Genomic DNA, 72089 nt, shown 5'->3' with positions numbered 1-72089 from the left:
CCCTTGATTGTCCCTAAGTCTAGGCATAAATGAGCATGATTTCTAACTTTGTTTTTGTTGGTTTTTGTGTATTGAATTTTTTTTTCTTTTTGTTTCAATCCTTTACGTATGCCTCCCCGGCAACGGCGCAAAAATGTAGTGGTTCCAGCTAGGGTACTAGACTAGACTCTATATTTAATATCGACCGAGGTGCGTAAGCTTAGAGGCGTGGTCTAAAATATATAGACATAAAGAATCTCTGGCCAAGTGATTAGGATGTAGGATACAAGGCTTCTTTACGGAAGACCGGAATATGTAGCCTATCATTCACACACCTAGATTACCCTACTGATATGCTTGATTACAGTGCTTGTTATGAGATGCATCTATCAAATCAAACCATGAACCTAAGTACTGTGTATGACTGTAACAATGATTTTAACCTCCTTACAGAGATATCACCCAGAAAACCCTTGTTTGGTACACACAGCATGCAAAGATATTTATACTATCCAACTATATAAAGAGAACATAAATGAACTGTGAAACAAAACAGGGTTATGATAATGTCTCTATAAGTCACACAGGGGTCGAATCCCTTACAAGACTCCCTTCCAGATCCTAGTGCTGACCATTCAACATAACCATAAACCATTCATAAGCGCACACCATAGACATGCAATGAAAATCAAATGCTATTGAAATCAAACGCTATGTAACTGCTATGCAAACCATGAACTGTGTAAATCAAAAGCTATGTAATCGTACTATGATGCAAACCATATGCTATATAAATCGAATCCAATATAAATGCTGTGCGAACATGTGATAACTGAAATGTAACAAAACAAATGAACAGTATACCAATCGAAGAACGCAGGGCCCGTCCGCGCCTAAGGGTATACTGGCTATAACTGATCAGCTATCAAATCAACGCAAGAAGTATACACACGTCGTGACTGTGAATAAGTCTGTGTATTAACTTAAAACTCTGTTCTGAGAAAAACGATTCAACAATTCAACAACTAAACTCTAAACATAACCCTGACTGTATTTACATATGCGTACGCACAGCCATGTCATCGATACAATGAATGTACATTCGGCTGTTGCCGCTTTTATCACATAAGCCTTTTCAAAATGTTTCCATGCTGAGTGTTTCAAAAAGAACAAAAAGACTAAAATGAAAATGGAACGATGCTGTTTCTGCTTTTGTCTGTCAGAGTGCCCTGCTTTGACTTGAGTTGACCGCATACATAGGAGGTTCGATTTGGCTGGGAGATAGGAGTTTGTCCATGCTTGGACATTCTGCTTTTCGCCCATGCCTTTCGTTCTAGCTCATCTGCTGCGCCACATGTCAAACGATAAGCTCATTACAGGATGTAGGTACTTCCTGTAACTATGTCATCAAAAACTTCCAATTCTTGAACATAAAACCCCTAAATTAATTTCTATGCAATTTAATAACTATAAAACGATTAATAATCAATATTCAAGGATTTTGAGGGATATATAATGAAAATGTATGGATAAATGATATGTTTTTGGGAAGGAAAAAGGGTCTTGGGATGATACCAACAGGGCCAAATTCAGATCTCTGGTTACCATCTTTGGGATCTCCCTACTTATCTTAGTTATTGCTTCTGATCTATTATCGTGAGATTCCTTTAATAGATTCTTGAAATGATTGACTAGTACTTTTTCAATTTCTTCATGCTGGAGGACCCTCTGACCTTCTTGATTTTTTATTGAGAAGATTTGGTTTCTTTGTCTATAAGAAAATGTACTCTCGGAAGAAAATGTAAAAATAAGGAATTCCTTGGAAAAATATGGACTAATGAGTACTGGTGCTGGTGTAAGTGCCCTCTTGATCTCTTCAAAATATTTCTTCGCTTCATCTATCCACTTAAAATCCACTCCTTTCTTTAACATCCTTGTTATATCCTTGACAATTTCAGCAAAATTAGGAATGAAGCACCTAACAAAATTCACCTTTCCAAGAAAAGATTGGATCTCTTTCTTACTTCTTGGCAGATCTACCTTTTGAATTGCATTAACTCTATTAGGATCAATCCTAATTCCTTCTTCAGAAATGATATGACTAAGTAGCTTGCATGATGTTAAAGCAAAGATACTTTTAGTAGGATTAAGAGAGATACCAAACCTTCTACATTTCAGCAGAATTTTCTCTAGGTGTTTCAAATGATCTTCTTCTTTCTTTGAAAAGACTGTGATGTCATCAAGATAAACAACCACTTATTTATCCTTTTCTTCAGCAAAAGCAATATGCACTGCTCTTTGAAAGGTGGCTCTCACATTCATGAGACCAAAAGGCATCTTGGCGTACATGAATGTGCTGCATGGCACTGTGAAGGCTTTCTTCTCCTGATCATCCGGATGCACAAGAATCTGATTGTACATGAGAAACCATCAAACATAGATATTCTTTGTGAACCAACAATATTTTGCAGAATTGAATCCATCTTGGAAAGAGGATAGTTTTCCTTTAATGAATCCTTATTCAAATTTCTAAAATCAATACAAATTCTGATTTCTCCACTCTTCTTTCTAATCGGAACCAAGTTTGCAAGCTAATTTGAGAATCTGATTGGGACAATGATTTTAGCATCAAAGAGTTTCTTAATCTCCTTTTCAATCAATGGCATGAGAAGCAGATTAATTCTTCTTAACTTTTGTTTGAAAGGTTTCTCATTTTCTTTAATAGGAATAGTATGCTGAATAATGGAGGGATCATACTGCTTTAAGTCAGTATAACTCCAAGCAAAAACATCAATAAACCTTTTCATCATCTCAACATATTTGACTCTCATATCAGCTGAAAGAAACTTTGAAACTTTGATCATCTTTGGTAAAGTTGAAGTACCCAAATTGCAACTTTCTATTTCCTCTTCATCATCTTGTATCTTTGGCGATTTGAACACATCATTTTGATCGAACAACTTCTCAAGAGGAATTAGACACTTTGGTATTGAATTATTTTTTAATTGTAAGACTTCATAATTTTCTTTCGACTCAACAAGCATGTTTCGTTGATCTACTTGAGTACTTTCAAATTATTCTTTCAATTCAATAAAATTCTTTACCTTCTAATCATCTTCAAAGACTTGCCAATTGGTGATATTATCTGGTATAGCTGGTCTATGATGAACTTCAACCTCATATTTTTTAGAAGAATGAATAGGAATGACAAACAAACTTTCCGAAACAACAAGAGAATCAGCAATGGAATTTTCACCTCTAGTTTTGATAGTGAAAGAATATGCTTGAAAATTTTCCAACATATCTAAAACTAGATTTTGTATGCTCTCATTCTCACATCCTTTGTTTGATAGACACCCTCAACTTGTCTAATAACCAATTCAAAATCTCCAAAAACGGAAATATTCTGAGCCTTCATTCTTACCAAAACTTCTAGACCCAAAATCAAAGATTCATATTCAGCCATATTATTCGTGCAATTAAAATTCAGTTTGTAAGAGTAAAACTTACTCTCATCACTTGGACTTGTGATCCAAATTCCAGCTCTTGCCCCTTCTTTTCCTGCTGACCCATCAAACTACAAAGACCACCATCCCTTCATCTCTTTGTCATTTTCTTGCTAATTTTTTGAGTGTTGATTTTCTGTTTTCATCTCTTCTGGTTCACTATCAGCTAACTCATTAAAAATAATGGCAGATCCAAGTTCAGTATCAAATGAATAAATAGGAAAATTTTGAGGCTTGTCTTTGTTGCTTACCATATAAGCCATTCTGGTATCCTGATACAATCTCCTTTTCTCACCAAAAACAGGAATGGTGGCATAGGTGAGGTCCATCTGCATTGTGCCTTTGATTTTTGCTACCCATGATCTTGATAGCAACATCCCAAACTTTGGTGGAATATTAGCCACAACAATGTCCATAACAATTGCCTTTGCTGGGATTTGTGTTAGACCAACAAAAAGATCTTTGATTGAACCAATACATTGGACACTTTTTGAATCAAAAGAGAATAAATCCTTATATGGTCTTGTTACTTGTAATCCTAACCTCTCCATAATTACTTTGGGCATGAGATTATGAGAAGCCCCTGAATCCAACATAGCATTATGTAAGGTCATATCATGAATACTAATGCTTACATAGAAAGGAGGAAACTCTTCATTTTGATCATCTTCTAACCTTGGACCAAAATATATAATAGGATTATCTTCTTGCACATTTAAGATATCAACAGCTCCTGGTTGTGATTTTAACATCTATACAATCTTTCTTTTGTATTTATTTGCCTTAAGAATCTCACGAAAAGGGACTGATATTTTAATTTTTTCAATTTCATTCTCAAGGTTGAAAACAGAAACAATTTTTTCAGCTTCTTTGATAGGAGGGGGAAGTTGAGTGTCCTTTTTACCAAGTGGAGAGTCCTCCTTACCTTCAAAAACCTTTGGGGTATCCTTTTTGGCTTCAACAACCTTTGAAACATCTTTCTTGGGCTGTGTTTTGTTTGCAATAATTGGCACATTTTTGTTTCTAAGATTGTATTGTTTTTGCATTTCAAAGATAGCATGTTGATACCCTTTTAAATAATCTGAAGGCTCTTCCCTTTGATTGGCCAAGTTGGACTCATCATGTTCTTCCTTAGTCAAGAAAATTCTTGGCATCTCTTCATCAAGACAATGGATAGATTCTTCAGGAATCTCAGGATCATCTTCTTCATCAACCAAATTCTGCTGAAAAGGAGGTCTCACTGGAGGATCAGGCTGCTGATTCCTATTTTCTCTTGGTATTTGTTGGTTTTGAGGTCTCCTGAATTGAGGGTTTCTAAATTGAGGTTCCTGTTGCACAGGGGGAGCAGAAGTGTTTCCAAGAGCTAACCTTTCCATCAACTGCTCCATTGTTTTCATCATTGAGTCTAATTTATCTTCAGGAGTTGAAGAGGAAGGTTTCTCTTCTTCTTTCAATTTAGCTTTTCCCATCTTTGATTTTTTGGCAGCGATCATGTTTACTACTACCTTTACTACATCATTCTGCATATCAGCAAGTGTGGTAGACTCTCTTTCTCTTAGCAAAAGAGGAAAGTCAGAATCAAATGCTTCAGCATATCTCATTTGTGCTAAGGCTTTTGGGGTTTCAAATGAGTTGGAATTGAGTTAAACACATTATTGAATCTTTTTGCAAAATGTTTGGACAATTTCATCAGGTGATCTTCTAAGGTTGTTATACTCAGTAAGTGCTTGAACTGGGTTAGTTCTATTTCCCCATTTCCTTAGAAAATTGTCTTCAAATTCAACCCAGTTTCGAATGCTTCTCGGGGTAAGAGCCTTAAACCATTTTCTAACTTCACCAATAGAGGTCTGTGCAAATAGTCGAAGTTTCACAACCTCATCATCAACTTCCTCTCTATCAACAAAATCATTAAATCTGTCCACATGTTCTTCTGCTCTAATTTCTTCATCACCACTCCATGTAGGGGTTCTTGCAACATATTTACTAGGAAGATTGTGCAAAATAGCAGGGAGTGCAAGTGGGGCATACCTAGCGGCTATAGCCATGATTAAATGAGGAATAGTAGTTACAGCGATAAAAGGGACAGAGGATGAAGAACTGATATGAGGAGGATTGTTGGGCTTCTAAAAGCCACTAGGGATAGCAGAAACAGAGGATGAAGAACTGATACGAGGAGGACTACTTGGGCTCTGCAAACCAGTGACAAACGTACTCCAATTTGGAAGAGGTAAACCAACTTTAGATTTCAGCAAGACTTCAAAAGGATCAAGTTCTTTCAATTTATCTAAGGCTTCCCTTTCTAATAGTAGCTCAGAGGTAACCACCTCCCAAAATTCTTCCTTGTCTTCTTGTGATACTAGGGCTAAGGTATTAATTCCTCTCTTTTGCAGATCTAAGATAATACCAATGAGTTCTTCTTCATTTTCTGATCTAAACAACACTTCATGAATTTTATCATCAACTATTTTGTCTTCAGGACTTCTTGAGAATTCAGAGAGCAGAGATTTTGAATAAGATGGAGTACCTAGTATTTATGAAAATCTTTGACTGCCTCTTGAAACAGTGTTTGGATTGCCCACAGGAGTAGGTGGATTTGGGTTAGGATTGCTCCGTGTATATCTCTTTCTCAAAGAAACCTTTAAAACTTTAAAATTATATGGAGTCACCAAGGTAGATTATAGCCTCGAAAATTTATCTGAGCTCCTGCTACCTTCAGAAGTTCAACTTCTTGATTTCGGGAATGAGTAATCTTCGGCTCCTGGTAGACGCACCAAAATGTTATCACAAAACCCAACCATGATAGGCTGCTGACCAGGAAGACTTTGAGTAACTATTTCAAACCAAACTTTTGGCTGAGGCTTAGCCTCCTCAACCTAAGAGGGCTCTCTCACTAGGTTAAAGATTTTAGTTTAAAGATTAGATGGCTAACTCTATGGAAAAAACAAGTGAAAAAGTATAATGGTTGAACACAATCAATAAACATCCATTGGGCTTATGGAGTCAGAATATGTTTCAGTATCACAGCAATATTATCTTAACATGGAAGTCAGGGCATAAAGAGTCTTAATATATCAACAAAACAGAGAAATAATGTAAGGAACACAGCCTATAAACACATGAAGGAAGTTAGAGCATTGTCAATGAATTCTAAGTAACATGTGTTCATACCACTGCAAGTGAGTAAATAAAGAAAACCATGAGAAAATAAAACATTAAAACTCTCTTCTGAATCCTGAGTAGTGAAGCCAAAATCTCTATATTAACATAGAACACAGTCTCCCACAATAACACAGTATAATAGTTTCTTTTGAAAATTTTCAGCCCTGAGGCATTCCACCTCTTGTCCTTTATAGATTTTTCATTACAATCTTGGATTTCCTAATCCAACATGAGGGGAATTTGAATTTCCTATCTTGACACCTATTAATCCCTAAAAAAAACTATTAATTACAAGTAGCAGTTATCTAACAGTCTTAGAGTCCTAATACAATTAGGAGTACAACTCTTTATTATGATAGTAACAACTTAAACTAGGAAATAAATTCGATACTTGACAGCTGCTCCCCCTTAACTTCGACCTTGGTGATGACCATAACCCTGTTGTTGGTCTTTAATAACTTCTCCTTCATCTATCCTGAAATCTAGGAAATTGTCCCCTGCAGTGCAGTCTTGGTCTTCAATGATTTTCCTCGAATCTCCTGCTGACCAAACGAGCCCCTTTAATCATATGACACATGTTGAATTAGCCATAGAACCCTACTCTTACACTTGTGCCAAAACCAAACTCCTTGAAGTTTCCTGAAGAAATTCAAACTAGATGAGCTACAAAATGAACTGTTGTTTTTGTAGCGCAAGGCTTAGTTCTTGCATATATCTTTCATTCCTTGACTTTTTCTGTACTTAGGCTTTAAACCTTCTTAAATGATCTCCTTACATTTCTGTAGCAGCATCCTTCTTCAAACATAATGCCTTCTTTCCTTTGAAGCTTTACCAAAAAGAATAAAATTGCACCTACAGCAGTTTCGTAGCGCGTTACGAAACTGCTGTGCATGTCACCTACAGTAGTTTCGTAATAGTATTCTTTCAAAAACTTTCTTTATGACAATACTTCACAATTGTTTCATCATGTATATATGCCATCTATACCTAACATCAACCATCCTTGAAAACTCTTCAAAAAGTAATGCCTTTGTTTCAAGAAAAATTGTTATTAGGGTTTCATCACTTACTTTCTTGTTCATTTATGCTGAGGCTGACCTCCAGGCTTGCTCAGCTGAATTTCAAGGTCTTCAATTTGTCTTTTCATCACCCTGATATTAGTTCTTAGTCTGTCATTGATCATTCTGATATACCTTGCTTCCTTGATTGCAGGGATAGTCTAGGTGAAATATTGAGCGTCTCTGCCAACTACTTCAGGTTTTGGAACTTTTCCATCTTCCCACATGGCCTTTATTCTTTTGAAATTGGCTTTTTCAATTGCATGTTTCCTTACCCTTTTCTTAAGTTGAGTAATCTCAAGATTGGCAAGCTTTATTTTCTTCTTGATTTCCTCAAAGTTATTTTCTTCTTCTTGAGTATCAACTTCTTTGTTTCTGTCATCTTCATGCATGAGTGATGGTTGCACTATTGGGACTACGAGCTCTTCACAGAATCCTGATATCTCCCCTGTCTCACTTACCTTTGGCTCTACTTCCTGTAACCTTTTGGACTACCTAGTCACAGGCCTTCTGGGGGACTCCTTAATGTCAATAGCCTTCTCTGGACTGTTTCACCAAAGGACTGCTCTTGTGCTTCTTCCTTAATTTGAACTTTCTTCTTCTACGACTGCTGAGGAGTATCTTGAACAGCCAATGGTGTTCTAGTCACTGGCTCCTTAACTTGTTTTCTAACATTCAGTTTAACAAACTTGCTTAACCATTCTTCTGCATGGTGACTAATCACTGGTGATGATATTTCCTTAGCCCTAGGGCTAAGTCTCGTTTCATCTCTAAAACCAGACATAAAGAGAAATGAAGACCACTCTCTATCTACCTTCTAAAGTTCATGCAAGACCATTAATTTAACTAAGCCATGCTGGAACAATGATGTTTCACATTCCTCTTTGTTCAACTGTATTTTATAATACATCTTGCCTAATCTCTGAAACAAAAAGAAAGGTAAATCTAGAGATATTATCCTAGTGAAATGCAATAGGAGTTTGAAATGATAAGAATACACCTTGTGGTATCTCCCTTCACAGGTCAAGTACCTTTGTATTCATGAGAGTAAGTTGGCATATGAATCCTTGACATAACCCCTTGGCACTGCTTTAGTTAAATCTGTGTTTACAAACTATGGCTTCAAGAATATCTTACAGGGTTCCATTTCAAACTTGAAATTCTTAAACCACTTTTCCTGACCTCTAGGAATTTCTGTGACTAAAGATATCACTTCAGGAGAAACTAGAAATTCTAACACCCCAATATTTGTATGTAAACCTATGAAGTTAAGAGTGAATTCATTAGTCACCTGACTATGTCCTCCCTATAGTTTCTCATATAACCTCCAACAACCTACTTTTTTGAAAGCTTCTCCCACTGCTGTTGTGGGGAAAAATGCCTATATAGGACGATCCTATCCACCTAAGGTGTGACAGTACCTTAGCAACAAACAGATACAACTACTTTGGTTTCTTCCTTTATGAAATGTGAAAGAGGGGAGATTGGTAGACTTACCGTTGTCTTCCGATTGTCCCTCGATCTAGATCCTCTTCTCTTTGGGTGTCCACAGCTACTTGCCTCCTCGCTTGCTCAAGAGAACAGCTACTTGATTCCCACGAGATCACAAGAGAACAACTACCTGTGACAAGAGAACAACTACTTGTGACAAGAGAAGGACACAACACAAAGGCAAATATACATATTCATAAATGATTCTGGATTAGAAGTAAATCAAATATACTAATGCAAATCATACAAAATACACCAGCATATAGGAAAGAACCAAGAAGCTTTATTGATTGATAACAAGGTTCAGGAAGAGATACAACACATAGGGCTCCAACCCAGCATCTCCTTCCCAGCAGAATGGAATTCCTTCTTCAGCTCCCTTCAAAGCATTAAGCACCCAATGATCCAACCTCAAACCAACAACAATTCTTTGCAATAACAAAATTCTAGCCTCCTGATCTCATTGAGGAGAGATCTATATATAGGAGTTTTGGAGAGAGGATGAGTCAGCTTGAGAAGTGATTAGTGTCCTCTCCCTCTCTTAGTTCTTGAGTCCACTTGGAGGTTCTTACTTCCAGTTGGAGATTTGGAACCTCTTACTCATCACCAGTCGAATTCCCTGATGCAAGTGTCATTTTGGAAGCTTCCTGGGCATTGACACCTTCAGAAATGAGCCTGCCACTTGTCCAGTTATGCTCAGCGCAGGTAGCCTTTGTTGCAGTTGAAATTCAATGCAGGTAGACAGTGGAGCAGTTGACATTCAGCGCAGATGCTCAGTGGAGCAGTTGACATGATCCAGAACTGGCCTGTTTTTGGGTGTTTTCAGGTGGATAACTTCAGTGAATTGCTGTGGTTTGCTGGCCTTGTTCCTCTAGGGGTAGGAACAACATGTTTAGGGACTTTGGATCCCTTAGATTATTGACATTTCATGCTCAGTGATGCAAGGCACAAAAATGTCTATAACAGTTGCCCCCTAAAGTATGAGGCCGTTTATCGGGTGAAATGCTTTATCCAGGAGAGTCTGAAGTTCATCCATTTGCTGGGAGGAGACCTGTAATAAGATACAATACAATACATTATGATTCATACTACTTTCATGATCTAGCTGAGGCGGGCATTCCCATGCTCAGCTTTATAAATACATTTTGGTACATAGAACAGACGATCGTCTGATGGTAGACTGATAATTCTGGCAAAACTATCATCCTTTGAGTAGGATGATCATTTGCTGCAATGATGTACATGTCAAATGTCTTTATTTTTCCTGAATATATATCGCAGCCCGGATGGATGAAACTAGATCCGGGGTCTTCAAACTCGTTCGATCTTCACTCTAAGTACAAGTCGATCCATGTGAGAATTGTGCTGAAGTCGAACATGGAAAGACATCGCTTGATTACCGGTCAATGATGTAAATCGTTAATAAGCGCAAGAGGAATCACCGATAATGATAATGACCCTCAAGGTACTGCAGTACAATTCACGTGGTGTGAATAAAGGACTTGGCGTCGAACACCACGCAAAATCTTCTGGTCGAAGGTCATTGATGTATACCTGTCGCCGGAAGTGAGAAACTTGCCATTGAGGCATAAAAGCTTCAAAGTACTGAAGGGGTTGTTCCTAGATCAACTTCTTGGATAATGAACTGATGTCGACAAGAAGCGATCCGTCAAAGGAGGGCCTTAATGAATCCCACATCAGTGACACGGAAAGGAGCTAATGATTTTAATGGAGGTGAAAACAATCTGTGACATATGATTCAGGGTGGCGGTCATGAATGGATGAAGGATAATGTATGGCAGTGGATGGGACCCGGTTGACTCTTTCTGAACGACTTCTCTTGAACATATGGTGACACTGATGCGATGGATTGGTAGCATTACCGCAAGTATGGATGGTATGGCGAGACCATGGTGATGTGACCGGTGAATGAAACAACCCAACCCGATGTGGTACGGAGGAAAAGTGTCGTGTTCAAGAGCGACCTGCTACCATCAAAGTTTTCTTGATTTTTTTTCCCAATTTTTCCCCAGTGATTTCTGACCAGTACCTCTTTATTTTTGTCAAGCTTGAGGAGGATAACATATGCTTGTTCTATAACTTGCCCTTCGGGCAAGCCCATCGCTATGTTTTAACGAGCCTAGCGATAGTGAAACTCGTTCTCGTCTAAAGACAAGTTTGTCGCTATTTAGTGATTTTAACGAGTCTAACGACAAGGAAAACTCGACCCTTTTCATTTTTAGAGAGTCTGAAAAGGTACATAAAGTTAACTCCAAAATTCCTTTTTCGTCATCTAATCCCTTAAGTCCGAAAAAGTATAAAACAATACAGAAGGGATGAGTTTTCGATATTTTTAACGAGCCGAAAAAAACAAGCGCTCGATCTTTTTGTGCAATAATCCCTCAGGTCCAAAAAGATTAAAATCTAGAGGAGGGATAGCTCTTCCGGTCGCTTTAACGAGCTGGAAGGCCAAAACTCGGCAATCTTTTCTTATTTTACGAGTCAATTGAAAAGAGCTTAAAGAAGACTCGTCTTTTGAGGAACGAGTGATGAACAGGGTTAGCAGCTGATTCCAGGTACAGGTTGGAATTTTCCAATCACGGCAGTGTCACAAGGATGGCTAGGTGAAATCACTCTTCGCAGGTGTTCCTCAAAATGGGTAAACAATCAAATGGAGGTAAACGATCGGCCAAATGAACGGTGGAGGTGATGGTACACAAACACGACCAAGGCTTTTATGTTTGATCAGGTTACATACTTAATGGTTATTTACCGGGATGGGTTCATTTTTTAACGAGCTTGAATGTGCCAAAACACTGCTCAAGCTTATGTTTATTTTTTAACGAGCATGAACTATGCTGCTAAAACTGCTCGGATCTCGCTTTTCTATTTTTTAACGAGCATAAATTCCGCGGTAAAACTGCTCGATTATACCAGTCATATGATAAGAGTGTCTCATGTGAGATTGCTATTTTTTCCCGGAGCTTCATCTCACTACGCTTTGCTCAACATCCTTTCGTTATGCAAGCTTGGAAACGACTAATCCTACGAGTTTAAAGGGTTAGAGGTCCTAAAAATTTAAAAAATAAATAGTCGCCCCTTGCAAGCACTCCAAAAGGTTTGCATGCCCCCAGGCATAAGACAGAATTTCAAGGTTACCTCTACTTCTTTTCCACCAAAACTTTCATTTTACCGGGAGAGGCTTACCTCTTTCAGGTTACCCAAAGATTGTCTCGTTAATCTTTCAAACAAAACACTTCCTCGGCAATGTCTACCGAAATAGACAAAGGTGAGCGACGGTTCCCGTCCGCCTCACATAACTTTGACAAAAGAATCTTATTCCAGAACAACCCTCTTTCCTGTACGGACGGGGTACGGACTAGTCATATTCTCCCGCGGAAACCTACCTTATACCCAAAGTTCTCTGCCGAAGCAGACCAGGACGCATGCCCCCTGGGTTCCAGTCATATCCTCCCAGATTACTCGCACTCATCAGGAGGACGAACCGTGGGTTGAGACACTTCTTTCATGAATAGACCATTTAGGGATGGTATATGACTATTTGCGATGTGTGATCCGGGAAACGAAAGTTGGTCCATGAGCTTGACCATTCTTCCTTCATGCGGAAAACACATTACTCTAAAGAGTGAGGAGACTATGGCTCCCATGCAATATATATAGTCTCGTCCAAGGAGTAGGTTATAATCCAAGGGTCCTTGAACGACCATCACGTTCATTTGAACGGTCTTCCATTTCAATGTTATCGGCACATTGGGGAGGATCCCTAAAGGGCGACTGGTTCCCTTATCAAAGCCTGATAGATTTCTCATTTCAGGCAAAAGCGCAAGCGAACCAAGCGCTTTCCAAGCAATAGAGGAAAGGATACTCACAGATGCCCCTTCATCAATAACTGTACCGGCCATTACCATTCTGTATATTTGGACAATAATTCTGAATGGTATGCTAGCTGGCAAGCGGGGTCTGCCTAGTTGGTTCCAGTCAAAGGACACAACCAGGTTGCTTGGTGGTAGAACCGAGTAAACGGCCGGATAACGCTCTGATGAACTTCCTTCCTGCGATAAAGGAATGGTGGCATTTCCCCCTTGATCATCAGAGTCAGTGCTGATGAAGAGAATTTGGACGGTGTCGTCTTTATTCTCCTCTGTGATGGTGTCATTCGAAGATAGAGCCTCTGAAGGCAAAACCGGGTCAACTGCCGTTTCAACCTTTAGACTTTCGTCAGGTATGGATTCAGACGATTCATCTTCAATGACAGGTGCTTCGGCTGACCACCTGGGCGGGTCAACCGGATTCTCAACTAGCAAGGGACTTGGCAAGAGTTTTTTATATCCAGGAGGAAGATTCGCTCGTAATATCGGGCGATCTTCCAGAACTCTTTTCGCCTCGTCTAAGAAGGGACAACGGTGGATGGCGTGATCGCCTTCACACAGTCTACAGGGAAATTTAGCTTTCCCGCTCTGTCCTGGAGCTTCACTCCCACTAGTTGACGGTGAACAATCGACATGGCTATCAGAGGTCGATGCTACCGAATTGTGCAAACGGGGGGACCAGTCTCTTAGTATCCGGGGGATACATGGACAATCTCTATGGAAGTGGTCTCCCCTGCATATGACGCATGGCGATTTAGGCCTTACGAGTGCTGTGTGTGGATTTTTGTTAGATGACGCTTGTTTGCCCCCAGTCGCCTTAGGCTCCTTCTGCTTATTTTCTTTCTTCTTCTTCTCCTTCTTCTCCTTAGGAACCCGGTTCTTTGACCGAACAGTTCCGTCAAGCGAAGAGGAAGGAGGAGAGGAAAATGAAGTAGAAGGCTGGTGGGCAACTCTTGTCTGATCTAACTGTTGACTCGATTGTTCAGGAATGGTGGCATTCTGAACGACATTGGTTGAAAAGAGCCAAACTGGTAGGCCAATTTTCAGTCCTGGAAGCGACAACGTAGCCATGTGGGGTGCACCAACATCTCCCCAAGAGGAGAAGGGACTAGGATTTCCACCAAGGGGAACTCCTTGGTTGGTGTTCTCCATCTTTTCAACCTAAAGATCAACGCGGGAATGAGGGTGATTGTTCCGTTTAAAATAAATTGTTAACGACGCTTTTAGACACAACTTGCTTTTTCAGTTTTAAAGAGTCGAGAAAAAGCTAAAGATGACTCTAGTCTCCTTCGATGTTTTAACGAGCCCGAAGTGACAAATGCTCGGATGGACTTTTTCTGTTATAGAGTCTGAAAAAGGCCAAAAGAAACTGCTCTGGAGATCTAGGCAGAGGGTGTGCCAAACTTTTCGCAAAACCATAGAATAATTTTTACGGTACGGGTGGTCGATCTTTGTGAATGCTGTGTTCACTGCATTGCGATCAGTAGGGCGGCCGACACGGCTTCCTAAGGATAAAGGATATATTCCTATAGGGGTCTCCCAATATATACGCGACGGTACGTGGGAGCACAAGTCCGTATTAGCGCTATCGTCCCTCAGGAGGAATCACCCACCTTCCCCGAGATCGACAGTCACTAGGTTTAACGACGCTAGAACACGTCTCTACCTAGACCTCTATGTTGTGCGTTATGTTGCAAAGCGTTGTTAGGTTCATTCAGTTTATTTTAAGTTGATCTTTTTAAAGTTTGTCTTTCAGGATCACCACGAGATGTATGGAACAATTCCTAAATGCAGTCTAAGATGATAAGCAAGCTTTATAATCTTTCAACTTTGAAAATCCTAGCTACTAAGGGAAAAGAGAGCGACTATCTTTTCTCAAAGAGCAATCAGTACACTCTAATGCACTCTTCCTAAATCAAACATGCAAACTTATCAAAATGCAAATGCACAATGCAGGTGTTTGTTTTCCACTTTCTTAGTATAAATGCCTACAAAGAAAGCTTTTTGTACAATTTTGAATTTGCTTTTAAATGACTGAAATAAACAAGTTTACTTTTTCAAAATCAGCAAGGGTAGAAGAGATTACAATCACTTTGCGACTTTTCGAAAGAAATACTTTTTTCGACACTTAAAAGTGACAAATTCAAACCGATAAGCAAAAGCAAATGTATAATCAAACTGCAAACAACCAATGAACTCTCTCCTAAGATCACAATCAATCAATCAATCAGATCTGAATCAAGGGCTACAGGATGATTATTTCGCTCATGCAAAGGAAAACTGTAAATGATGCCACAAACACATAAAAACACTTACAGTCCTTTTGTACAAAAATGAGGTGGAATTCAAGCAAAGAAAAGGGGTTATCAGACTGGTACCTATGCTGGTTAAAGGCTGCAAAAACAGAGATCAAAACAGTGCAAAAGACAGCAAGGAACCCCAGCTGCACAAGGCCACACTAGTTCAGCGCAAGTCTAACACTGTCAGTTTGACATTCAGCGCAGGTAGCCTTCACGGGACCTGTGTTGAAATGCAGACTGCCTTCACAGTGTCTGCGCTGAAAGGAGAAACTCTCGTTTCTCTTGGATTCCGGGTCATAAAATGCTCAAAAATCAACTGTTTCAGGCCAAATCAGAAACACAAGCAAGGTATAAATGGAGGGATGCTTTGATAGGGTACTAAAGACTATCACAAAGGATCATCAAGTCATTTGTGAGTCCATTTTTGAGATCATAGACAAAAATCCAATAAAGGATCAAGGCAGCAACATTCTACTTTGCAAAGCAGTTCGATTGTTGCCGTTGAGTCTATGAAGTAAAAAATGATGTAAACACAAACAAAATGACTAAAACAAATTCCCCAGTGGAGTCGCCAATTTGTTGTGGGGAAAAATGCCTATACAGGATGATCCTATCCACCTAAGGTGTGACAGTACCTTAGCAACAAACAGATACAGCTACTTTGGTTTCTTCCTTTATGAAATGTGAAAGAGGGGAGATTGGTAGACTTACCGTTGTCTTCCGGTTGTCCCTCGATCTAGATCCTCTTCTCTTTGGGTGTCCACAGCTACTTGCCTCCTCGCTTGCTCAAGAGAACAACTACTTGATTCCCACGAGATCACAAGAGAACAACTACCTGTGACAAGAGAACAGCTACTTGCGACAAGAGAAGGACACAACACAAAGGCAAATATACATATTCATAAATGATTCTGGATTAGAAGTAAATCAAATATACTAATGCAAATCATACAAAATACACCAGCATATAGGAAAGAACCAAGAAGCTTTATTGATTGATAACAAGGTTCAGGAAGAGATACAACCCATAGGGCTCCAACCCAGCATCTCCTTCCCAGCAGAGTGGAATTCCTTCTTCAGCTCCCTTCAAAGCATTAAGCACCCAATGATCCAACCTCAAACCAACAACAATTCTTTGCAATAACAAAATTCCAGCCTCCTGATCTCATTGAGGAGAGATCCATATATAGGAGTTTTGGAGAGAGGATGAGTCAGCTTGAGAAGTGACTAGTGTCCTCTCCCTCTCTCAGTTCTTGAGTCCACTTGGAGGTTCTTGCTTCCACTTGGAGATTTGGAACCTCTTACTCATCACCAGTCGAATTCCCTGATGCAAGTGTCATTTTGGAAGCTTCCTGGGCATTGACACCTTGAGAAATGAGCCTGCCACTTGTCCAGTTACGCTCAGCGCAGGTAGCCTTTGTTGCAGTTGACCTTCAACACAGGTAGACAGTGGAGCAGTTGACATTCAGCGCAGATGCTCAGTGGAGCAGTTGACATGATCCAGAATTGGCCTGTTTTTGGGTGTTTTCAGGTGGAGAACTTCAGTGAATTGTTGTGGTTTGCTGGCCTTGTTCCTCTAGGGGTAGGAACAACATGTTTAGGGACTTTGGATCCCTTAGATTATTGACATTTCATGCTCAGTGATGCAAGGCACAAAAATGTCTATAACAACTGCTTTATACTTTGTGAGAGCATCTAAGCCTTCAGGTTCAGTTCTTAGACATCGAACTAACCTATGATTCTTTCTTTCTTCCAACATTTCTCCTTTGAAATCCTTGCAGATAGAACAACCTAAAAGAAAATTCCTTGCTTAATTAAAGAGCTGCCTCGCTTGAATTTGATGAAGAGCCGCCTGACTTGAAACTTGTAGAAGGATTCTGGTCTTTTATTACCCTTTACTTCGAACGTGAGAACAACAACAAGTATGTCTTGCATGAAAATGAGAAAGATCAACACGAACATGACCAGGATCAACTAACCCTTTCTTTTTTTTAAAAAAATTTGAAAAGACTCCAGACAAATGACCCCTAATGAATCTAATGATGGATATGAATGGTTGCATGTGAGTGGTAAGGTTCATGGACTGACACCTGATGATGAAAATCTAACAGATTCTAGTGGAATTGACAGCTAGACAATATTGAACACGAATCCCTAATTTCGTAGCACATCTAGTGTAAATTTGGGGTTTTGCGCTACGAAAACACCTAACTACGAATCCTTGATTTCATAGCATAGGTAGTTTAATTTTAGGACTTTGCGCTACGAAAACGCCTAGACAGTTTCGTAGCGCATTCAAAAGTTTGAAATGACCAAACACATGAAACTTTAAACATTACATGGGATCCATAAGGGGTCAAACAAGGTTGTTTAACTTTATTTAATGATGGAAATGATACTCTAACCCTATGACTTAGACTCTAAAAACATAAAAATGACTTGACCATGTTTAACACAAAAGCTTTGGAACCATGCGGGTTGTCCAAAATTTTTAAAAACTTTTACAGTGATAACACTAGGAACAATGATAAAGCCCTATATCATGATGGGCTAGTCAAGGTTCTTGTAGAGGAACATCTAAAAGCCATTGGTAGTAACTGGCAAAGTTTTCTTATTAGGAACATTTTTTGGAGACCTCTAAGAGGAAGAGGTAAAGAAGACTATAATAAGTGGACGTAAGGTTCTTCAAAACCCTCAACCTGAGTCTGGAACAAAGGAGGCCAAAAATGTGACAACAAATGAACTAGAAGAGACAAAAAATCAAAATAATGAGGTAGCATACAATATCCCACTCAACCAATCCATGAAGTAAGTAAATAATAAAGAAGGAAAACCTAAAAATGTTACAATAAATAAAGCCAACAAAAAGGAAGAACAATCATAGGCACCAAAAGAAAACATAGAAAAAGCAGAAAGATGGAGCAATAAAAGAAAAAACATTTAGATAACAGTGGAACCTGAACAAAAACTTAGAAGAATCAAGGGGATTACTAATAATTCAAGAAATAATATAAACTAGGAGCCACTAGAGACTATATTTCTTGATGAAAGAAACAATATTGAGATATAAATAGCAACAAAACCTCTGTATAACCGAAGTCGTAGAGAGAATACTCTTGAGATTGATTATTCTCAACAATAAGTCTACAACTACCTAGAGACATTGGAAAAGAAGTTGTAGAAAGAGGTAAATCCTCCTTTGGAATATGAATTCATGAATATTGTTTACATGATGATGCTCTTATGTCTGGTCCTGAACTAGGAATCAATACTAATCCCCATAAATAGAAAGAGGTTTTTAATGCCTTAAAACAATAAATTTGTGAACTGGGGATACTAAATAGGAATATAAAAGATGAAAATGTAGTAAAGGCCCAAAATGATACTATTTTATTGAGAATATGCTACTGGGTCAAAAATAATTAGAAACAAAAGGTAAACAATAGGATTCTTAAGCACAAGATCAAAGGATTACATGGAAAACTTCTAATGAACAAACCAAGGTGGTCATTGAATGTACAGAGCAAAGGAGAACCAAAAAACTTAAATGTTTTGATCTAAGCATCAAAGCTAGTTCTTTGATAGAGCATATATCCAAGTTTTGAAATGTTGTGCATGAGGACATGCAACACCTTCAGTGTGGGGAAATGTTGAACCTCTAAAATTTCCTCTCTTTGACAAACCTTTTTTCCTCTCGTTCATCCATTTTGTATACATTTTCACTTCATTCATGGATTATATGTCATCCAGGTCATGCATAGCTATAATAAAAAGGTATCATCCACTCTCGGCTCATAATCTATGATCTTTTTGTGAAATTGATTGAAAATTTGTCATGGTTACTGAAATATGCAAATTATGCAGCTAACTAGCATTTATGTGTCCAAATTCTAAGTTGAACAGGTTCACACGAGTTTGAAGACAAATATGACATATGGACAATTGCTAGATGTCAACGACATGGGAATCCACCTATTGGGTGCCTCTAGAAGTTTAAAAGATGTGTGAATATTGTTCGTAAAATTAGGAGTCAAAGGTGGATATGGAATGTTGTTCTCATGCAAAATCTCAAGGAGTCAACCTTATCATCACGTGAGCATGGAGAATTCAAGTGAGTGAGATATGGAATCTATAATTTTAATTGATGATGTGTCAATCAAAAGTTCTCTCATGATTCACTCTTTCAGTAGTGAATCATGAGAGAAAATTTCCTATTTTAATTCTAAAACTTAGATGTCGAATTAAGGACTTACTTCTCAGCATTAATTTCTTGAAGTTGTTAGTTCATAAAACATTATAAAATACTTCAATCTAGAAGTAAGTAGAACAATTATTATGTTTGGAATTGTTGTTATTATCTGGAGAAGAAGACTCTGTTTTACAGTTAATACAAACACTTTGTTTCTATTTCATGACACAATCGTGAATGTGTTGGTAATATAAATCCAGTGATCTAAATTTTCAGTTCCTCATGCTCACCAGGAGGGCCCCCTATGGAGTTGTGAGATGGTAGATTTGATCTTTTAATTTCATTCTTTGTCGCTTTACAGTTAGATTAACATTCATTTCAATTCAATTTTCAAAATAGATAGATTCTTTCGATGCTCAATTTTCAATTCCAGTTTTTATTATTCAATTTTGGTTCATGACAGGTTGAGCGCTCAACAGTAAAATAAAACTCCAAAAAATATTTCTTTTATTCTCAGTCTCAAATTAATATTAGATGCCATGATTAGTTCTAGTTATGAATGTCACATTAGTAGCCTATGAAGACTCTCTGTGTTTGAAAATCTCATTCAATTCATTGATCATTGATTTTCAAATTAGTTTCATTTAGATTTTTGTACAGTAGCCTTATTTTCAATTGGATAAACTAGGTTTCCTTTCTTGTCTTTAGAATAGATTCATTTCAAAGTTGTATAGATTAGAATTAAGATAGAATAATTTCAAAATCTTTTGAGAGTAAATATTCTCAATTCAATTATATTAGATTTTTTTTCATGGTCCAATAGAATACATTTCCATTTCTTGTTCAGTTAGAATAGATTTACCTTTTTGTTCAATTAGAATAATTTTCATTTTTTGTTCATTAAGAATAGTTTTCAATTCCTTGAAGCATTGGCATAGTTGCTTTGAAATTTGTTTAAATTCAAGTTTGGAATGACCTTTTAGATAGAAAATGTGCATATCCTTAATGAGATCTAGTCATAAATAGATTGTATATCCATCTTTATACTAGCCTTCTTTTGAAAATAGATGTCCTACTATATATGATACACATACGCTTCACAAGTTCAACAATCCTAGTCAATAATTTAAGGACGCGATTTAACCATCAATTAAATTACCCAAGAATCATTTTGATCATTTGTGTCATTCCTGCACCCATTGATTACCCCATTTTCCATAATTTCTTGTAAAACCATCATGATCATTTCTAATTATAAAAAACGATAATTATAATATATTTCTTTTATTTTTAATGAATTAACTAGGATTATGCTTGGTTTTACTAATGACAATTTACCAACTCTATTCTTGAAGCTAGTTTTAGTGGTGATCTCTGTTATCAAGGTATCAACACAGGTATAAAAGGGAATCGAGCACATGGGGTTCATTTCTAAGACCCCCAATATGGATTTGTGTTTTTCAGAGCTCAACTAGCTCACACGTATGAATCACGGGGGCTTCACTAGGGGAGAAATACCATACCACGTGCATTCATATTGGGGGATATATATTGAGGAAAAAATAACACAGCATATTGAACATATAATGGGGGGTAAAGGGTTTTTTTATTTGCAGACATAAAAAATGGAGCTCAAAACTAATGAAAAAATATAAAGGGGTGCAAAAAATGTTCCTGAATAAATGGATGCTTACAATATCTAGTGAAAGTAGGGGTATTTTAAATTGGGAAGGTATATTGGGTTCATATTGTTGGGGGGTTAAATAATGTGACTTTTAGAGGTATTTTGCGATATGTAGTCAAATTAAGGGTACTCTTTAGTATGTTGTGAATGCATGTGATACATCAGAGGTTCATTGAGTGAAGTCCCTATGGTTTGAACCTCCAACATTTTATCAAAGGAAATAAGCATTATCTTTTGGGAAATCAACTTTGGATGCAATTTCTGAGAAAATGAAGAGGAATTTTGAAAAACTAAAACATGGGTATTTTTCAAATCAATCCCATTTAGTCTCTTTGTAGGAAATTTACTCAAATTATGAAGGAACCAAGAGATTTTCCTGATTATTTAAGCCATATTTTCCCATAGTTTGTGTTCCGACCATTTTCTTTTAAATCCCAAATGATATTTTATGTTAGAGATTTGATCCTAAATAAAAGGAGATTGGTTGTAACCTATTCATACCTCCTGTGTATAAATATATATTCAGTTTATAGAATAAGGGGGTGGGTGGGGGGGGGAGACACACAAGCTTTAAGTTTTGAATTACTAGCTTATTAATCCATAATATAATTGTAAGCATCTCATCTTTTCCTTCATTATGCATGCATTTATACTTGAGATTATTTAAAAATAATTACCATGTTTTCTTAAGGCTCGTACAATCAATAGGAAAGAACCCTTGTGGACATGCGATGTTGATTTGCAGTATAATTTCTTTGATGTTTCTTGATTACCTATTTTGTTCCTTAGTATAGACTTTGAATGCACTGTGTTTACATGTAATGTTTTGGTTTTCCCACAACAATGATTTATAAATTATGTCTTAACCAATGCTTTGTTTCTCTTACAACGATTAATAAAGTTCTTGAAAATTCCACAAAAGAAGATACACTAAGGTCATATTTATTTCTTGCATTGAAAATTTTGATTTTCATTTGTTTGAATTTCCATTACTTACAGTTGTGTGAATAGAATAGTTTCATTTCATGTTTGTTTACATACTTTCCTAGATTAATATGTGTGTGCTTTCATATATTAGATATACAAGCCTTCATATATTAAATTCATATGCTTTCATAAAATAGAATTTGAATGCCTTCCTAGATTAGATTTGCATGCTTTCATAGAGTAAATTTCAATGCTTTCATAGATTAAATTTACATGCTTTCGTATATTGAATTTCAAATTCTTTTATAGATTAATTCTATATGTTTTTATAGATTATATAATTATCACTTTCATAGAATAGGTTTCCATTGCCTTTCTAGATTAAAACTTCTCTTCTTTTATAGATTGATTTTCCTTTCATGTTAAATTATTTTCAATAAGAATTAAAAGCTAAATCCTTGCATATGCTTTTCCATACACTTTGCAAGTCTACAAAATTGAATTGATAATTTAATGTAATAAAATTTAAATCATAATTAAATTTAATGAATTTTTTGGTTTTGTTGTCAGTGTTATTCAAGGTTGTCATTGATGTCAATATGGTATTGATGATATGGAAAATATTCTTGTGATGTGTGATGTTTCCCTAACCCTAGGGAATCCTAGCTTTACATAATTCTATAACCCTAGTTGAAGCAAACACTAATCCTAATCATATCCAAACTATTGAAGAAGTTCCAAGTGTGAAGACATTTCATCTAAAACCCTATCCTAATACTTTTAAATATCCTAATGAAACCCTAGATGAATATTTATGCATTAAAATATTAATGCAAGTCCCATATAATATCCTAGCCTTATTGAAGCATACACACCATATATACATGAATACCCAAATCTTAGATGAATCTTTAGGCATTAAAATATTAATGCAATTCCCATATAATAGCCTAGCCTTATTGAAGCATACACACCATATATACATGAATACCCAAATTCTATCAAATATACCTTTATCCATAAAATGGAAAGCCTTTTTTTTCATAATGCATTTATTATATAAAAATAAAAAATCTATTAAAATAAACTCTCAATTCCCAAACACCTACGAAAACATCATATAGCTATGAACCTTACCATTACCATATTGTTGAGTCTCAAAATTGTCTTCCATCTTCATCCATATTTCCATTATGTCATAACCATTTATCCCTCATTTCATAATTATATAGCATAAAACCCTACATCAAGCAATCATCTTCAAGATCATATGGGTTAGAATAGTAATTTTCCAAAGTTATTTATTGTATGTATTTTTAAGTGAATTCATGATTATAAACTAGGAAATTAATATTGTTTCATTTATATTTGTGTGTGTGTGTGTCTGTTATGAGTTTTCTGACATGTGTAGGCTTATTTGGAGGTTCTAGAAGGATCTTACTTGGCCTCCCAAGTACAAATTCAAATTTCAACTCAATAGGTGGACCATATTCCAAGGAGAAAGATCATGGAGATCTTGATGTGTCATGGGATTTGTATCTAGTATTTAGGGATAAGTTGAGACAAGTATCAATCTATTAGATATTTAATGGATTTACATTTATTGAGATTATATCCCTAATTCGTGTATAGATAAGAGGAACATCATTCAAAGGAAGCCAACAGTTTTCAGTTATTCATTAGCATCAGATTTATGATTGTTCATTCAAGATGAATAATATCATTTTCTTGCAATTATGAGTTGTGAATGTTGATTGATTCTTAAGAAGTGATAGTTGTTCATGTGTGCTCATTGAGGAATGGACGGATCCCCATCAACCACAATTCACATACGTCTGTAACATAGTTAAGTTTATTTTATTTCCTTTCATGCAGGTAAGATTTACTTTTTGATTCCATTCCATTTTATGATTTGATGCAATGGTAACGTTGTTGGAGTAGAATTGTGAGGAAGGAAAACCAGGACCTCCTAAGTTAGGAGCCTCTTCTCTTTCTTTCTACACATCACAAACTGTTGCTCTTTAGTTTCCTTGAATTCTAGTTTATGATTTGATGCAATGGTAATGTTGCTGGAGTAGAACTGTGAGGAAGGACAACCAGGACCTCCTAAGTTAGGAGCTTCTTCTCTTGCTTTCTACACATCACAAACCGCTACTCTTTAGTTTCTCTTCTTGAGTACAACATTGTGAGGAAGGAAAACCAGGACCTCCTAATTTAGGAGCCTCTTCCTTCGTTTACTGCATATTGAATCAAAGACTTTTTAGTTTCTCTAAACTTACAACTTATTTGCAATATGCATTTCCATTCTAAAGAAACTTTCTACAACAGTTTCATCTGAGGTCCCATATATTTTGGTTTTCTTCTAAGTTTACGAAACCCTCGGGTTCACAAATTAAATGACAGGGATTTAACATACAATTAAATCGCCCTACATTTTGGCGCCGTTTCTGGGGAAGAAAACTCAGATGTAAGCTAGTTAGGAGGATTTCTTAGGAAGCATTTTTCATTTAGGGTTAATTGCACTTAGGAATTTTAATTTAAGTTTATTTTGTATTTTCATATAGAAAACATCCACAAATCAAAAACCCCCATTCACTAAAAAAAAAAAAAACACAATAAAAATGCAATTGAAACAACAAGATCTGAAGAGCTTTGTTCTATGATAGTTGAAGAAGATCAAAAACCTAAAGATCACATTCAAATTTGGTCTCAATTAGTCATTAGGCTACAATTTTTAACATCAAATCTTCATAATCATGTCCAAGAATTCACTAGGGTTTATTTTTCAAACTTGGATATGAGTTTACTTATTATCTTGTTACGCAAGTGGATGCATTGGAAATTCTCTTATACTTAAGAGAATGTTTCATTTATTTTTCATTATGATAGGACTAATAAATAAAAACAAGTTTTTGTGATGTTTTAATTTCATTTGCAATTCTATTTTATTAGTGGTGCAATAAGAGCCATCCAACTCACTAATATTTTATAGGACGATGAAGAAAGATAAAGACAAATTATGAAAAGAGGAGAATAGATAGGGTTTTGAGAGCCACAATTAGAATTTAGAGATCAAATTCATGTGTTTTTCCTTTTAAATTTCACATTCCAATTGAATAAAAAGCTTCAATATTGCTAAGTATGCTCTCTTCTTGCACTCTCTATGATCTGGAAGATCATAAAAGACAATTGAACAAAGTTAGTTTTAGAATTTTGCAATAAAATTTGGAAAAGAAATCTAAATTCGCAATCAAAAGTACAATTATAGACCTTTATAAAACTCAAATAGAAAAAACTAATACCTCCAATGGATGAAGAATTGTCGAAAACCCCCATTTTGACTCTCTTTGTACCTCATTGGGTTAAAAAATGAGAAAGATATGACTCTTTTAAGTTTTTACCCAATTTTGTTGTTAATGAGCCCACAAATGGACCCAAACTGGGTCGGTGTGCCCAGAAATAGGGAACAGTGCAAGAATCTAGCCTTGCCGACTGGCGAATGAGTTTTTGGGATGGTTAAAATGACCCCCAAAATCACGCTGTGGTCATATGAAGGGTTATACAACTGGGTCTAGGGCTTAGCCCCGACCCATTTCCACAAAATGCACCACTTTAAAGTTAAATATTAAATTTTTGGTTTAATTGCATGTGAAACATTGTAGCACAATTTGTAAATGTGCTTAGGTTGTAGGCATGAGATCAGAGGCTCAAATTCCTACAAAGGAAATTTTGATCTTCTTGGTAATTTTTGCCACCAAAAGGGTGCCACGTGGCACTTCCTAATTGGCCCACCTTAACCACACATTGCCCAATAAAAATTTGCCATGTGTCAAGCAACAAACAAGCGACAAGTGTCAACCTCACATTGGCCAATAAGGTATAGTCAACTTGCACAGTCAGCTTTCCACGTCATTACTATCCAATCACCACTCTGCCACGTCATCACTACCCAATCATCACTCTACGACATCATCACTGCCCAGTTACCACTCTACCACGTCATCACTGCCTAGTCACCACTCTACCATGTCAGCACAACCCTGTCAAACTGCCACGTGGTATCCTCAAGTTTTGCCACGTGGCACCCCTCATCATTTTTGCCATTTTTCATTAAAAAATCAAATAGCGATAACTTTCTCATAAAATATCGGATTTCAGTGAAACAAAGTGCGTTGGATTCAGAATGATAAGATCTACAACTTGGAATTGGTTTCAATTTGATCCAAGAATTTTGAATTTTGAGCATTTTCTTGATTTACAAGATCATGTACAAGGGTGGAGCGCTAAATAAAGAGGAAAAATGCAGTTACAGGACTTAACTTTCGTAAAAACACTGCAAATATTAAAAACCCAACTACGATAAAAAAAACCACTATTTGAATCCTAATTGCAGGTTGTAAAGTAGCAATGCAATGCAACGACCTGTGTCTTTGGTAGCTGCAGAATCTGTTAGGGCCTAAATTTGCCTTAGGCTAAAGGAAGGAAAAAATCAGGGTAACCACAAACCACGCTCAGCCTCGTAGCTAGCCCTACGAGGATAGGAGAGGGCTCTATCTGGGTCACGCTCAATGAAAAATAAACGAATAGGGTCTGATAATGACTTTCAAAATGGATACTGATTTTAGGCTAGGTAAAGAAATATGAAAGAGGTATTTTGATGAATGACTGAGTTTTTATGGGTTGTATGGGACCAAGGAAAAGCATGAGTAGAGAATTTAACTCAAAGACAAAGGTTATTTCGAGAGGCAAGACAGGCAGAAAGTCTAGCAATTAGATTGGAAATAATATGAAGTGGAAAGATTGTTTAAGAGGGTGAAAAGGGCATAAATACATGAATCCTTTTCAACAGAAGAAAACGTAAAAAGTGAAAACTTTCCCAAGGCAGAGCAATAAACTGAATTCTACCTTTTCTTACTTAAAAAGCTTTCAACTGGAAATGATTTTTAATGAGTTGTGGAACATAACGAAATACATATGAAATAGAAAGAAAATACATATGCTAAACTCATGCCACAGGAATCTCATGAACCAGAGCTGCAACATTTCATTAATTCTCTGTCAAAATGTACAGTGCGTAACTGAGTTTCTCTCCCACTGTTTCCCAAAAATTTCAACCAACCCTTTACAAAATGACCCTCAATACAATAAATAAGCTTTGCTATGAGAAAGTCGATCAACCCAGGAAATGAAAAGCCAACCATCCGCGTTACATTCAGTTTCTATAATGACCAATTAAAACAAAGTAAACATGAGTGCAGATCTTCTGGGTGACTGCTCGCCTTCCTTTTGCCACTTGGATAGAAGCCAAACTTTCATGAAAATGTTTTGTAAACTTTGCCTTTGATGCTGGGAAAAATATATTGTAAATGGGGACCACTTGGAGAAAATTGCAAATCGAATTCTTGCGGAGCGGAAGTGATTTTGGCCTTTGGGTCTCTGTGCACCGTGCTAAAAGATGTATGCATTGCGCCACTTTGGAGCAGGTTTTGAGGAACTTTCTGAAGTCTAAATTGAGCCCAAGTGTGCTTTTTGGAAAGCCCTGCCCGTCTACTTTCCAGCTCAAGTAGAATTTCTGAATTTTGTGCCCATTTGCCTCTCCAAAACCTCAATCTCCCAGGACTGCTTCCTGTGTGTCAAAATAGGGGATAAGGGTCATTTTGTGAGTGTTTATGACCTCCTGAGGACTCAAAACTTTCCCAAACTTCTTGGCCATGCACCAGAAGTCATGATTTTTCATGCCAAATCCAAAAATATAATTGTTTTTGCAATTTAGAGCTCCCTAGCATAAGCGCGCACCACATGGCGCGACGCACAGGGAGAAAAACCCTGTTTTTGTACCAAAATTTGTCAAAATGTCAAAAAATGCCCCAAATTTCTTGAAATTTGGGCTGGAGTTTCTCCATCAAGTGTCATGCTGGGCTAAAGAGGCTTCGGCCAAAATTTGAAGATGATCATGCTCCCTTTGTCTCTTTTGCTTCCTATTTGCCTTCTTTAGTTTTTCCTTTAGATTCCTTATTCTTGCCTTCCAAACCTTGTTCCGCGCCATGTAGTGGAAAGCCATGTGTCTCACAAATGCATTGTCTCTGTCAGCCTTATTTAGCATTCTATCTAAGTGGTTGTTAACTCTCTCGAGATTAGACTCTCGATCATCATTAATCTTTTGCTCCAATGAAGTGAATTCAATCCTCCTCACTCGGGCAGCTTGACGATTTTGCCAGATGTCTTGCAACTCCATAACCGCCTGCTGGTACTCAAGTTGCTTGTTTCTCTATTCCAAGTACTGTATAGTCCATTTGGATTTATCCAAGGTGGTAGACAAGGCCTCAATGTCTGCCTGCTACTCCTGAATAATCTCTTTCAGTTGTGCATCTTGCGGGCGCATATTTGTGTCAACATCTTGAATGAGAATGAAGTCAGTCTCTCACTCACCTGAAGGCCCCTCATCAGGCATTTTCTCCTTGCCTCTGTCCTGTACCTGTAGTGCTGATGTCGGAAGCAAGGCCCTTTCCACCCCGGGTGGAGATAACACTCGCTTTGTTACTGCAAACAAACATCTAGCGCCCTTCTGATATGTGATAAATACCGGCACACTGACGGTCTCATGGCACTCATACTGATGAGAAGGTCCCCCTATCTCATGCTTAACCTCTGATAATCCCTGTGAAGCTCTGAAGAAATCACTGGAGATGAAATCCTCCCAAGTGATGACCTGTGCTCCGAGCTGATGAACCACCAAAATCTTTATAAGAGCAAAATGATAAACATTGTTAAGTTGTTGCTGAGGGGTTTTGTGTTGCATAAAGGTGGTCATCCTCTCTATGTTCTGGCAAATGAAATATGGGATGTTCATCATCCGTACCCTGGTGAAATGCATGAGCAACCTGATGTGATAAGCATATAAACGAGAGAACCGTTCCTCACAACTGAAATATTTCATGATTAACTTCATTAATGGAGCATATTCATCTTTCAGATATCGGAATGGAAACACTCGTTTGAGCTGCCTCAAGAAACCGATTTTAATGTATGGCTCATAATGCTGCCAATCAATCTTCTGTTTCTTGATCCATGGTTCTCCAATGTTTGGTATGCCAGTTGCTAATGAGACAGATTCTGGTGTAAGTGTGAAAGTGACACTGACTAAGATAGCTTGATCTCCATGTAAGTGCTGCATGAATAGACGAGCTAGCTCATGATGAAAGTGAACACTAGCCATCTTTTGACAAAACTCAAAGCATGACTGATGCCGAAAACACGACATAGCAAGAGGGCAGGCCTGCAATTTTGTAAGGGTGGTTGGTTCTTCTCTAACATGTCTGCCACTTTTATGAGGCCTCCGGGGAGCCTGTTCTTCCGAGGATGAGTCACTTTGGGTTTCCATTTCATAATCTGATGAATGCTCAGATGCCATGACTGCTGTACAAAATACCTTGAAGAAAAGATGCTGTTGTATATGAACTGTGCTTGGGTTGCTCTTTAATGATGTATCAAATTGTTGTGTTGTATTCAAATTCTTCCACCAAGGGGAAGAATGCAACAAGGGACTGTTAGGAAGGTGAAATAATAGTGAGGAATGGGAATTATTGGGAGAAATTTGACAGGGAAATATGGGAGAGGGTTTGAGGGATTTATGTATGAGAATAGGGTTTAGGGTTTGGGATTGTTGTATAGGGTTTGAGGTGTGAGGTGGGAGGATTTGGGACAAAGCATGTAGGAGAAGGGAATAATGAATTTAGGTGATAGGGAATTAGGGATTGGTGAAGACAAGGGAACAATGGGAAGGAGAAATAATTCTGGTGGCAAAACAGTGAGTTTTGAAACCCTGACAGCAAGTTTTGCTTATGTTTATAGAAGAAGGGTTTGATATATGTGTTCACCCATTGTCATCCATAAACCGCCATCACTAATCACAAAATTGGATGAAATATCGAAATAGCAACACTACCTGTCAAATCACGTAGGTTATGAGAAAATTGGTGAAATTTGAAGCAAATTTCAGGTTGTGGATTGTATGCGCCGCGCCAAGAAACCAATGCGCCGCGTGCTCCCAGTGCGCCACGCCCATTCAAAATAACACTGGACAAAAACTCCCAGTGCGCCGCGCAACCCGTTCTGTGCGCCGCGCCGGCTAGTTGCAAGCAATTTCACCCCAAAACACGCACTTGCTCACCCAATTCACTTTGAAATGCTTCTCTTTGACATTGGCATGTAGAACGACATTGATCTTCATGGAGAAATATCTATAAAGACATGGAGACATGGTTTTGATTTTTGATTCTTCAAAACCCATTTTTGTAATGTTTTGAAATTGGCACTTTTTCTCAATTAATAAAACTCTGTTTTTCACACTTCCTTTTTTGATTTTTGACTAAAATGGTGAAATTTTTGGCAATTTTTTGCAGGGGTAGTTGACATCGAATTTGGAAAAGGATACCATGGTCGTGCCTGAAAATATCAACTGAAAACTTTTGAAAATTATCACAAATGACAAACTGTTGACTTTTCTTCAAAACATAGTTTTGAAGAACAGTCATAATCTATCAACATGACGATGAAAATCTTTGAATCACAACTTTGTAAGAGCCTCCCTCTGGCCTGCTGGCTTTATTGGACATTGTCGAAGACCAAATTGACTAATCCCTAGACCTAATGACTGAAATGACTCTTGTCCATTAAAAGATCAAACATTGACTGTCATGGACTTTAATAAATATTGATGAAAAGACCTAAGCCAGTAGGTGCAAGACATGAGGGGTAATGACTGACAAGACCCTTCCGTCAGATTATGGCATGCCCCTAGCAGAATGCAGCTGAGTGGATGGGGCTGGACACCTAAAAATGAAATGCAGAAATAGTTTTGATCTCTGACAGAGGACTGAAAAGACCGACTCTAACAGAATCGACACAATTCAATAGCTTATGCAAAATTGATTTATGATCTATTTTCAAAGCATCAAGTGTATGGAGAAGATGTTTAAAGATTAAAATTGGTAAGAGACAGGTAAAAGTGCATTAAATTTTTCTTGAATTTGTTTTATTAGTACTATTTCTGTGTTTTTTTTGTATATATTAGATGAAGAGAGACTGATCACCTCTCTCTCTTGATAAACTTACATTTCATTGCAAAAAAAGTACTAAGTTTTTGCAAGTTCTGGGAAGATAAACAGATGACCATAAGCAAAATAGTGTCTCTCAAAGACCACATTTCTTTCAAAAAGAACATGATCAAAGCAACAAGCATGAGCACATGATTTTGGATAAAGAATGTCAAATCAGATCTGTCACACCATTTGAAAGCTTCTCAGATACTAGTTTTACTATCGCATTCCTACTCATTCAGTCAATAAAATCTTCATTTCATTTTCCTTCACAATCATTATACTCTCCTACCTCGCTTTCACTAACCTTTAACCCAACAATAAAACCATTCAGCTCCCCTCCAAAGATGATTCATTTCATTTCTCTTTTTCATTTTGTCAAATAAACCTCGATCCACTGCAAAACTTTTCATGCATAGTTCTTCAAAAATTATTCTTTTTTTCTCATGTTAGATGATGGAGGATTCATTAATTCCACCCTTCTAACAAGTCTTGGCTTATCGACATCAGAACATTATTTAGGTTCAAGGCTAGAGTCCTTATTAGCATGGAAAATTTTAGGGGCTAATGTTCGCCCAGTGGGCTAATTTTCCATGATTTTTCCAAAAAAAGATTCGCCAATTTTCAATTTTTATAAAAGACGATTCGCCCAAATTTTAGAATATAAAATTATTTTACCTTAAAAATCGCCAACATTATATAAAGACTATATATAAAATCATTATAAATTTGAATAATTTTACAAATATGTCAATAAACATTTTATAGTTTTCATATTAGGGATTAGTGAGATTCGCCAATGTTTTTAAACTTCAAGAAAATTTTCCATCCTTAAAATTTTCCTTGCTTATTAGTAACTTGAGGCTTGTATGCATTAATGACAAGTTCTCTCGCTGACAATCATGGGAATAATTCAATGTCCCTTGATCATTAGATCTTGCACACATTTTATTTTCACCAAAGGGAGGTAGTACACAACACATTTATTATAAACATGGTTCTTTAATTTTGAAGTTTGGTTTGACTTTTTGGTATGCATCAAAATTTGGTAATGTCAAAGCGAGTTTGTTCACAAAGACACTATTTCCATTCCTACATGCTGGTATATTCCATCTCAAGTAAAACCAAAGTACTAAAACAAAATCCCGAGGCATTTTTGTGGAACGTATTAAAAGCATGCATTAAAACAAAATACCATAATTTTGGCAAATGTTATCGTGCCATTCATGTATCCATCACATTTTTCTTCACACAAATGCACATTAAATCACATGGAGTGCAATCTAAACTAATGCATGACAGGTCATATAGGTATCACCCAGTCCATCTTATGTAGCCCACATGGCAATTCTGCATTCATTCCAAATAGCATCAAATGCCAATTTACCGCCAAACTAGATCTCAGGGATGCATTTTAAATACCGATTGCATTCATTCTTTGCCACAGGATTTTGATTCATGCTAAAGCTTTCTAAGCTATTGAATGATGATTAGTTTTGTTATATGGCAGGTCTTAGGATAAGAGCGATTTTTCCAATAAAAAAGGCATAGTAGCAAATTATCGCACCACATACATTGAAACTACCTCATACAAGAACGAATATTCTGGCGACTTCTAGTTTCAAAACTGACGTGAAACACACAATGGAAGGTGTAGGGTGCGTCATTTCACACTGGATTTGGCACACAATTCTGGATTTTGAAACAAACTCATGCCAAATGTTCCACCTGTAACCATGCAAGACCCATGTAAACACGAGGATCAATGGGACACTCCAGTTTCATTCTCGAACGAGAGTCTCATGATGAATGCCTAATTGATAGAATGCCAATGGCAAGGATTTTCATGACATAATCTCTGATCTGCCCCAATAATCAAATCCCATGAAATAACCAACAACTATTGTCAGTTGGAAACAGAATCGATCAGTTTTCCATACACAATATGCATCGCATCAAAACAATCCGTTTACAAGTCCGAACGATGTGGAATTGGAGAGAAAAGAATGTAGGAATGGATGTTGACCCAACGAGAGTAGCACAAATGGCTACCAATGGAAATGTGACCATGCGATGAAATTAAGATGCCTTTGACATTCTTACAGGAACAATTTCAATCTTGGGATACAAGAAGATAATTTAACCGCAATAGAACTCAAATAGATCACTAGGAGGTGAATTCTTGGCATGACAGATCAAGCTTTGGAAGTGGCCTTCATAATTTTCAACGAGAGCTATAAATTTAATGATGAAAACGAGTGACTCGACATGACAAATACACCCTTTTCAATCCACTTTTTTTTCTTTTTTTTTATAAACTTAATAGAATTTATCTTCCTTATTATTATATTAGTTCTAGAATTTAATTCAATATAGTTATTTAAATTTAGTTTATATATCAGATTTGGATTCTATTTGATTTAATTAAATCATTTTTATTTAAAAAAAATGATTTGTTGGTTTGAATTATAGGTGGAATGGAGGATTTGAAGCCTAAGCTCAAGGAGAAGGAAACAAACTTATATGGCTATATAAGAAGCATGGATACAACATCAGAAGGGTCGTGATCCAGCATAGGGGTTTCTCTACTATGATTCAATTTGTGCTTATTGTCATGCGGAAAGAGTCAATTTTGCGGAAAAAACCGACCTCCCTAGAAACTAAGGCTTTTCTAGTGACAAACAAAACAATCAAGCACTATCTTTCCCTAAATATGCATTTAAAATAAAAGCAACCAGGTGTTTAAGGCTTACCTTTAGTCCAACGCTCTTTGTAGCGGCCAAGCCTCTTCGATCTAGATGAGCTCCTCTCCTTGAAGCCTGCATACACAAACAAGCAAACGATTACATAGCACCTGAATAACTCATATAATAAAACATATTCATCATAAAGACCAAGGAGTTTATGAAACAAATTATATATAACAACTTGTTGAGAAAAATGAACTTAATTGTATTAATTGGAAACAAAAGAAACCTTACAACAAACGCCTTGGTGTTGTGCAGGTCCCTCCTAGGGTCCAGCAAGAGTTCTCCTCTACTTTGATCAGCTCACCCACTTCCAAATGAAGCTAAGAAAGGAATGTGATCTCTCCTCTCAAGCTCTATAAGGGAGTCCTAATTTCAGCAGCATCTACCCTTAGGAATGTTCAGCTTTCAACCTCCCTTTCCTCTGGCCCAATGCCTGTATTTATAATGCTTTGGAGGAAGTTAAATAGGTCCACCATCAATGGGATAAGCTCCTCTTTCAAAGGGATAGCTCCCCTCTTCATGGGATAAGTTCCTCTTTCATTGGGATGCATGAACCATCTGGAGGCGCTCAATCCACATCAAACCATCTTCTAGAATGCTCTAGAATCGACCGCAAGTAAGTTTTTGAAGTAAAACTTGCGCCTTTTGACTTTTACAGGGGTACGCACCCACCCCTTTACAGACAAAGCGTACAAGTACGCAAGTAAGAGTAAGAGAAAGTGCGGAACTAGAGTTATATTGATTTTTTAAAGGTTTTCTCTCTTTTTTGGAGTTTGACGTGAGGAGCAGAGGTATAAGACTTGCCAAGGAGGACAGTATGGTTATTGATGGAGCCATACTGACTGCAAATAGTCATGGTGACAAATTTTAGTGTAACAGATTGCCCCCTAAAGTGCGAGGTCTGTAGTAGATTAGGGTTTTATATCATCTAGGAAGGGTGAAGCACTTTATCATTTCGAGGATTATCTTGTGGAGAGCCCAGTCGGAACTGCAAATATTCAACACAAAATACATATATGAGATCATATCATCGCTGAGGTAGGCATTCCCATACTCAAATCAAAAACTTAACTAACAAACTAACTACTGCTCTTGATATAGGAATGATTTCGCAATACATCATAATCATAGACACATGTAGACATAGTATGGACGCAACCATCTGTTTATAATTAGTCTACTGTATAATGAATACAAAACTCCTTGCAGCCTGGATGGCGGAAACTAGATCCAGGGTCTTCATTTCTGCTTCCCGAAATAGTACGATTCTATCCATGCGAATAAATGAGTTGATGTCGAACATGGTAGAAACCACTTGATTACCAGTCAATGATGTAAACTGTTAACAAGTGTGCGAGATACCACCAGTGATGTCAATGGCTCTCAAAGTACCCAGTACAATCCATGAGATGTGAATGAATGTGTTGATGTTGAACATGTCACAGAATCCCTTGATCGAAGGTCATTGATGTAACCTGTCGTCAAAGGCGAGAAACCTGCCATTGAGGCATGCAGATCCCAAGGTACTGATGATTTCTAGATCATCTTTCTAGATAATGAACTGAAGTCGATAGAAAGCGATCCGTTGCAGGCAAGCCCACAACACGAAATCATAGATCAAGTTGAAGAAATGTAGCTGTAAGGATTGAATCAAGGATGGTCAAGATGGATGATAGATATTTTGCAGATGAATGGTTTATTTGCAAGACTCCTCTTGAACACATAATGACACTACAGATGGTTTGGTGACAATTGTCCCAAAGATAATACCCGGAAACTGGCTGAAGACTTTCAATGTGGTTTGATCAACTGTTAGGCAAAGGATTTCCCAACCCAGGTGAATGAAAAGTGTCGTGTTCAAGAGTGGTGATAAGGTTTTTTCGAGACAAAGTATAACAAATAGGCTCATTTTCCTATCTTTTCCCCCACCATTTCTGGCAAGTACCTCTTTATTTTTTACAAGCTTGAGGAGGATAACATTTGCTTGATTATAAGCTCATCCTTCGGATGAGTCCAACTTAGTTTAGATTCGAACCCTAATAAGGAGTGGTCCGTTCCTGTTTGTAATCGAACAGGTCCTTTACTGTGAAATTTTAACGAGTCCGGTATAGGAGAAACTCAGCATTTTTCAATTTTAGAGAGTCTGAAAAACTTAAGAAGACTCCAAGGTTGACCTTTTTTGTAAATTTGTGTCTCCCAAGCCCAAAAAAGTATAAAATAATACTTGAGAGAACCACTTGATCTTTATGACCAAGGAGTACTTTCATGATTAGTGTCTTTGATCTGAAAAGTAGAAAGCGATCAAGGACACGTTGTTTTATTTCCAATATCGAATTTGAAATGATAAAAATCCGGCAATCTTTTCATGTTTTTACGTTCAGAAAAGGGCTGTAAGAGGACCGTCTTTCTAATTATGTTTTAACGAGCTAAAAAGAAAACTCGGCAATCTTTTCACATTTTAGGAGTCAGAAAAGAGCTTAAAGATGACTCTGATGTTTTTGTTTGTAAAAAATGACAATTTTCCCTGAAAATCCTTTATCCTGCACAAAAACCAACACATTACTCATACCTGTTGAAGATAGATAAAAATACTTTGAAAAATACCTTTTCATGGTGAAAAATAAACAAATTTACCATTTATTTACCCAAAAAACCAATAAAAAGGGATTTTACCAATTCATTTTCACCATTTTACTATTTGAGGAGAGAAAAAGGGCTTTTGGCAAGAAACTTCTTGTGGACATTGTGGAGAATCCGACCGTCGAAATCGAACGCCGTCTCTTCCAGGTAATCTACAACATCCTCTTATTCAATTTCATCCGTTTAGAATTCATTTTTCGGCCCCAGATTTCATTTTTGGGAGGTTTCATGGTTTCAAAAACTGTCTCCCGGGGTACGCAGGCGCCACACTAGGGACCCGCGGACCCCGACATTTTCTCAGTTGGAAAAATGTTAGGGGTCCGCACCCTGCCTTCAGGGACCTTGCGTACCTACGCTCTGTTCCTAAAGGCGGGGTGTGTACCCCGCGCAACGAGTTTTTAAAACCTAAATTCTCCAAAATAGACCAATTTTTATTTTATTTTATGGAATCTAATGGATGTTTTATGGCATGTAGATTGTTCACCATGCTCGATTGGCACGAGAGAGAGCACGAAGATGTTGATTTGGCTGCCATTAATCATCAACCATCAATTGATGCTTTGAAGGCATGCGACCTTTATAAATATTGGGCCATACCTGGCATGAGGGCCCAAGTGAGCTTTTTAGAGTGGCTGGTAGAAAGATGGAACGTTCAGGACCAGCATTTTTATATTGGAGGGCACCAGCTTGAGATGGAGCCGGCAGATATCTACTTTATCACTGGTTTGCATAAGAGAGGCGAACACTTGACTTTGTTCGGGACTAGGCCAGGTGGCCAGTCTGTCGTTAGTCTCCGACTAGAGTGGTGTAACACTCTGTCTCAGGAGAAGGGGATAGAGATCAAAACTATATCCCGTCCTGAACTTATGGTGATTGCCTTTACAGTTACCAGACTTTGTAGGGCTACCACTTTACACATTGCCACTGGATCCCAGATGCGAATGGCAGTTGATTGCTATTGAGGTACCCTTTTCAACTGGTGTGATGCTGTGTTGGCCAATGTAAAAGGCCAACTGATTAGAGCCAAAAACGGACAGCTAAAGACCTTTAGTTATGGGGCTTTAGTTGTGAGTTTTGGTTTAGAGAGGGTTCCGATGCTGATCCCACAGCAACTCACTTTTGAGGTTGGGCTTCCTCGAGAGCCCAAATTGATGTGATGGGTTGCGGTTATGGCTCGTCATCCTGATGAGGGGACGAAGGTCGTCCGATTTACTCCGGAGTACTTTCGCTGGTTAGAAAACCAGGTCTTTGCTATACAAGATTTTCCTTATGCCGGAGTTGATTTTCATGGAGATCCGAACATGGTTCTTCCACCAGGAGAACAATGGGATGATACAGGTAACTTCATTTTTCACAAGTTTTTAAAACTATCTATTATTTTTGTTTGTTTTATATCGTCTCAAAACTGATAGTAATAATTTTCAAAATGCAGATGTAGGCCCACGATGTCCAGCCAATCTTCGGCCTTACGAGAGGAGACTACCAGCTGTAGCGGCACCGGCCCCACAGGACGCGGCCACAGAGACTTTGGCTGAGTTGGAAATTCACCTAGAGCGTCTTACAACCGATATACCGGAGACTACCATAGATGACATTCCAATCAGGCTTCAGCACTATGTAGTCGGGGTCCCAGGACCTTTTAGGAGGTTCTTGTGTAGGGTGGCCCGTACAATGGTGTCATATAGAGATCATCACCAGTGATTGGATGGTCATTTTGTAGACACATGTGACATTTTGGTTTTTTGTACTTATCATTTTTGCCGATCATAAGGTGTTTTTCAACCTATGATCGAAGACGATGTATTTTTTGACACACTCCTATATATATATATATATATATATATATATATATATATATCATTATTACCGGCTTATCTTGTAAATCATGTTATGGAATGGTTTTAAATTTACATGTATGATTATTGCAAATGTCTATTTAACATTCGAGAAGCAATTGCATCTGCTAATGTATTTAAAGACCTTGGAATATGCTGATATTCAATATAATCAAACTCACGTTCCAAGAGACGCACTCTCAAAAATAACCTTAATAACACTGGATTTCTAATGGCATACACTCTATTAAGCTGTAATACAATGAGTTCAGAATCTAACCTCACTATCAAACTCCGAATCCCAAATGAAATAGATTCAGACAATAACTCAATCACTGCATTGTATTCGGCAATGTTGTTCGTTGTTTGACCGAGGCTCACCCCATGCATAGATACTAACTCGTTAAAGGGCGAATAGATAACCCAAGCTGCGGAAGAGATATTCCGTGTACTACGACAAGCACCATCAGCGAAACCAATGTATGTTTGGAGAGGCATTGACATCTGCAACATCAAGAGTAAAACCAAGATAAGCAGAAATAACGACGAAAACACACTCTCTAAGCTAAGCACACTGTCTAAACTAACAAACACACCAGCTAGAAAGAAAAACTATCCTAACTAAAAATTCTCCATACCCATCTTTTAAGCATAATACCTCTTTAGATAAAGTCCATTTCTGGGTTTACCCAAAGAGTCCCCGTCAAAGTCTACCAGTTCATAAGTCCCTTTGGCTAACTTTCATTTGACAACAAAGGGACCATGCCACATAGGAACGAATTTTCCAGCTCCTAATTTATCATTAGCTTGATCGTAAACCAAGACTAGATCGCGTTCCGAAAAATTTCGAGGGGTCACATTTCGATCATACTGAGCTTTCATGCATTTTGCACGAGTCTCGATCGCTAATGCTGCATTACGTCGATTCTCATCTAATTGAGCTAAGTATAGCAAACATTTTTCCTCTTTGGAAGTGGCTGGAAGTAACTCGACGGCCATTTGCAGTGACGGGATTTTGCATTCAATGGGCAACACTGCTTCCAAACCATAAACTAGTTGGAAAGGAGTGAACCCTATTGATGTTTTTATTGAAGTTTGGTACGCCCAAAGTGCTGAAAATAGCATGTTATGCCAGTTCGATCGATGAATCCCAATGATTCGTCAAATCATGATGACTAAAACTTTGTTGATGGATTCAACCAGACCATTCGCTTGTGGATAATAAGGAGTTGAACTATCGTGACGTAAACCAAGCTGGCTTGTAAGTTCATTCATCATAACGTTTCGAAAATGACGCCCATGATCAGTGATTATCTCTTGTGGGACACCAAACCTAGTAATTATATGATTGAATACAAAAATTACAGTTGTTTTTCCGTTTGCGTCAAATGTAGGCATCGCCTCGGCCCACTTAGTAAAATAATCTACCGCAAGGATGATATACGCATGCCCCCCGGCCGAGTGAGGGTTACATGTAATAAAGTCGATACCCCATTTGGAAAAAGGATCAACGGAAATTATAGGGTGGAGAGGAGCAGGTGGAGCGCGCATCTTTCAATCAAATATTTAGCAGTTGTGGCATTTTCGGACCGCAGTGATACAATCTTTGAACAAAGACGGCCAGAAATAGCCAGCGCGCAATATCTTTTGGGCTGTGGAAAACCCAGACATATGACCGCCACATGCTCTAGAGTGGCAGTCATTTAGAACCCTTTTAGCTTCTTCATGAGTTAAACAACGGCGAAAAATAGAGTCCGGCCCACGGTGATAAAGAGTATCTCCAATGATTTTGAATTGTTGGGATTGAAATCGTATTTTTCGACGTTCAGAATTTGAAAGCTCTGGACGAAAGGATTGGGTCTGGAGATAAACGATGATACGTCCATACCACGGATCTGATGTACTGATAAGAAACAAGGATTCATCCGCGATGGGCTCCTTCGCCACAGTTTCTGTATCAGCACACTGGAAGTTACACATTAACTCCGCAAAGACTAAAGATTTCTTAGACTTAGATTTTTCAAACTCCAAGTCGAACTCTTGCAGGATAACGATCCATTTAGAGTACTTGCCCCCTAGCAATTGTTTAGTCAAGATACAGGTCATACGGTTGCAATCCGAAATGACTGTAGTTTTACGTAGTAAAATGTAGTGACGAAAATGTTGCACAACTTGAACAGCTGCCAGTGCCAATTTCTCCACATGTGAGTATTTTAGCTCAGTAGGATTTAAAGTTCTAATAAGGTAATATATCACATGTTCATTTCCAAATTCGTCTTCCTGAACTAAGACCATCCCAATGGTGGAATGAGCGGCGGCAAGGTACAAGATGTAATCCTGGTTGCAGTTGGGAGGATGCAATAACAGCGCATGGGTCAAAGCATGTTTGAGTGCATCGAAAGATTTCTGAGCTATCTCATCCCAATAGAAAGGAATATTTTGTTTCAACAACCGGGTAAAACCCTTTGTAACCTCGACGTAGTTAGGAATGAATCGTCGTAAAAAGTTTGCTTTCCCCTGCAAACTTTGGAGTTGGCGAAGACTCGAAGGAGGAGGCAATTTGATGATAGCTTCGACCTTCGAGGGATCGACGCGAATTCCGGCTTTCGAAACTACAAATCCTAGCAATCATCCCGTTTCTATACAGAAAACACATTTGTGTGGATTCAACCGTATCCGATAATGCCTACACCTCATAAAGATTGCTCGTAAATGGACAAGGTGATCAGCTCGATGCAATGAATGAGCAAGCAAATCAATGAGATACGGTTGCACAATGTGCTTGATGTCATGAAATGCGTAAGACATGGCCCGTTGAAACGTTGCTCCGGCATTCTTGAGCCCAAAAGGCAATTTGCAATAAGAAAATGTCCCCCATGGACAAATGAAAGTCGTTTTTGGTTGATCGGTAGGTAGTATGTTGATTTGATTGTATCCAGAGAATCCGTCCATAAAAGAAAATATTTCACTGCCGGCACAATCATCAATTATTTTTATCAATATAAGGAGTTGGATAGTTTTCCTTTGGACAAGCTCTGATAATGTCCCTATAATCGATGCATATTCTTATTGTTCCCTGTTTTTTATTAACCGGAACAATATTCGATACCCAATCCGTTAACGGGATCAGATAAATGAACCCTGCTTTTAATAATTTTTCGACTTCCGCTTTAATTGCAACAGCTTTTCTTGGGTGAATTTGACGCAAACATTGCCGGACGGGTTTAGCGTCCGGGTAAGTCTTGATCTCATGAACAACAATCGCGGGATCAATTCCTGGCATTTCCTCATAGGACCAGGCAAACACGTCGCGAAATTCTTGAAATAGGGCGTTGTATGTCTGAATTTCGTCATCTGTACACAAGGCACCTATATGAATGTTTTCAATAATTCCAGGCTTAACCGAAATGTCGATAGGGATAGTTTTAGAAATATTTCCTAAATTCAGCTCTGAATCAGGATGTTTCATGGGATTTTGAGCTTCCTTGACATATTCAGCTGTAAAAATTGATGAGAAATCATTTTCAAAATGATCATCCTCGGGTAAAAATGAAGATCTATGATGGAGATCGTCCCATGGTAAATCATCTATACACAGGATTTCACGAAGTTGCTCGTCAGATGAAACAACTTTGGGAAACGCTATTAACTCCGAGGTTGATGTGAAAAGTGATTCCTCACGGACCACATTCAATAGGTCGATTTTGGTTGAAAAAGTGTCGGTAAACGATTGCACAGTTTGATAGGAAACTTCATATGGACTCAAAGGCATAGAATCGCCAAATGAGTCTATCTTAGATTCAGAAGGAATGATCCAAGGATCATCATAAACAATAGTATCTGATGTAATCATATGAATGGAAGCGAATGAAGATGATGCGTTGATTGGAGGAAAAGGAAAAGTTCCCAGTAAACCGGCATCTTTAACTAGTCCTACTCCAACATCCTTATATGGGATAACCGTTTTGCCAACATGCTGAATACTCTCTGAAGAGGCTGGGTCGGATGAAAAATAAGCCAGCTGGTCTATTGTTACGATCTTTCCATTATGTGGAAATTTTGTTACTCGAAAAATCGATGAAACGACCGTTGTCATAGCGTAAGACCAACTTCGACCCAACAGAAGGTTGTAATCTAGAGGGGCATCAACCACCTCCACATCTAGATTAACGGTTTTTCCTTCAACCCTTATAGCTAAGTCCTGTAGAATACCAAATGGATGAAACCCACGTACATTGAAGGCCTTAATAATCTTCGGGGATTGATTTAGTGAAGGAGAGCCAAGAGATCTCCAACACTGTACCGACATAATACACGTTGAAGCTCCGTCATCAATTACAGTCCGATGAATAGGCCTATTTTTTACTATCACTGGAATCTAGAAAGCCATTTGATGAGGTAAGCGCAGTGTACTATTTTCTAGATCAAAGATTATTAGGTTCGGGTCCTGAACGTCAACATCTCCTATAGCCGACAAGAGTAATTTGCGTTGTGCTGGACACGATTGCAGGACTTCCAAAGCCGACATTGCTGAGGGTGAAACAGCTAAGTGCTCAACAATGTTATAATTCTGAGCTGCTCTCGCAAGTGGATTGAAAGCGGACTTTCGAAGTATACCCTTGGTGGGTGGTTTGATTACCAAGTCTGGATTAGGTTTCTCGATCTGTAGTGGATCGGAACCGGGAGCTGAGGTTGATGGATTCGGTTGAGAAGATTTTGCTTCTTTGCCATCAACAGGACTTTTACTACCATAATCATGTGATCGAGTCGCAATCCTAACATGTGACATCATCAGTATGGGTTCTTCATTGGAATTTGAGGAAGAACCTATCATTTTACTGTCTTGAGCTGGAAAAGGATCCTTCAAGACAGCAGGAGTTTGGGAACCTTTGAAAATCTTTGCAACCTTTGCTCGATGTGGACAGTCTCTTGTAAAGTGTTCCTCTTCATAAATAAGACAAGGATATCGAGGTTTGCATTTTTCGTCATTGGTTTCCGATTTTTCAGTTTTCTCCTTTGGAGTTTTGTCTGCTTTATTCTTCTTCTTCCCTTTCTTCTTCCCACTAGATTTTCATTTAGTTGTAGATGAATCTACAACATGAATATCGGCGGAGAGTTCAGCGAAAGAATCTCCTGTCGGGGAATCTGGTAAGGTTATAATAGGAGAAGAATTCTTAGAGGATTTCTTCTTGCTTTTAGTGTTCACCATAACAATCATGCCATCAACAGCATGAGACCCTGATGGAGCAGCAGCTATTTGATTCCCCTTGGGAAGATCTGGGATTTTTTCATGTAACGTACCTGACTGAGTATAAACTAAGTCAAGGTATTGTGCTTGAGCAATCACTTACTCCTCAGTAACTACTCCGGCCTTAGCTACGTCTTCAGTAATCTTCGGTAACAATGATTTAACAAACCATTCAGCTAAGATCTGGTCCGGGATAAAAACTTTCACTAACCGCCTTCGACGTCTCCATTCATGAATATGATCGGAAATATAAGTGGACGTCGATTGCTTTAATGAAGTTAGTAACTCCGTGCCATTATCATATCTGATCAGAAACTGAAAATGAGTTAAAAACGAGGTAGCTAACTGGCTAAAATTATAAAAAGAGGCCCGTGGTAACTCAATATACCACTTGGCCGCAAGACCAATGAGAGTGCGCTGGAAAAGACGTAAGTGGATTGAATCATCTGAGATGGAATTAGAGGCACACCAGAGGTGATAAGTCATCACGTGATTTGATGGGTCCTCTCCTGGCTTACCTTCGAACTTGGGTATGTCACTAGGCAACTTATTCGGCATTGTCGGCCAAAACGGAAGATAATTGATTGGATCGTTCGTTAGGCGCGACAAGTCAGGTAAATCCAAAGTTGCAATGAACGGTAACTGAAGGTTAGGGTCCCTGAAACTCTGAGTCATTATACCAGCCCCAGGAGGAGGATATCTAGGATAACTAGGAATGGGAATCGCATTAGGGATATGATATCCTCCTGGGAAAGCAGGATTAACCGGACCATACTGGGGTTGCTGAGGTTGTTGATATATATACCTAGGGTACGGTTGATATTGATATACTGGTACGGTTGATAAGTGAACTGAGGTTGACTTGTTACAACTGTACTTGGACCAGGTTTCCCTACTGGTATCTGAACCGTAGTCTAAACTGTAGGTCCAGACTGAGGCAAAGATGCTTGAGGGACTGATGCAGGAGCAGTAGAAACCGGGGCTGTAGATACTCCGGACGTAAGTATGGTAGATGGAGTAGATGTTGCAACAGTTGCATCAGTTGTTTGGGACGTAGTACGAGGTGTACTAGGCCCTAGCTATGAAACCATAGAAGGTGCAGAGGTTTGAACAGTAGACTGGACAGGTTGCTGGGTTGAACTAGAAACTAAAGGCTGTCCAGTTGAAGATGACGATTGCACATTCGGTTGCAATACTGGTTGAGATTGATTCCACACTAACGTCATTCCGGGGTATGGACTCATAGTAGGTTGACCATATTGAGGACCATAACCTGGTTGAGGGTAGGGTTGATAATTCAAAGGTACATTTTCGGTTCCTTGAACAAAAGATTGACCGGAAGGTGATTGATAACCTTGGGGTTGATAACCCTGAGGTATATACTGATACTGAGGTTGACCTTGAGGTACATATTGATACTGGGGTTGACCTTGAGGTACATATTGGGTTTGGGGTTGACCTTGAGGTATGTACTGTCCCGTAGGTATGTACTGGCCTTGAGGTTGCCCCCCAGACACAAATTGAGTACCTTGAGGTTGCCCCCCAGGCATGACTTGAAGACCTTGAGGCTGCCCCCCAGGCGGTAACTGACCACCTTGAGGTTGTTGACTAGGAACGGTACCTGACATCATAAGAATGTCCTCTACACTTAACGGTCTAGTTCTGTCATTTCCAGTTAATAACCCTTGTTGACTAGGTTGAGGAGATGCTCCCGAAAAAGTACCAGCAAGGGACTGATACCCAATGGGAACAGAGGGACCACCATGAATAAAAGATTCTGATGATTGAGACATCACAACTGACTGTATTGATATATTAGATGAAGGATAAAAACCTCTAGGTGTCGGGTGAAAAGGAGCTCGAGGTGGTGAAAAACTTAACCCTGGGTTTTCTAAGAAATTTGTTAAAGAAAGATACCAAGTAGTACTCCTTGGTGGACTATAAAAAATTGATTCACGCTCCCTTAGTTCGATAATAGGTTGATTTTCAGGGATACATAAACCTTCCTCCTCTTCTGGAGAAGCAAGTTCTTCAATAGCAATAAGCCCAGAAGGAAGATCTTGGGTAATTACTCTTTCTACCCTGGGTGAATCAGGAGCACTAGAAGTCAGAGAAGCTACCGACGATATAGGAGTGGCAGCAAATTCACTTTCAGGTTCTGATATTTCAGGATCTTCACCTATATCACTAGTAGACGAAAAGATACTAGTTACTTCAGAGACAGACAGTGACTGTGGATTATACTCTGCTACTAACGGTTGATAATCAGGATGAACTATCATAGAAGATTCTCCTTCTTCAGGTGATCCAACTCTACTTTCACTAGGAGTCACGAGGACTTTCAAGCCTTCATAATGGCTCGGGACTTCTTCAGGAGGTTGGCCCCGAAGTCTACTGGACTTCCTCAACAAATCAGCCACGGTTACAACCTCAGGAGACTGGCCTCGAAGTCTACGGGACTGTCTTGGTAATTCAGCCACAGCTAAAAACTTTTAACTACTGCACACGCAAACAAAGTAAAATCTCAAAGCAAACCACCTAAAGTCTCTAAAGAACCAAACAAATTTGAATCACACACCTAAAGAATCTAGGGCGTCAAACCACACACAAACAATAACTTTTCGTACTGAAAACACTAGCTGGTGATGAAATCCAACATCGCAGAGTTCAATACAGAAATGGCAGGTGGAACAGTTACCCTGGCAACCTGCTTAATGAATAGATTGGCACAAGTTCCTCCACTATTAACCGTCTCGAGTGAAGTGAACCCCCCAGAAAATCCAAGTGAGTCTAGCCGACGTCTGCTCCAGGTACAGTGGGATCTTCCCTCCACCATCACCTTAGGAAGAATCCTAAAGATAATAGTCACTAAGGTCACCAACAACAACAAATATACCTGGGGGAAAAGTCTACGATCCGATACGCACGCAAGGGCAGAGTAACAAGCTCAATCCCCTTGCCGGCTCCTTGACAATAATCCAAGGTTTACCGACAAGTGACCCCAGGCTCCTCGACAATGGTTAATCCGAGGTTTACCGCTTGTAGTACGTGCATATCTGGCATCATTCCCAATGAAGGAGGATTGATCCCCTCACTGGTTCAGACACGATCTCGTGCTTCTCCTTTAAGAGGAGCTTTCCCAGAGCATAAATGTAACAATTGGATTTATCCTACCGCAAGATAAGCTACTTGTTTGTTTTTACTATCTTGGAGAGTTAATTACTCTCCTACTCCAAGACACTAGCCTGATCTATGTTGGTGTATTAGAGCCCTAGTAAATAAAAAGTTACTAAGTTAATTTTACTTTAAGCATTATTTTTTATGGCTTTTCTTTAGTACAAAAGGTAGCGGAGATGAAACTTATGATGTGTAGACTCGACTCAAATCCACTAAAAAGATGCACCTAGGATGAAAAAATAAACAATCTTTCCTTTTCAATGAATTCCCTAGCTAAGAGAGTTGGAGAATGAAAAATTTATAAAGACAACTTTCTTAGCAATGAAAATCAAAGAAAAATTCTTTTTATCTTTTCCAAAGCACACAACACAAGACCACTAATTATTTCACGAAAACTTCCTTTCTCTTTTCAAAGACTTCAAACGCTACTAAAACAAACTTTCTTCAAAAGAGATTTTGTATTTTTCCTATTTTAACAAAGCATGTAAAACTACTTAACAAAAATCAATTTTAAGATCTATGAAAATCTAAGAGAAATTTACCTAAAAGCAAATCCAATGAGGTAAAAGCCTACAAAATATAATTCCAGGTTTTTTTACTCAGTTACAATTCAACCAAGGACTAATTCATGCAGAATCATAAATCAGTCAAAAACAAAAATAAAAAGCTCTTGTTCTTTTTCTTAAGAATGAAATTCACAGCTTAACAAACAAGCCTTCTCGAAATTCTGCAAAGAGACAACACAATGGTAGGTTTCTCAAACAAAGGTGGATTTTACGAATGGTCTAACTCCTAAGAAGACTGAAAAGACCAGGGATATCCAAGGTTTCTACAACTTCTTAATCCAGAGTCACTACAAGACCAATACAAAAATCAAACCTAGGGCTAGAATTTCTATGAACTTCACTAAAACCCTTGATGCTAATGAAACAAGCCTAGATGAAAACTTCTGACAGGTAACCAGTGGATCTGGGCAGCAATAAATAAGCTATAAACAAGATCTAATAGGTAAAAAAGGAAAAAAGAAAATTGAAATTTTCTAAACTTTTGACAGGGTACGCAAGCAGCCCGTTTGCACAGGTGCGGCCCCGCTCTGTGTGCAAAGAAGAAGTACGTACAGGTACGCACTGTGCTTAACTTAGAGGGTTCGTACTTCTCTCAAAAACAAGAAAAATAAAAAACTAACTCAATCCTAAGCTATTCTACCCAAATTCACAGTCGATCAGTCAAAAACTAGAAAGAAATCAACGTTTCTCAAATCAAAGTATCAATCAAAAGAGAAATCAATCAAATCCATGGATTCCCCAGTGGAGTCGCCATTTTGTCATGCGGAAAGAGTCAATTTAGCGGACAGAACCGACCTCCCTAGAAACTAAGGCTTTTATAGTGACAAACAAAACAATCAAGCACTATCTTTCCCTAAATATGCATTTAAAATAAAAGCAACCAGGTGTTTAAGGCTTACCTTTAGTCCAACGCTGTTTGTAGCGGCCAAGCCTCTTCGATCCAGATGAGCTCCTCTCCTTGAAGCCTGCATACACAAACAAGCAAATGATTACATAGCACCTGAATAACTCATATAATAAAACATATTCATCATAAACACCAAGGAGTTTATGAAACAAATTATATATAACAACTTGTTGAGAAAAATGAACTTAATTGTATTAATTGGAAACAAAAGAAACCTTACAACCAATGCCTTGGTGTTGTGCAGGTCCCTCCCAGGGTCCAGCAAGAGTTCTCCTCTACTTTGATCAGCTAACCCACTTCCAAATGAAGCTAAGAAAGGAATGTGATCTCTCCTCTCAAGCTCTATAAGGGAGTCCTAATTTCAGCAGCATCTACCCTTAGGAATGTTCAGCTTTCAACCTCCCTTGCCTCTAGCCCAATGCCTGTATTTATAATGCTTTGGAGGAAGTTAAACAGGTCCACCATCAATGGGATAAGCCCCTCTTTCAAAGGGATAGCTCCCCTCTTCATGGGATAAGTTCCTCTTTCATTGGGATGCATGAACCATCTGGAGGCGCTCAATCCACGTCAAACCATCTTCTAGAATGCTCTAGAATCGACCGCAAGTAATTTTTTTGAAGTAAAACTTGCGCCTTTTGACTTTTACAGGGGTACGCACCCACCCCTTTACAGACAGAGCGTACAAGTACACAGGTATTATGTACTTGAGGTGCGGGCCCGCAGGTAAGAGTAAGAGAAAGTGCAGAACCAGAGTTATATTGATTTTTTAAAGGCTTTCTCTCTTTTTTGGAGTTTGACATGAGGAGCAGAGGTATAAGACTTGCCAAGGAGGACAGTATGGTTATTGATGGAGCCATACTGACTGCAAATAGTCATGGTGACAAATTTTAGTGTAACACTTATGCACTTCTGTTTTGCACAGAGAAAGTGATTGTAGAGATTGAAAGAGGTTTTTTGGCCCTGTTTTATTGCTTAGCACTATTGCATGTAGTAAGATCATAGGTCTCAAATTGTCAAGGACTGCATATTTTGTAAAAAGCTTTGGCATTGTTAAAATGCATTTCCATTCATGTGTACTATTACCGGAATGTTAAATTTTTATTTCTATTTTTGTCCAAGTTTTGTAATTGATTTCGATCATTATTCTAAATAGTATTTCTTGTTGATATCTAACACTATTGTTGGTTCAATTTTGTTATGTTATTGAAGCTTTACAGGAGCTATCTCCATGAGGCAGAACTAGATCGAATCTACAATGAATTCATTGAAGTATATATGAGATAAATGATAACTATTTATCATTTAATCGCAAATGTATTTTGCTTTTTATTCCATTAATTAATATGAACTATTTCTTTTATTTAATGGAAATCACATGGTGAATTCACTCATAAACCAGTCCTTCCCCTTGTTTTATTTCATTTTCTCTCGGATTAGGAGAGGGCTATCGCATTCTAGTTCAAGATAGGATTTTCGTTTTAATATAATTTTTCATTTGTAAATTAATTCTGCATAAAGTCCTCTTTTGTTAGAGGCAAACATCTTGGTTATTAGTGGCAGGGTTGAGCCCTTATATTAGTCAACCTTCTTTATTGATTTTAATCTTTATTCAAAACACTAAAAAATCAATCATAAGGATTAATGTAATATATTGTATATTAATTTATTTATTTTTAATCAATAACACTTAACATTTGAAGTTACTTTTCTTTTCTTTTTTAGAGTTAACTTTACCATACTAATTATTAATTAGTTTTCTAACATTAACTTTCAATAAATAATAATAACCTAAAAGAATTAGAATAATTTTAATTTTACTTAGGTAGTGTATTTAATTAGATCTTATTTTAATTAAATGTTTCCTTAGAATAATAATAACATTATTTAGTTTAATTAACATTTATTTTATATTTTATCATAGATATATTATAATCTTGTAATAAACTAGATTAAATATTTAGTTTTATTGTTAGAACTATATTAGTAATATTTAGGATATATTATAGTATAGTTATTTTATTAATAAATAGTATTAAACTAACAAGTTTCATAGGGATAACATTATCATAGTATCATATAGGATTAACAATTAATATTAAATTAATACCATAGAGTTAGTTAGGTTAGAATAAGTTAGGTTAATTTTAAGTCATAACTTAGTCATGGCTTAGTTGAGCCCCAAATCAGCTTAAGGATCACTTTCTTGCCTAATGAGCAAGAGGGATGATCTGATGTTTCTTCTCCATTGTGTTATGCTCCTATACCAATAGGTGTCATATTTCATGATTGACTGGTAAAGTGCCTAATATGTTCATACCTTTTACTGGTTGCAAAAGGTTTCCATATTATCAAAAAATCAAAAAAATTAAAAAATGTAAAGAGGGTATGCCCTAAAAGAAAAATCAAAGGGAAAAAAGAATGAAATGGTAAAAAAGAAAGGAAATGAACCCCAAATGAAAAAGACCAGGAAAGTGTGCAAGTCTAAATGCCACCACTATTCCATTTTTGTAAAATAAAGCATTGTGTGCATCTTGTTAACTTCATGCCACAATTGATGGATGGCCAAACAGCTCAATCTTGGACAGTTCATGTTTAAATTTCCTGTTTTAGAGATAGAGAATAAAATCTGTCCAAACTATTTAAACTTGGCAGATAAGTAGATAGGTAGAGAAGCAAAGGAGCTCAACTGTTTAATCTGAGCCCTTGGAAGAAATAAGTGCAGACTTAGGTAGGCTTACAATGAAAAGAAAAGAAAAGTTGATAAGGGTTTGCTAGTCTAAGTGCACCCAAGCAAAGAGGAGAAAAAATGCTAGGCAAAGTAGGTAGGGTAGGCAGTTTTGATGTTGCAGAATGAGACTTGTGATAAATTTTGTCTCTCAAAGTGTTAAATTTACTTCTATCACAAGTGCAAAGCAGATTCCCTTGGAGCAGCTCAAGTGAGGCATGACTAACTCCCCTTCATCCTTTCCCCAAATCATTTACTAATTTCCCCCAGAGATATTAAGATCTGCTTAATATCACTGAATCACTCATCTCATTCCATAACATTTGCCTAAGTAAGAATTTGTTTTACTTAAGGGCTGTCCATATTTCTTGTATAAACTCTTTTTCCCCTTTAAAGCCTAAGTTTCCTAACATTATACTTAGTGCTTTCCTTTCAAAAATCCATACTAACTTTTAACTTTATTATATAAATCCCGCAAGTATACCCCTCTCGTATTTAGGTATAAAAAGCCCCAATATTTAATATATCCCCGCCCTACTTGAAATATAACCACAAACATGTTTTTTCAGGAATTAATAAGTTTACTTGAAACTTATTAAGAACCCCCCTCCCCGCACCCAAAGGAATTAATCAACATTTGTTTGATTAATAACCAAACCGCGAGCTCTTAACCCATAAAGCTTCGTCCCTTTGACTTCCACGATGCGATCTGATCGCAATTCACAATTCGCAAATCGCACTTTCAACCCGCCGCCTCCGTTTTTCCCTTTAAAATTCCGCGATGCGATTCCGTGATCGCATATCGCATGTCGCAATCGCATATCGCATATCGCATGTATTTTAACCTTCACCCCTTACCTTCCGCTATGTGATTCCGCGATGTGATCTGATCGCAAATCGCAAATCTTGTCTGTGCAAAACCTCCAAACCCCTTGTCTTCCACCATTGCGATATTGCGATCGCTCGATCTGCTCTTATATGATCCAACGACCCTCATCCATCCATTTCATCCAACGGTCACCGCTCCTGATCAATTTAAATTTTACCGTCGAAACTTCATTTTGTCAAATAAAAGGGACCAATATTGCATTTTTCAGCTGTTTCGACCGCCTCTTCATCAAAAAAGCTCTAGCAGTGAACTCACCGACTGTTGATCCTCCATTTTACAGTTTTCTTCCTTTCTGTACAGTTTAAAGCAAACCGAGGGACTTCCGAGCGCACCAAAGAAAGAAACCGACATATACAAAGATATTTTGGGCTAAAACGTCGGACAGATATGAAACAAAGTGTATCAGAGCACAAGTCAAAGAGTATCAGTTCAAACATTAAAGTGTATCAGTGTAGAATTAAAAGCATATCAAGTCAAAATTGAAGAGCATCAAAGTCGACTAAGAAAAGTGGATCAAAAGTTTAAAGCACAGTTAAGACAGACAGTCTGCGCAGAGCTACAAAGGACACCTATGAGCCGAATCCTAATGGGCCTGCCTCCAGCGCAACATCATATATTTTTCCCGAGCTGTTTCTACTTTGCTTGTAAAATAATTTAGGTTAAACTTAGATATTATCTCACAGCTATGATGAGACATTTTGTTGTACATATGTTATTGTATAAATACCCTCTTCATCAGAGTTTTGAAGAGGTTGGGTATGTGTATATTTCCTTAGACTATGTTGTAATATTGAACTTTGGAATAAAGAGCTGTTGGAATTCATTGTTGTTGGACTCTCTGGATATGGGATTGATGGCAGAGGACTATGTTACAGAATTCTTGAATCATTTCATGGATCAATAAGTTTCTCTTACTTGTGTTTTCAATTTCTGTGTTTACTGTCTCATATATGTTTCACGATCTAAATAACAGGGAAAAAGAATAGCCCAGAATTTGCTTGACTGCACTCTGTGTTCAATCTCTGTTATTATTTATGTTTCCTTCAGAATTAGCATAAACAATGAATTCTTAATTGCTCATGTTTCCCCTGATTTTATAATACTGATTACATGCTAAGAAATTATTAATTGCTTCTTGGTCATAATCATTCACTTTCCCTCTGTCAACATGATGAAGGATTCTTAATTGCCCTTCACCCATCGACTCCATCCCATCTGATTCCAGCCTTTAAATTGTTCCATGTTTGATTACCCTGCTCTGTAGTACCTCCTTCTGTCAATGAAACCATATCTAGGAAATCATCCTTCTTTGACTCCATCATGCCCAATGGACCGAACTCTTCAGTTTTGCCTCACTGTTCTATTGAATCTCACCACCCAAACTCAAAACAAAACCCTTGTACTTCATATCTAGCCTAAACTACCTCAAAAAAAAAGCTAAATTATAAAGAGAGAGCCCTCTCTGGATGCAGGTTGGCTAGAACCTGTGTCTAAAAGATTGGTTTGTGGTTACCTCGGCTGTATTCCCTTTTCTACAACTTTTGGGGAACAACCTGAGTGATAACATCATTGGCGACTCCACTGGGGATCTGAATAATTGTTTGTTACTATTATTTATTTCATAAGATACAGATGGAGCCTGAAGTTAGCCAGGTAGCCTTTGAAACTGTTTTTGCTTTGCAATTGCAGAAGTAAATAAATTCTACTTCAGTCTATCTCCGGTCTAGCTTATGGTTTGAACAGTTGGTTTCAAATACCTGATCAGTTCCCCTTGTCAAATAAAATCTTTAAGAACTTTTAAATCTCATATTAAAAGCCTCTTAAAGAAATCATAAAAGTTGTTTTGAAAAAACATAAAAAATCAAAATAATCATAAAAAGCTCAAAAAAATTCGGTCTCCTCGAGAAACTGAACCTTTTCTTCAGAATCGTTTTACAGGTTTAGATCTGATCTGTGATGGTGGACAGGGATCAGAAACACCAAGGTTAAAATCATCCACCTGGCGACTCCACATCAATTTGACAACTAAGACTCCACTGGAGGAATGAACCTGAAAGAGCAATATAAAAAGATCAGGTTTTTTAACTTGATTTGTTATCCAAGACATTATGTTCTTTCTAAATTGATAGAGTTTTCCAATGTATATTGTAGTTTGGAGAAAAATCTTAGACTAGTTTTTAATTTATCTCACTTAAAAATTGTAAATATAAACTCTCCTTGCATATTCGAGCATCATTCTTCTGACTCTTTTGATATCATTTTCCAATCAAAACATTGTTGTTCAAAGATCCAGAGCTTCAAGTTTTAGAGCAATTCCACAACCAAATAGTCCATATTCCAAAGCATTAATAGTGAGACAGGATGACTGGGTTTGTGGAAAATCTTTCATTTGATGAAGCTTTAGATGAATTCAGAGGGGTGTTATCAAAATTTCAGCTTGATGAAGATTTTTTAAGAGTGGTGTTTATAGCGGTCAAAACAACAGAATACCCTGATAAAGTCAAATGTGTTGTCTTGATTTAGTTGTTGAAAAATATGAAAATAAAATTGAACTTTTGCATTCTCAAATTCAGTCATATAATTTCCACGATCCTAAAGAATTCTTACAAAATCTTCCTTCCCCAAACCATGAAGAAATTGTACTACCTTTTGATTTGTAGATTGAGGATGATTGTGCTTTTAAGAGAAAGACTGAAAATTTAGTTGCAGGGTTTAGTATTGAGGATACAGCTGATCAATTAGACAAAGAAAGCCCAGAAGAAACTATCACACTTTATGCTTTTATTGATCCCATAGCAGATTATATGGAGGTTCTTCTCAACTCAAAATATTTAACATGTTTTCTCTATGAGGACCAAATGCATCAGCAGTGGCCTTTATATATCACAATTTCGATTATGTGGGTACATGATCGAATTATGCTTCTGATTTCACTAACTATCAGTCAATCAGTTCATTTGTTTCTGTAGTTGCTTGATTGGGTTCATTGGCACTTTTGTATTGTTTAATTCAACCTAGTTTTCAATAAAATAGAGTAGGTAGGATTTCAGTTTAGTTTAGATTCAGTTGACAGTAGTTTACAAATAAATCCTTAAATGTTTGAATCCAAGATCTTAATGATTTACTAATTTGGTTCGAAAGTTGCAGCATTTTTTGTTTTAGACCAGGTCTCATAGTTGTGCAGGAAAAGATTAAGAATATTTTGATCAAAAGACCAGGGCTGCAAGTTCCTACCCAAGTGACAGGGTGCTCAAGTAGGATTCAAGGAGGAAGAAAAAAAATGAAAAAATGTGTTTTAAATGTGGATTGGATAGTAACTTGCTGTAGTTGAAGCCCAAAGAGAAGGCCCTAAGCTCCTTAAGTGTACTGTCATGTATACAATAAAGCAACCAGCAAAGGAGAATTTCAGAACACAGAAAGAATTGTACATAAGGCCATCTGACCTGCTATTCTTGACTTTTCACCAGGAAAAGCCATCCCCAAGTGGAGCCAGTGTTATGCTCCTATATCAATAGGTGTCATATTTCATGATTGACTGGTAAAGTGCCTAATATTTTCATACCTTTTACTGGTTGCAAAAGGTTTCTATATTATCAAAAAATCAAAAAAATTAAAAAATGTAAAGAGGGTATGCCCTAAAAGAAAAATCAAAGGGAAAAAAGAATGAAATGGTCAAAAAGAAAGGAAATGAACCCCAAATGAAAAAGACCAGGAAAGTGTGCAAGTCTAAATGCCACTACTATTCCATTTTTGTAAAATAAAGCATTGTGTGCAGCTTGTTAACTTCGTGCCACAATTGATGGATGGCCAAAAAGCTCAATCTTGGCCAGTTCATGTTTAAATTTCCTGTTTTAGAGATAGAGAATAAAATCTGTCCAAACTGTTAAAACTTGGAAGATAAGTAGATAGGTAGAGAAGCAAAGGAGCTCAACTGTTTAATCTGAGCCCTTGGAAGAAATAAGTGCAGACTTAGGTAGGCTTACAATGAAAAGAAAAGAAAATTTGATAAGGGTTTGCTAGTCTAAGTGCACCGAAGCAAAGAGGAGAAAAAATGCTAGGCAAAGTAGGCAGGGTAGGCAGTTTGGATGTTGCAGAATGAGACTTGTGATAAATTTTATCTCTCAAAGTGTTAAATTTACTTCTATCACAAGTGCAAAGCAGATTCCCTTGGATCAACGCAAGCGAGGCATGACTAACTCCCCTTCATCCTTTCCCCAAATCATTTACTAATTTCCCCCAGAGATATTAAGATCTGCTTAATATCACTGAATCACTCATCTCATTCCATAACATTTGCCTAAGTAAGAATCTGTTTTACTTAGGGGCTGGCCATATTTCTTGTATAAACTCTTTTTCCCCTTTAAAGCCTAAGTTTCCTAACATTATACTTAGCACTTTCCTTTCAAAAATCCATACTAACTTTTAACTTTATTATATAAATCCCGCAAGTATACCCCTCCCGTATTTAGGTATAAAAAGCCCCAATATTTAATATATCCCCACCCCGGTTGAAATATAACCATAAACATGTTTTGTCGGGAATTAATAAGTTTAATTGAAACTTATTAAGAACCCCTCCCCGCACCCAAAGGAATTAATCAACATCTGGTTGATTAATAACCAAACCCCGAGCTCTTAACCCATAAAGCTTCGTCCCTTTGACTTCCGCGATGTGATTTGATTGCAATCCTCAAATCGCAAATCTCACTTTCACCCCGCCGCCTTCGTTTTTCCCTTTAAAATTCCGCGATGCAATTCCGCGATCGCATATCGCATGTCACGATCGCATATCGCATGTCGCTATCGCATATCGCATGTCGCGATCGCATATCGCATGTCGCTATTGCATATCGCATGTCGCGATCGCATATCACATATCGCATATCGCATGTATTTTAACCTTCTCCCCTTACCTTCCGCTATGCGATTCCGCGATGTGATCTGATCGCAAATCACAAATCGCAAAGCTTGTCTGTGCAAAGCCTCCAAACCCCTTTTCTTCCACCATTGCGATATTGTGATCGCCCGATCCGCCCTTATATGTTCCAACGGCCCTCATCCATCCATTTCATCCAATGGTCATCGCTCCCGATCAAGTCAAATTTTGCCACCGAAACTTCATTTTGTCAAATAAAAGGGACCAAGATTGCATTTTTCAGCTAATTTGACCACCTCTTCATTAGAAAAGCTCCAGCAATGAGTTCACCGACTGCCGATCCTCCATTTTACAGTTTTCTTCCTTTTTGTATAGTTTAAAGAAAACCGAGGGACTTCTGAGCACACCAAAGAAAGAAACCGACATATACAAAGATATTTTGGGCTAAAACGCTGGACAGATATGAAACAAAGTGTAGCAGAGCGCAAGTCAAAGAGTATCAATTCAAACATTAAAGTGTATCAGTGCAGAATTAAAAGCATATCAAGTAAAAATTAAAGAGTATCAGAGCCGACTAAGAAAAGCAAATCAGAAGTTTAAAGCGCAGTTAAGACAGACAGTCGATGCAGAGCTACAAAGGACACCTATGAGCCGAATCCTAATGGGCCTGCCTCCAGCACAACATCATATATTTTTCCTGAGTTGTTTCTACTTTTCTTGTAAAATAAAATAGGTTAAACTTAGATATTATCTCACAATTGTGATGATAAATTTTTTTGTACATATGTTATTGTATAAATACCCTCTTCATCAGAGTTTTGAAAAGGTTGGGTATGTGTAGATTTCCTTAGACTCTGTTGTAATATTGAACTTTGGAATAAAGAGCTGTTGGAATTCATTGTTGCTGGACTCTCTGGATATGGGATTGATGGCAGAGGACTATGTTACAGAATTCTTGAATCATTTCATGGATCAATAAGTTTCTCTTACTTGTGTTTTCAATCTTTGTGTTTACTGTCTCATATATGTTTCATGATCTAAATAACAGGGAAAAAGAATAGCCCAGAATTTGCTTGACTGCACTTTGTGTTCAATCTCAGTTATTATTTATGTTTTCTTCAGAATTAGCATAAACAACGAATTCTTAATTGCTCATGTTTCCCCTGATTCTATAATATTGATTACATGCTAAGAAATTCTTAAATGCCTCTTGGTCATAATCATTCACTTTCCCTCTGTCAACATGATGAAGGGTTCTTAATTTCCCTTCACCCATCGACTCAATCCCATCTGATTCCAACCTTTAAATTGTTCCATGTTTGATTACCCTACTCTGTAGTACCTCCTTCTGTCAAAGAAACCATATCCAGGAAGAAATCCTTATTTGACTCCATCATGCCCAATGGATTGAACTCTTCAGTTTTGCCTCACTGTTCTATTGAACCTCACCACCCAAACTCAAAACAAAACCCTTGTACTTCATAACTAGCCTAAAATACCTCAAAAACAAAGCTAGATTATAAAGAGAGAGCCCTCTCTGGATGCAGGTTGGCTAGAACCTGTGTCTAAAAGATTGGTTTGCGGTTACTTCGGCCGTATTCCCTTTTCCACAACTTTTGGGGAACAACATGAGTGATAACACATTGATGGATGAAAGCCATATTTTGAGTCATCGGAGATTGAGAGAAGGTAATTGGACCTAGTTAAACCAGTCGGAGCCACTAATCCAAACGGATAAGGGATGGTATTCAAGAACCCGACTGGGTGGTTTTTCCCCCATGTTGTTGTAGCGATTTTTGAGGCATCAACATTTTGGCGCTAGAAGAAAGGCCTCTGAAAATTATATTTGTTGAGTCTTGAAATCGTAAATCTAATTTTTCTATATGACTCATACTAAAAATTTTGTTTGGAGTTGTATCTCTCAACCCTTGAATTATAACATTTCAATTGAAATCACAAAACGCTTGACAAAGGTAAAATTCGACGGTGAAGTTAATACCTTTGCATTTGAACATATTCTTCAATTTTCTTCAGATTTTTCTGATTCAGATATTGATCTTGATGAACTAGTCTTATGTAAGATTTTTACTGTGACTCTTACAGGAGTTGCCAAACATTGGTGTGAATCGCTTCCAGTTGCCTCGATCCACAGTTGGGATGAGTGTGCATCAATATTCCTTCATACATTTTCAAATTGTAACCATGATCAAGTATGCGAAGAAATTGAAAATTTGAGAAAGAAAACGAAGACATAGTTGATTTCATTCTCAGATTCAAATTGGTATGTTTAAAATTCAATTATGAAGATCAACCTACAAATGAGGAATTTATAGAATGGTTAGAAGAAGCCCTTTCTCTACCTTCCCCCTATGAGGAAAAGGTATTGGTAATTGAATATTCATCCATTTTAAATAGCATGTCAGAATTAAATCAAATTAACGATGCACAATCTATAAACCATAAATCTTAGCAATGCATAGATCTACATCTTATTGTTGATCTTATTCTTCCTCTTGATAATATTGCTGAAAATTAAAATGAATCGACTATTACTATTAATCGAGCAAATCAACATGTGGAAATTATTAATGAAAATGATATGAATTATGCAAATGATATTTTTGATTTATCTCATGCTATGGACCAAACTGAATTACAAATTCATTCTAAAAAAAAATGAAAATGTCTTACAAAAGCATGAATCTTGAAGTTGTTTGGATGAGTATGAAACATGTTCAGAACGAGAATATTTCAAGTTCATCTCCTCAAATAATTATTGCTACCTTTACCTAGATTTATTTTGCAAAGACATTTCTTTTACTATATTCTTATTGATTCCTTTTGACACATATGATTTTAAAGAAGACAAAGGAATTACTTTAGATCTCATTAGTAATGAATTGTCACACAAATTTAATCAGGGTAATGAATTATCAATAGACTACAACTTTCATGATTCCGAGAATTCTCTTAAATTTGAATTTAATCATTTTGACGGATCTAAATGTTTTCCAAAGGAAAATTTCAGTCAAGTTATTCATCATAGTTATGCAGAAGACAAAATAATTAAATCAATTTTTCATATCTCTCATAACTCATGTGTGTTTCAAAATGAATATTTTCCTTTTACTAATGTTACCAATGAAGAATTTCATTTTGAAACTACATCAAATTGTAATGACCTTTCCCTTCCCATTTTCGATTCTAAACTTCCTATCTTTGATCTTGATTTTCGACCTTTATCATTTCCACAAGTTGATGTTTACACTGTTAATGATTATATCATTCAAATCGGAGCTTGTGGGAAGGAAATTTTTGTGAATCAGTCTCAATTGTCATTTAACCATAGGGAAAATACTAATGGCTGGTAGTTTGAAGAAATGAACATTAAATAATTATCGAGTGTATCATTAAAAGTGCATAGAGTTCAAAATCTAATTAATCAACACTTATTTTTTCAAACGCTTGATAGTATAAATTCATCATTCTGTCAATCACCTCACTCATCCAGTGATCCCCTTAAGAATTCATTTCAAGGTCATTTGGATGACTCAATTCATAATTTCACTTATGTACATAACATTAACGTTTATTCATCCATTCTTCCATTTAATCTCCTTCACTCTCTAATGAATATTCATCCATACTTTTACGACCCATTATAAATTTGGTTGGAGGACATTTTTCAAGAAAGGGTGATTGGAGGTAAAATTATTTTTGTAAATACATTAACAATATATGCACATAATTCTTCTTTTAATATTTCGATATTTGTTGAATTTTTGTTACTAATGTACATAATGTATATTTCTGCAGATAGCAAGGAATTTTCTTGGTTACATTGGAAGTTTGATCTTACGTAGCCATAATTCTTGTTCCATTTAGATTAGGAATAGTTTAAATTTCTTTTTGTTTTATAGCTTGAATAAAAGATGATTCATAATAGATACATGGAAGAAAACGAACATTTATGAGGTAAATTGTTTCTCTAATTATTTCAGGTATGTATCATTATTATCATTTGTTTGTTTTTATTTCAGTTTGTTTAAGTTCCCATTTTTTTTTCTCATATTTGGTGTCCTTTTTGCAAGTTTGTATTAGTTCAAATCTTGTGAATAAGACGGTTGTGATGAAAAAAAAATGCTTAAAGGGGAAGTATTTAAAGACTTGTTTAAGAAGTTTTTCTTAATCTGGTATTTCCCTTATCATTATTATGGTATGTTTTAAAACTAAGTCATGTTCAAGAAAATTATCCCTGTTAAAACTCACAAAATAAATTGTTAATCACAATTCGTCACTAGTTCATTTTTAATAAACTCAGGAACATGACAACTCTTTAAACAAGACAATAATTTAACTTGTCGAATATTTATAAACACAATTTTAATGCTTTTATGTCATGTCATCATCATCTTGTTTGAGTCGTTTTGATTCCATGGTTTTTTATTTTATCAACTTATTTGTTTTGATTCTCATTTGGTATATCTTCTTTTTCGCCCCTTTTCATGGAGTTGATTTCACAATATATCATTTTCAATCCCTTTGAAAATCCTCGTGCATATTCTTTTAGTAATATTATTAACTTTCAGTTAGATGACTTTTCAATCCAACTCTGGTTTCATACATCGGAAATCTTTGAACTCTTTCTATTCCAGTGAGCTTCATTTATCGTTAAAGGCATATCCTTATGGAACCATAAGACTATCTTGCTTCAAATATTTTTCATGGAGGAACACACATTATTACTAAGTGATTGAGTTTACTTTTTCAAGGAAAGAATTGATTTGAGTTTAACACAATGAATCCCTCCTACCCCTCCACATAAAAGCCTCTAATTGATTGTTCTGGGGAAAGAATTTGGAGTAAACATTATGAAAGTAATATGTCCATTAAACATAAATCTCTATTACAATCCCACCTATTTCACTCAAATACATCATAAAATAAAAGATTGCAAATGCGTCTATCAAAAGAGTGATTAAAGAGGAAGCATTGGAAATACAAGTAAACCCGTTGGGGCTATGGAAGCTCACTGGCAGCAGGACTAGGCTTGTATGGCATAAAAGACAACTTCATTGGGGTATTGTTTAGGCTCGCTAGCAGTGAAGCGATGTCAGAGACAATCATAAAATGGATATATTCTTTATCAAAAACTCCTATCTCTACCTTCTTCTATTTTTAATATGAGGTAGTTTTAAAGCAAATTTTCCTAAATCTGGATTCAAGACTTTTACTCGAATCTCTTTTGAGTACTTATTTTTACAAACTCATATTACTTAATCTATTTATGTGGGACCTATGGAGATGTTTTATTGTTACACGGTTTCATGAAATCCATGATTTTTAACCTTTGGGTAAATTAAAGTTCATTATCTTCAATCAAAGATAACTGGTTCTTCTCCTGTGTGTCGCCATTGTTGTGGTAAAACACAACCCCCGCATTTTTCACTTTTAAATCTCACATGGGGACCCTTTTAACTGATCATTTGGTAATATTATTATTAGATTTTGAGAATGTGGATGGCCTAAATGAGTTTGACATGTCTTTATCTATCTAGCTCAATTTGTTTGACCTCATTTGGATTAATTATTTGTGAATTTCACTTGTTTGAAGATTGGATGTGTTTTAGCCACTTGACTTTGTCTTTTCTTTTATGGGTTGATCATGTCTTGGTTGTTGCAATAAGCACCTTGTATGATTGGTGATTAGCTTTTATAACAACTTTCTCTTATTGGTCACGAGAAGGTGATGTGGCATCTTAAGTTGCTAATTCACCTTGCTTTTTGCTTAGAGCTACACATGTTTGTTTCCTCCACATGACATTGTAAATATTAACATATGAAACATCATATTGTAAATATAATATATAATAAATTAGAGCTTTTTGTAAATAATATAAATTGAATTTTTTGTAATATAATATATATAAATCGAACTTAAAATAGGAATAACAAAGTTATTGTTAAAGTGTATATATATTCAAACATAAATTTAAAATAAATAAAACAATTAAATTCACCTTATAAATAATTTATACTTTTTGTACATACTTTAACTTAATGTATGTATAATATATATATATATATATATATATATATATATATATATACATTAGCTTCTCACACATTTTATTTTCACCAAAGGGAGGCAGTACACAACACATTTATTAGAAACATGGTTCTTTAATTTTGAAGTTTGGTTTGACTTTTCGGTATGCATAAAAATTTGGTAACGTCAAAGCGAGTTTGTTCACAAAGACAATATTTACATTCCCACATGCTGGTAAATTCCATCTCAAGTAAAACCAAAATCTTGAGGCATTGTTGTGGAAAGTATTAAAAGCATGCATTAAAAAAAAATACCACAATTTTGCAAACAATATCGTGCCATTCATGTATCCATCACATTTTTCTTCATGCAAATGCACATTAAATCACATGGAGCACAATATGGACTAACCCATGACAGGTCATATAGGTATCGCCCATTCCATCTTATGCATCCCACATGGAAATTCCGCATTCATTCCAAATAGCATCAAATGCCAGTTTACCACCAAACTAGATCTCAGGGATGCATTTTAAATACCGATTGCATTCATTTGTTTCCACATGATTTTGAGTGATGCTAAAGTTTTCTAAGCTATTGAATGATGATTAGTTTTGTTATATTGTAGGTCTGAGGATAAGAGCAATTTTTCCAATCAAAAAGGCATAGCAGCAAATTATCGCACCACATACATTGAAACTACCTCATACAAGAACGAAGATTCTGACAACTTCTAGTTTCAAAACTGACATGAAACACGTAGTGGAAAGTGCAGGGTGCATCATTTCAAACGGGATTTGGCACACAATTCTGGATTTTGAAACAAACTCATGCCAAATGTTTCACCTGAAACCATGCAAGACCCACGTAAACACGAGGATCAATGGCACACTCCAGTTTCATTCTTGAACGAGAGTCTCATGATGAATGCCTAATTGACAGAATGTCAATAACAAGGATTTTCATGACATTATCTCTGATCTACCCCAATAATTGGATCCCATGAAATAACCAACAACTTGTCATTTGGAAACGAAATCGATCAATTTTCCATACACAATATGCATCCCATCAAAACAGTTTGTTTACAAGTTCGAACAATGTGGATTTGGAGAGAAAAGAATTCAGGAACGGATGTTGACCCAATGAGAGTAGCACAAATGGCGCCAATGGAAATGTGACAATGCGATGAAATTAAGACGCCTTCATTCTTACAGGAACAATTTCAATATTGGGATACAAGGAGATAATTTAACCGCAACATAGCTCAAATATATCGTTGGGAGGTGAATTCTTGGCATGATAGATCAAGCTTTGGAAGCGGCCTTCATAATTTTGAAAGAGAGATGTAAATTTAATGATGAAAATGAGCGGCTCGACATGTCAAATACACCCTTTTCAATCCACTTTTATTTTTGTTTTTGTTTCTAAACTTAATTTTAAATTAGAATTTATCTTCCTTATTATTATATTAGTTCTAGAACTTAATTCAATATAGTTATTTAAATTTAGTTTATATATGAGATTTGGATTCTATTTGATTTAATTAAATCATTTTTATTTAAAAAAATGATTTGTTGGTTTGAATTAAAGGTGGAATGGAGGATTTGAAGCCTAAGCTCAAGGAGAAGGAAACAAACTTATATGGCTATATAAGAAGCATGGATACAACAACAGAAGGGGTCGTGATCTAGCATAGGGGATTCTCTACTATGATTCAATTTGTGCCTATGCACTTCTGTTTTGCACAGAGAAAGTGATTGTAGAGGTTGAAAGAGGGTTTTTGGCCCTGTTTTATTGCTTAGCACTATTGCATGTAGTAAGATCATAAGTCTCAAATTCTCAAGGACTCCGTATTTTGTAAAAAGCTTTGGCATTGTCTAAATGAATTTCCATTCATGTGTACTATAACTGGAATGTTGAATTTTTATTTCTATTTTTGTCCAAGTTTTGTAATTGATTTCAATATTTATTCTAAATAGTATTTCTTGTTGATATATAACACTATTGTTGGTTCAATTTTGATATGTTATTGAAGCTTTACAGGAGCTATCTCCAAGAGGCAGAACTAGATCGAATCTATAATGAATTCATTGAAGTATATATGAGATAAATGATAACTATTTACCATTTAATCGCAAATGTATTTTGCGTTTTATTCCATTAATTAATATGAACTATTTCTTTTAGTTAATGGAAATCACATGGTGAATTCGCTCATAAACCAGTCCTTCCCCCTGTTTTATTTCATTTGCTCTCGGATTAGGAGAGGGCTATCCCGTTCTAGTTCGAGATAGGATTTTCGTTTTAAATTAGTTTTGCATTTGTAAATTAATTTTGCATAAAGTCCTGTTTCGTTAGATGCAAACATCTTGGTTCTTAGTGGCAGGATTGAGCCCTTATATTAGTCAACCTTCTTGATTGATTTTAATATTTATTCAAAACACTAAAAAATCAATCATAAGGATTAATGTAATATATTGTATATTAATTTATTTATTTTTAATCAATAACACTTAACATTTGAAATTACTTTTCTCTTCTTTTTTAGAGTTAACTTTAGCATACTAATTATTAATTAGTTTTCTAACATTAACTTTCAATAAATAATAATAACCTAAAAGAATTAGAATAATTTTAATTTTACTTAGGTAGTGTATTTAATTAGATCTTATTTTAATTAAATGTTTCCTTAGAATAATAATAACATTATTTAGTTTAATTAACATTTATTTTATATTTTATCATAGATATATTATAATCTTGTAATAAACTAGATTAAATATTTAGTTTTATTGTTAGAACTATATTAGTAATATTTAGGATATATTATAGTATAGTTATTTTATTAATAAATAGTATTAAACTAACAAGTTTCATAGGGATAACATTATCATAGTATCATATAGGATTAACAATTAATATTAACTTAATACCATAGAGTTAGTTAGGTTAGAAAAAGTCAGGATAATTTTAAGTCATAACTTAGTCGTGGCTTAGCTGAGCCCCAGATCAGCTTAAGGATCACTTTCCTACCTAATGAGCAAGAGGGATGATCTGATGTCTCTTCACCATTGATGGATGAAAGCCATATTTTAATTCATCGGAGATTGAGAGAAGGTAACTGGACCTAGTTAAACTAGTTGAAGCCACTAATCCAAATAGGTAAGGGACAATATTCAAGTCCCCAACTAGGTGGTTTTTCCCCCATGTTGTTGTAGCGATTTTTGAGGCATCAACAATGCCTTGGGACTTGTTGACATTAATGGCGAGTTTTCCTCGCATTGGTTATTGACATTCATTAATGGATGGTAATCCAATGACTTCTCTTCATGCTCGACATCAACACATTTATTCGCATGACTAGAATTGTACCATCGGGTTTTGTAACGATTGAAGACTACATCATTTCAACAGTTTGCAGTAGGAATCAATTTGTAACAACAAAAATAAATATCACAATCTTGTCATCAACACAAAGAGAACAAAGAAGCAAATCAAATTCCTTTGTTTACATACTCCATGATCCAACATCAACAGCCACACTCTTTAGTAAACACAACTCATCCACATTGAAGGTAAGTGAAGCTATGTTGTTTTCTAATTTTTAGTCCCGCAATTCCTTAAAATGCTAAAATAGTATCTTTGGAAAATTCCTCACTCCCTTTCTCATATTGTTATAAATTGAAAAACACCTTTAGTTGGGGGGAAGGGACATCAATTCATATTCACATTTCATACATCATCACACATTTTCATTTCATTCCAACTCGCATATTCTTCCCAATCAACTATTGTTGCAGTATGATTCCAAAAGATTATATGCTTTGCTAATTATCAATGTTTTCATGTACTTTGATGCAACAAAAAGATAAAAAATAATAAAAGTATTGTTACACAAGAACCAATGCTAAAAAATTTTGGTTGTCACACAAGAACCAACCATCAAAAATATATGTTGCAATCAAATGTATTACACTTTGCAAAAGAGAATATGATAACACAAAGTTTGCAGAGAATCCATACAAGAAAAAGCTCATAAAGAAGCAAAGAATTTTAAAAAGATCAACTTATGGATAAATAAATCAATGCAATAGTTGCATGAGGACATGCAACAACTTCAGTTGGGGGTATGTTGAGTCTCAAATATGTCTTCCATATTCATCCATATTTCCATCATTTCATAACCATTTATCCCTTATTTCATAATTATCTAGCCTAAAACCCTACATCAAGTAATCATCTTCATGATCATATGGGTAAGAATAATGATTTTCCAAAGTTATTTATTTTATGTATTTTTAAGTGAATTTAGGATTATAAACTAGGAAATTAACATGGTTTCATTTATATATGTGTGTGTGTTATGAGTTTTGTGACATGTGTAGGCTTATTTGGAGGTTCTAGAAGGATCTTACTTGGCCTCCCAAGCACAAATTCGAATTTCAACTCAAGAGGTGGACCATATTCCAAGGAGAAAGATCATGGAGATCTTGATGTGTCATGGTATTTGTATATAGTATTTAGGGATAAGTTGAGACGAGTATGGATCTAGTATTTAGGGATAAGTTGAGACAAGTATGGATCTAGTAGATATTTAAGGGATTTACATTTATTGAGAAGATATCCCTAATTCATGTATAAATAAGAGGATCATCCTTTAAAGGAAGCCAACAGTTGTTTGTTATTCATTAGCATCAGATTTATGATTGTTCATTCAACGTGAATAATATCATTTTCTTGCAATTATGAGTTATGAATGTTGCTTGATTATTAAGGAGTGATCATTTTTTATGTGTGATCATTGAGGAATAGATGATCCCCATCAACCACAATTTGCATACATTTGTAACATAGTTTAATTTATCTTATTTCCTTTCATGCAGGTGTGATTTACTTTCTGATTCATTCTAGTAGTTTATGATTTGATGCAATGGTAATTTTGTTGGGTAGAATTGTGAGGAAGGACAACCAGGACCTCCTAAGTTAGGAGCCTCTTCTCTTGCTTTCCATACATCACAAATTGTTGCTCTTTAGTTTTCTTGAATTCCATTTTATGATTTGATGCAGTGGTAATGTTGTTGGAGTAGAACTGTGAGGAAGGACAACCATGAACTCCTAAGTTAGGAGCCTCTTCTCTTTCTTTCTACACATCACAAACTACTGCTCTTTATTTTATCTTCTTGGGGACATTACTGTGAGGAAGGACAACCAAGAACTCCTAAGTTAGGAGCCTCTTCCTTCTCTTACTACATCTTGAATCAGAGACTTTTTAATTTATTTAAACTTAAAACTTATTTGTAATATGCATTTCCATTCTAAACGAACTTTCTACAACAATGTCATCTAAGGTCCCATATATTTTGGTTTGCTTCTAAGTTTAAGAAACCCCCAGGTTGACAAATTAAATGACAAGGATTTAGCATACAATTAAATTGCCCTACATTTTGGCGTCGTTTCCGGGGAAACAAACTTAGATGTAAGCTAGTTAGGAGGATTGTTTAGGAAGCATTTTTCATTTAGGGTTAACTGCATTTCGGCATTTTCATTTAAGTTTATTTTTAATTTTCTTATAGAAAACATCCACAAATCAAAAACCCCCATTCACTAAAAAAACACAAAATAAAAATTCAATAGCAACAACAAGATCTCAAGAGCTTTGTGCTATGACAGTTGAAGAAGATCAAAAAACTAAAGATCACATTCAAATTTGGTCTCAATTAGTCCTTAGGCTACAATTTTTAACATCAAATCTTCATAATCATGTCCAAGAATTCACTAGGGTTTATTTTCATGATCTCGTTATGCAAATGGATGCATTGAAAATTATCTTGTACTTAAGAGAATGTTTCATTTATTTTTCAATACGATAGGAATAACAAATAAAAACAAGTTTTTATGATGTTTTCATTTCAATTGCAATTATATTTTCTTAGTGGTGCAATAAGAGCCATCCAACTCACTAATATTTTGTAGGAGGATGAAGAAAGAGAAGGAAAATTTAGGAAAAGAGGAGAATAGATAGAGTTTTGGAAGCCAAAATCTGAATTTAGAGATCAAATCCATGTGTTTTGCCTTTTAAATTTCGCATTCCAATTGAACAAAAATATTCAATATTGTTGAATAAGCTCTCTTCTTGCACTCTTTGAGATCTGGAATATCAAAAAAGAAAATTGAACAAATTTAGTTTTAGAATTTTGCAATAAAAATTGGAAAAGATATAAATTCACAATCAAAAGTACAATTACAGACCTTTAGAAAGCTCAAACAGAAAAGCTAATACCTCCAATCGATCCAACACTATCGAAAACCCCCATTTTGACTCTTTTGCTCCTCATTTGGTTAAAAAAATGAGAAAGATGTGACTCTTTTAAGTTTTTACCCAATTTTATTGTTCATGAGGGAATGGTGCAACAATTTGGCCTTGCCGACTGACGGGTGAATTTTTGGGATGGTTGAAACGACCCCCAAGATCCATGCTCGTGGTCATATGGAGGGTTATACAACCAAGGTTAGGGCTTAGCCCAGACCCCTTTCCCCAAAATGCGCCACTTTAAAGTTAAATATTAAATTTTTGGTTTATTTGACATGAAACATTGTATCACAATTGGTAAAGGCACTTAGGTTGTAGGCATGAGATCACAGGCTCAAATTCTTGCAAAGGAAATTTCTACCTTCATGGTAATTTTGGCCACCACAAGGGTGCCACATGGCACTTCCCAATTGGCCCATCTTAACCACACATTGCCCAATAAAAATTTTCCATGTGTCAACCAACAAACAAGTGACAAGTGTCAACCTCACATTGGCTAATAAGGTACAACCAACTTGCAAAGTCAAATTTCCATGTCATCACTCTGCCACGTCATCATTGTCCAGTCACCACTTTGCCACGTCATTGCTTCCCAATCATCACTCTGCCACATCATCACTGCCCAGACAACAGTCATTTGGGTTGTAATTTTCCATAACAAGTTGTCCATATGACTGTTGACTTATTCCTAATCCTTTTACATATCCTAATGAAACCCTACATGAATCTTTAGGCATAAAAAATTAATGCAAATCCAATATAATATCCTAGCCTCATTGAAGCATAAACACCATATATACATGAATACCCAAATCCTAGATGAATCTTTAGGCATTAAAATATTAATGCAAGTCCCATATAATATCCTAGCCTTATTGAAGCATACACACCATATATACATGAATACCCAAATCCTATCAAATATACCTTTATCCATAAAATGGAAAGCCTTTTTTTATGATGCCTTTATTATATAAAAATAAATACTCTATTAAAATAAACTCTTAATTCCCAAACACCTACAAAAACATCATATAGCTATGAACCTTACCATTACCATATAACATGACTTTGTTTAATGGCAGACAAACATGACATACTTGTTCCCTATGACCATACATGGCAGAAAATGTATAATTGCAGCATGTACATGGAAGATGGGATACAATGGCAGACAAGGCCTTTTTCATGGCAGACAAGACTTTTGATGAGATATAATAGTCACATGGAAGACATATATAATGCATGTGCATCACATGGCAGACCAAAGATTGACATATATGTCATAAACTATGTTGGACATATAAAAAATAAATAAATAACATATTTGATGCCCAAGCCAAATACTACATAACAAATAATTGAAAAAACAATATGCAGCATATTGGATGGGCATATTACGTGGAAGTTGAATAGATGTTTAACACTAGACATTGCATAGTTGATGGACATATTACGCTGAATATATTTGACATTGTACGCTGCATATTTGATGAATGAATTACATATTATGTATTACATAAATTTAGTTGGTTTTGAACATATCATAATTTTGTAATACAATAATCTTGAGCATTTTATAAAATTGATGTTGGTCGGCCCACAAGTTGGCTCCACACCCAATAGACACATCTATTCGTTGAAGGGAAAAACTTGTATAAATACAAGTTGGATCTCCTCATTCGAAACATGAATTCGGTGAAGAATTTAGAGACAAGAGGATAGACAGAAGATAGAAGCCAAGGAGACAAGGAAGATTAGTATTTGGGCAACTGATACTTTCAAGCTCAGATTGTAGATTTAAGACTCGGTGATAGCCCAAAACTGAGAAAAAATAAGGTTTGCTGCTCGAACCTGTGAAAAACTTGTAAACAAAATTTTGTGAAGCCCGAATTGCTGACTTTTCTCAGGGATCAGACCTATAACTTTCTACCTCATCTCTAATTTGTGGAAAAGAGGGTAAAAACTCAGCTACCTGTGGTAGTCACAAGTTGGAAGGACCCACTTATGAAAGTCTCAGACCTTAATAATAGTGGACAGTCACTTTGAAAAATATTTAGTGCAGTAATAATAACCAATGTTACCATTGGAGTAGCTTGGATTGCTAGCTAGGAAGATATTGCAGTTTGGTTGAATTGGCTTTGGAGGTTGGACCTATGAACTAACATCTACTTAGAACCTTGGACTAAGTCAACAGTCATTTGGACAACTCGTTGAAGGGATTTGTTGGAGGGCTCGGACCTTGAAGCATAGTTTTTGAGCTCAGACCTGTGTTCACAAAGATTGGGTGTTGAAGTGATGTAATAAGAAGCAGACTTGGAGTCATAAACTACTTCATCTGTTGAAGCAACCTAGTGACCTTTTGAGAGAAGATTGTAGAGGAGTTTTTTGAAGTAGATTTGAAGAGTTTTGTAGTAGCAACTTGTGTGAAGTCACCCTTGGAGAAAATCTAATAAGGCCATCACTAAATACATCTTTAAGCAATCCCTTTGATGAGAATTGAAGAACAACTCTTGAAGTATACTTTGGAAAGTAAACTGGGAAGAGCATTTGAAATACTTGAATCTTTGTGATGACACCTTGGAGCATCTTTTGAAGATACTCTGAAACTGAACTTGGAGATATTATTGGACATCAAGAGCATAACTAATGTCATCATGAGCTGACTTGAAGAAATTGATTGGGTACCATGAAGGACAACAAAGACACCTTTATATGAAGAGATCAAGGGTTTCATTGATGACATAACGTGGAGACTACAGTGAAGACAAATATTGATAGGGCTCATTGAATAAAACATTGGGAGCTGTGAAGTATAACCATGAAGTGTTGG

The sequence above is a fragment of the Pinus tabuliformis genome, chromosome 7, assembly GCF_031772625.1.
Source record: "Pinus tabuliformis cultivar Carrire ecotype Pingquan chromosome 7, CPIR1, whole genome shotgun sequence".
In the NCBI taxonomy this organism is placed as follows: Eukaryota; Viridiplantae; Streptophyta; class Pinopsida; order Pinales; family Pinaceae; genus Pinus; species Pinus tabuliformis.
Note: the sequence above shows the minus strand (reverse complement) of the source record.